The sequence below is a fragment of the Muscardinus avellanarius genome (assembly GCF_963383645.1).
Source record: "Muscardinus avellanarius genome assembly, chromosome: 1".
Lineage (NCBI taxonomy): Eukaryota > Metazoa > Chordata > Mammalia > Rodentia > Gliridae > Muscardinus > Muscardinus avellanarius.
The window spans coordinates 110670241-110740408 of record NC_137786.1 but is presented as its reverse complement, the minus strand read 5'-3'; the positions used below and the strand labels follow the sequence as shown (position 1 = coordinate 110740408).

At 48.9% G+C, this 70168-nt stretch overlaps 3 protein-coding genes across 10 annotated transcripts; all 3 read left to right on the top strand.

The window, feature by feature from the left end:
* Positions 1-11032: 11032 nt before the first annotated feature.
* Positions 11033-46004, top strand: FAM193B (family with sequence similarity 193 member B; the record flags this gene model as incomplete). Of its 7 annotated transcripts, none has more annotated exons than XM_080716074.1 (9): positions 11033-11242; positions 28200-28442; positions 29232-29469; positions 32072-32459; positions 36392-36590; positions 37499-37738; positions 43868-44888; positions 45038-45113; positions 45908-46004. In XM_080716074.1, the coding sequence occupies 9 exons, from the start codon at positions 11033-11035 to the stop codon at positions 46002-46004; spliced, it is 2712 nt and encodes a 903-aa protein (XP_080572200.1). The 7 variants fall into 7 exon arrangements, with proteins under 7 accessions (XP_080572200.1, XP_080572199.1, XP_080572201.1 ...); XM_080716073.1 differs by having other exon boundaries at positions 36389-36590; XM_080716075.1 differs by having other exon boundaries at positions 11033-11263; positions 28230-28442.
* A 7172-nt stretch (positions 46005-53176) lies between these two features.
* Positions 53177-59159, top strand: DDX41 (DEAD-box helicase 41; the record flags this gene model as incomplete). The annotated part of the gene is made up of 17 exons (XM_080714453.1): positions 53177-53219; positions 53302-53412; positions 53643-53802; positions 53895-53969; positions 54102-54162; positions 54279-54415; positions 55808-55880; positions 56012-56165; positions 56243-56379; positions 57225-57387; positions 57529-57660; positions 57927-57998; positions 58107-58203; positions 58316-58465; positions 58567-58638; positions 58748-58858; positions 59023-59159. The coding sequence occupies exons 1-17, from the start codon at positions 53193-53195 to the stop codon at positions 59157-59159; spliced, it is 1869 nt and encodes a 622-aa protein (XP_080570579.1). The 5' UTR covers positions 53177-53192.
* Positions 59160-61120: 1961 nt separating this feature from the next.
* Positions 61121-66736, top strand: DOK3 (docking protein 3; the record flags this gene model as incomplete). Of its 2 annotated transcripts, none has more annotated exons than XM_080693544.1 (5): positions 61121-61284; positions 63603-63908; positions 65582-65681; positions 65776-65948; positions 66059-66736. In XM_080693544.1, the coding sequence occupies 5 exons, from the start codon at positions 61219-61221 to the stop codon at positions 66734-66736; spliced, it is 1323 nt and encodes a 440-aa protein (XP_080549670.1). The 2 variants fall into 2 exon arrangements, with proteins under 2 accessions (XP_080549670.1, XP_080549669.1); XM_080693543.1 differs by having other exon boundaries at positions 61219-61284; positions 63606-63908.
* Positions 66737-70168: the final 3432 nt, after the last annotated feature.

Sequence of the window (70168 nt, the reverse complement as noted above, 5' to 3'; positions counted from 1 at the left end):
AAAGAAAGAAAGAAAGAAAGAAAGAAAGAGAAAGAAGAAAGAAGAAAGAGGAAAGAAAGACAAAAGGATGGTAGTTTCAAGGATAGCTTCCCCAACTTACTGAGGTCCTATAGCAACTTAGACCTGTTTGGGTTTCAAAATAAAAAGTAAAATAAATAGGGCTGGGGTATTGCTCAAAGGTAGACTGCTCTGGGGTTAAATTCTTAGAGGAGAGAGAGAGAGAAAGAGAGAAGAAGAAGAAGAAGAAGAAGAAGAAGAAGAAGAAGAAGAAGAAGAAGAAGAAGAAGAAGAAGAAGAAGAAGAAGAAGAAAGAAGAAGGAGGAGGAGGAGGAGGAGGAGGAGGAGGAGGGAAGGAGAAGAAGAGGAGGAGGAGGAAGAGGAGGAGGAGAAAGAAGAGGGGGAAAGGGAAAAGGATTATCTTTGTGGGGGCGGGTACCGGGGGTGGAACCCAGGGGCTTTCTATATCCAGGCTATACTTCCAGACCTATTTTAAATTTTATTTGGAAACAGGGTCTCACTAAGTTGCTGAGAGCTTCACTGAGCAGCTGAGGCTGGCTTCGAACCTGTGCCATCCTCCTGTCTCAGCCTCCCAAGTACTGGGATTACAAGTGTGCGCCACCATGCCCAGCTGAAAAGGATTATCTTTAAACTGTACCATTAAAACTACAGCATGGCAGTTACTGTAATAATTAGGTCTGTAGGGTTTAGAAGAGGTCAGGGTAAAACGCAGCTTGCTTCCCCTCCACAGAGGTCCTCACTTGGACATCCCTGTTTTGTTTTTCTTCTTTGCTTCAGCTCCTTTGGCTCCATCGCCTCATGGAAGATCTCGCACTAGGATTTCAGATTCTTCACACTCCACCCCATCTCTTAACCTCCAACCTTATTCCTCTTCTCTAAATCACCTATCCCTCTGCTTGGAGGTGGAAAGAATCTGTCCCAGGCCGTCTTTCCCAAAAGTGCAAGCCCACTCTCAAGTTTACAGGAAGCTTGAGGGAGGGGAGAGGAAGGTTGGTTGCCTCCCTCAAAAAATACTAAGAAATCCAGATGAGGTGGTACATGCCTGTAATCCTAATACTTGGGAGACTGAGGGAGAAGGATCACAGGTTCAAGGCCAACCTGAGGAACTTAGTGAGACCCTATTTTAAAATAAAAATAAAGGCCGGGCATGGTGGCGCACACTTGTAATACCAGCATTTGGGAGGCAGAGACCAGAGACCAGAGGATGATGGTTCGCGGACAGCCTCAGCTACTTAGTGAGGCCCTGTTTCAAAATAAAGAATAAAAAATAGAGTAGGAGGTGTAGTTCGGAGGTAGAATGCCCCTGGGTTCTATCCCCAGACCCACAATACATACATACATACATACATACATACATACATACATACACACATACAAAAATAAAATAGGGCTGGGAGTGTAGCTCAGAGATATAATGACCTTAGATTCAATCCTCAATACCATACACATATGCGCGCGCGCGCACGCACACACACACACACACACACATACACACACACAGAAATTTCTTAGCTAAGCTGAGGCCCAACTCGAGGGTTCAAAGAGAGGAAGGCCTCTGTGTTAGTCAATTTTCCATTTCTATAATAAAATGCCTGAGTCTAGGTAATGTATAAAGAGCAGAGGTTTACATAGCTCATGGTTTTGGAAGCTGAAAATCCAAGAGCCAGCCCCATCGTTGTGGCCTCTGGCAAGGGCCCCTTAGCTACACCACAACATGTCAGGAGCACCTGAGAAAAAGAGAAATCAAAAAGTGAGACAGAGCTGGGCGTGATGGCGCACACTTGTAATCCCCGCGCTTGGGAGGCGGAGACAGGAGGATCGCACTGGTTCGGAACCAGCCTCACTGGCTTAAGAGACCCTGTTTCCAAATATATATGTATATAATAGGTCTGGGAGTATAGCCCGGAGGTAGAAGGGCCTCCAGGAACCCCAGTATCACCTAAATAAATAAATAAATAAATAAATAAATAAATAATTTCCCCTTCCTTCCTCTCAAGCAATTAGTTCTGTGCCCTTTCCCTTGTGGTAGGACTGGAGAGTAATCCACAGGGTAGAAAGTTTAAGAACTTGCAAGCCTTAAGGTTTGGTTGAGTGTCCCCCAAAGGTTCATGGGTTAAAGACTTGGTCCAACTGGGCGCAGTGCCACATGCCTGTAACCCCAGTACTTGGGAGACTGAGACAGGAGCATTGCAGATTCAAAGACAGGCTCGTCAATTTAGCAAGACCCTGTTTCAAAAGAAAAAAATAAAAAAGGGCTGGGGATGTAGCTCAGAGGTAGAACATCCCTGGGTTCTATCCCCAATAACAAGAAAAAGAAAGGAAGAAAGGAAGGAGGAAAGAGAGAGAGAGGGAAAGAAAGAAAGAAAGAAAAAAGAAAGAAAAGAAAGAGAGAAAGGAAAGAAAGAAAGAAAGAAAGAAAGAAAGAAAGAAAGAAAGAAAGAAGAAAAAGAAAATTAAAGGCTAGGTCCACAGGACGGCCCCACTGGGTGTTGGTAGAGCCTTTAGGCGGGGCCTCCAGGAGCTGGGCCCAGTGGGCAGTGCCCTTCAGGGGGCTGCAGGGCCTGGGCTCTCCTTTTCCTATTTGTCTCTGTTTCTGGCTCATGAGGTGAGCAGTTTGCTCCACCAGGTTCTCCCTGCCGTGATGTGCTTCCCTCACCAGAGGCCCTTCAAATGGGGCCACTTAATGTTGGACTGAAACTTCTGAATCATATGCCAAAATAAACCTTTTCTTGTGTGTGTGTGTGTGTGTGTGTGTGTGTGTGTGTGTAGGGGAGTACTGGGGGTGAACCCAGAAGCATTCTACCTCTGGGCTACACACTCAGTCCTTTTTTTTTATTTTTTGTGTTTGAGACACGATCTCTCTAGATTGCTGAGAGTCTTACAACATTATTGAGGTTGTCCTTGAACCTGTGATCCTTCTGTCTCAGACTCCTGAATACTAAGATTACAGGAGAGCTCCACCATACCTGCCTTTTTCTTTTGTAAGCTAATTGCCTCAGGTAATTCATACAGGGATAGAAACTTGACTAATACACAAATTATCTTGGATTGGTGTTGCCTGAGGGTTTAGGCCAGTAGCCTTCAAAGTTTCACCCACAGGCCCTCTATAGGCCAGTTTAAAAAACCACATGCCTTTTTATGCAGCATCAGGCACAGGAATTGTAGCATCCAGAATAAACTGAAAACGAGAGCCCTTTGTTTAAACATTAAAATTTTTTTTTGTATTTTTTGACACTGGGGTTTTACCCAGGGACATTATACCTTTGAAATCATGCACCACCATGCCTGACTAAACATTAAGAATTTTAAGAAGGCAAGCCAGGCATGGTGGCACACTCTTGTAATCCCAGCATTTGGGAAGCTGAGACAGGAGGATCACAGTTCGCAGACAACCTCAACTACTACTTAGGCTGTTTGCAACTCACCAAGACCCTGTTTCAAAAAAATTAAGAATAAAAAATAGGGCTGGGGGGTGTGACTCAGAGGTAGAATGTCCCTGGGTTCCATCCCCAGTATGGCCAAAAAAAAGAAAAAGAAAAAGAAAAATGAAGAAAATGGAACTGGGTGTGGTAATACATGCTTATAATCCCAGTACTTGGGAGGCTGAGACAAAATAGGAGGAGCACAGGTTCAAGACCAGCCTCAGCAACTCATCAAGACCCTCAGCAATTTGGCGAGGTCCTGTTTCAAAATAAAATATAAAAATGTCTGAGGTGTAGCTCAGAACACCCAGAGGTCCAATCCCAAGTACCTAAAGAAAAGAAAATGTACAAAGGAGCAGACCGATACTGCAGAGGGTCCAGACTGGAGCTGTGCCCAAAGCTGAATTCCACTAGAAGGTGCTGATGGCACACTAGGAAGGGCAGGAGGAGGTCTGTTTTCAGAAGGGCAGGAAGAGTCTAAAGGATAGGAAGGCTGAGGACAGGGCTGCCGACGAGATTAATGGCTGGCTGGCTTCACCAATTATCCATCAACCTGCAAACAGAAGAACATGGTAATGTGGAAGTCTCACGTGAGCCCCTCATCCCCAGAGCACCTGGTGATTTCTCCTTGAACCCGCCATGCAGAAAGGAATCACATGCTGTCTCCTTCTGCCACTGGGAAGACGCAGCCCACTTGGTGGGCCACGCAGCGGACACCTGTGCTTCTGCGGCCCAGCATTCTTTCCTTTGCAATGCTAACAGCACCCAGCTTTTCTCTGGGAATCCCTCTCCCACCGCCTCTCAATCCAAGAGCTTTATTTAAATGGAGTTCCTATAATCCCAGTACTTGGAAGACTGAGCGAGGAGGATCACAAGTTGAAGGCCAGCTTCAGCAACTTAGCAAGATCCTGTTTCAAAATAAAAGGGCTAGAAGTGTAGCTCAGAGATAGAATTCTCCTGGATTCAATCCCCAGTACCATGAGAGAGAGAGAGAGAGAGAGAGAGAGAGAGAGAGAGAGAGAGAGAGAGAGAGAAGAGAGAGAGAGAGAGGGAGAGAGAAGAGGGCGCGCAATTGATGGTACTAAGTTAAACACAGAGCCCTCTGCATCTGATCATTGCTCAGCAGCACAGGTTGCATATCCATGAAGCTGGTTCTCTTCATGTCTATAAAATCTCTGTGTGTGTGTGTGTGTGTGGTGTGTGTGTGTGTGTGTGTGTGTGTGTGTGTGTGTGTGTGTTACTGGGATTCCTGGAAACCTTTCTACCTCCGGGCTACATTCCCAGACCTATTTTTATGCTTTTTTATTTGGAAACAGGGTCTCTTAAGCCAGCGCGGCTGGCTTCGAACCTGCGCGATTCTCCTGTCTCTGCCTCCCAAGCGCGGGGATTACAAGCGTGAGCCACCACGTCTGGGTCTCACATTTTTTTAATTTTATTTTTTTAAGAATATGGAAGCCAAGCCGGGCGTAGTGGCGCACACTTGTAATCCCAGCATTTGGGAGGCTGAGACCGGAGGATTGTGTTTCGTGGACAGCCTCAGCTACTGAGGTGCTCACTAACTCAGTGAGACCCTGTTTCAAAATAAAGAATAAAAAAAACAGGGCAGGGGGTGTAGCTCGGAGGTCGAATGCCCCTGGGTTTCATTCCCAGACCCGCAAAAACAAAAAAAATGAATATGGAAGCCAGGCGTGGTGGTGCATGCACGTAATTCCAGCATTTGGGAGGCTGAGACAAGAGAATCCAGGTTTGCAGCCAGCCTCAACTACTTAGTGAGGCCCTTTGCAACTCAGTGAAAGCCTGTTTCAAAATAAAGAATAAAAAATAGGGTGGAAGTGTATCTCGGAGGTAGAATGCTCCCGGGTTCCATCCCCAGTACCCCCCCCCAAAAAAGAATATGGGGGTTTGGGGCTATGTTGTACAGGCTGGCCCTGAACCTGTAGGCTCAAGTGACCCTCCTTCTTCAGCCTCTTGAGTAGTTGAGACTACAGGCATGCTGAACCATGAGATTTTTAAGGTAACATAAATATATATACATAATTTTCAATAGTTGTGAAAGACGTAATTTCAATATTTTGTACATTATATATACTTACTTTAAATATACTTTCTTCCACATCTCAGAGCAGCCTAACAAGCTAATATAATGCATGAGAGATGTTTGTCATGACTGCCTGTCAATATTGAATGAGTAATAAATCACGAGCCAGGTGTTGTGGTGCACACTTGTAATCCCAGTACTAAAAAAGCTGAGACAGGAGGATCACAGGGTCAGGGCCAGCTTCAGCAACCTAGCAAGACCCTGTTTCAAAATTTTAAAATTAAAAAATGGCTGGGGGTGTAGCGTTGAGGTGGAATGCTCCTAGGCTCAATTTCCAATACAACCAACCAAATAACAAACAAATTGTGATACTTCTATGTGATGGAATCATACTCAACAATAAAAAGGAGTGGGCTATGATTCCCATTACAATAATTTCCCTTGGTATAAGTATTTTGGGAAATACTTATACCAAGGGAAAGAAGCCAGGCAAAACAGTGTATATACTATATGAAAATGCAAAATATGCTGTAGAAAAAGATCACTGATTGCCTGGGAAGAGAAAAAGAGTGGGAGGCTATGAGTACAGTTAGGTGGAGCCATGTGGCTGATCCCACAGCACACGAGTGAAAATGACAAGTAGTTATTTCTGGGTATGGGTCATAAAAATAGCCTACACAGCCTTCACTCTTCCTTCTCATCCTCTGATTGAATGAAAAGGACTTTAAGAGCCTAGATGAAGCAGAGCCGTAAGACAGAAGGAGGCTGAATCCCTGAGTGATGGCATGAAGCAAAGTCTCCTTCATCAAGCTTTGGACTGTGATGGGAACAAGAACTAAGGTGCTAGCAGGGTGTGATGGCACACAACTGTAATCTCAGTACTTGGGAGGCTTAAACAGGAAGATTGCAGGTTTCAGGACAACCTCAACAACTTAGCAAGATCTCATTTCAAAATTCAAAATTAAAAGGACTAGGGGGTGTAGCTCAGAGGTAGAATGCCCCTGGATTCAAACCCAGTACAAAAAAATAAAAGAACAAGCTGGGCGTGGTGGCACATGCTTGTAATCCCAGCATTTGGGAGGCTGAGACTGGAGGATCAAGATTCATGGACAGCCTCAGCCACTTAGTGAGGCCCTCCACAATTTAGGAAGCCCCTGTTTCAAAATAAAGAAAAAAATATAGGGCAGGGTGTTAGCTCAGAGGTCGAATGCCCCTGGGTTCCATCCCCAGGCCCGCATAAATAAAGGTGTTACACCCTTGACATTTGAGGACTGTTTGTTATAGCAGTTTGCCAACCCTAATACATAGTCTAATGTAATCATTCTGCTAGAATACAGCCGGTTGGTCTCTTCAAAGTAAGTTCCCAGCCGGGCGTGGTGGCGCACGCTTGTAATCCCTGCACTTGGGAGGCGGAGACAGGAGGATCACGCAGGTTCGAAGCCAGCCGCGCTGGCGTAAGAGACCCTGTTTCAAAAATATAAAATAGGTCTGGGAGTGTAGCCCGGAGGTAGAAGGGCTTCCAGGAACACCAGTACCACCAAAAAAAAAAAAAAAAAAGTACGTTTCCCCATAGGGATTCAGGCTGATTCCCTGTGATTTGCCGATTGGGATTAGCACTGAATGTAGATAGGTCAGCCTTGAGAAAGAGACAGTCCATAATTGCTGAGCCAGTTTTCTCATGAACCTATTGAGCAACTTCTAACATGGTAAGGGAAGAAAACAGTCTAATAGGCAAAGAAGGAGCCATACTTCCATTAGACTTTTAGGAGGTTCTTTTATGTTTTATTACAGTTGTTGTTTTGTGGTATTGGGCACTAACCCAGAGTTTCACATATCCTAGCTAAGCACTCAATCGCTGAGCTATATCTCTCTCCAGAACTTTAATTTATTTTATTTTATTTTGATATGGGGGGGTCCTCACTAAGTTGTCTAGGCTGGCCTTGAACTTGTGATCCTCCTGTCTGAGGTTCCCAAATGTTGGGATTACAAGAGTGCGCCACCATCCTGGCCAGGCTTCTCCTTTTCTTCTTCTTCTTTTTTTTTTTTTTTTTTTTTTGGTACTGGGGATTGAACCCAGGAGCATTCTACCTCCAGGCTACACTCCCAGACCTATTTTATATTTTTATTTGGGAACAGGGTCTCACTAAGTTGCTGAGGGCCTCACTACATAGGTGAAGCTGGTTTTGAACCTGTGGGATCCTCCTATCTCAGCCTTCCAAGTACTGGGCCAGGTAGCCGGGCTGGTGGCGCATGCTTATTCTTTATTTTTGAAACAGGGTCTCACTGAGTTGCAAAGGGTCTCACTAAGTAGCTAAGGCTATCCGTGAACCATGATGCTCCTGTCTCAGCCTCCCAAATGCTGGGATTACAAGTATTTGCCAACATATCTGACTAAGGCTTCTCTTTTCTATGCTGGTAGGTCTTCACTTAGGGAGACCGGAACACACTAGCAATCCACCTCAGGCTGAGGCCAGCATACCACATGAAGTTATCCATAAAATGAACTTTAGATGTGTTTTCCTTGGTTAATTTTTTTTTTTTTTTTTTTTTTTTTTTTTTTTTTTTTTTGGTGGTACTGGGGTTCCTGGAAGCCCTTCTACCTCTGGGCTACACTCGCAGACCTATTTTTATACTTTTTTTCCTTTGGAAACAGGGTCTCTTAAACCAGCGCGGCTGGCTTCGAACCTGCGTGATCCTCCTGTCTCCGCCTCCCAAGCCCGGGGATTACAAGTGTGCGCCACCATGCCCAGCGTTCCTTGGTTAAATCTTTATAAACAAAATCCGTGAGACTATGAATACACACTAAGAGCAGCAAAGGCTGGGAGTGGCAGCACACACCTGTAATCTCAGTGCTAGGGAAGCTGAGACAGAAGAATCACAGCCTGGGCAATTTAGCAAGTGAGTCTCTTAGTAACCTAGCGAAACTGTTTCTTTTCTCTTTTAATATATATATATTTTTTTTTTTTAAGCGGGCGTGGTGGCGCATGCTTGTAATCCCCCCACAGGTTCGAAGCCAGCCGCGCGTGCTGGCTTAGGAGACCCTGTTTCCAATTTCCAAATAAAAATGTAAAAATAGGTCTGGGAGTGTAGCCCAGAGGTAGAAGGGCTTCCAGGAACCCCAGTGCCACCAAAAAATAAATAAATAAATAAATAACATTTTTTTTTTTTGGTGGTACTAGGGATTGGACCCAGAGGCATTCTACCTCTGAGCTACACACCCAACCCTAGTGTTTATTATTCTGTGTGTGTGTGTGTGTGTGTGTGTGTGTGTGTGTGCGTGCACGTGCACGTGTGCGTGCACGTGCACGTGCATGAGTGTTACTGGGGATCGAACGCAGGGGCATTCTACCTCTGAGCTACATCTCCAGCCCTATGTTTTTTATTCTTTATTTCAAAACAGGGTCTCACTAAGTTGCAGTAAGCTACTCACTAAGTAGCTGAGGATGGTCACAAAACTGCAATCCCCCTGTCTCAGCTTCCCATGTACTGAGTATACAAGTGTGTACCACCACGCCCAGCTAGAAACCCTGTTTCAAAAAACAAACAGAGAGAGAGAGAGAGAGAGAGAGAGAGAGAGAGAGAGAGAGAGAGAGAGAGGAGAGAGAGAGGAGGAAGCGCCCTTGGGATGTGTCTTTGTAGGTAGAATGCCCGTGGGTTCAATTCCCAGCACCACCAAAAATAAATAAATAATAAAAGAGTGGCAAGAGAGGAATGTAAGCAACTTGCCCAGACAACCTACTTATGCTTTAGGACTTGCCTGGACCCAAGCCATACATGTCGCTTCTCCCTGATGATGGAGTGCTGCTGGCTGCCCTAACGTTATGGCTGGGTAGATCAGATAATATTAAACTCAAGTCACACAGTCATCTAACATGCAATGGTCAGGCATCCAATTTCACTAGATCCCTGGAGCAAGCCAGGAGCTGTTTCCCAAAAGGAGAACAACTATTTGCTGAAGGACGGCATAACTTCGCTCCAAATCCAGTGCTCTAGTATAAACACCAAAGGTAGAACTATTTACTGTGCAGCCTAGTCCAGTAAGGAAACTTTCCCTCCTTGTATGCGCTCCCAGTTAAAGGTGGCAGCTTTCAAGTAACCCAGTAATTGGTTAGAATAATGTAGTTACATATATTATCTCCTGCCACAGATGTTACAATCAAAAGTCTCTGTGCATGAATGATTCAATAAAAAATATCAGAGGTACAGGCCGGCTGGGGAGAAGACAGAAAATCTAATCTGCCTCATCTTCACCCAGCGACCTTTTTTATTGAAGGATTAAACAAAGCATTTCTTAAAATGATTAAATGGTAAGGAGGTCACAGGTTAAGTTTAGGGAGGGGCAGCAAGGCAGTCATGGGGTAGTACCAGGGAAGGACAGGGTAAACACTTGAGAAATAAGGGAGTCACATCAAACTTCACACTGCTTATCTGTTCCTTGGAAGCTTGTCTGCGTGCACACAATTTTCACTTAGCTGGGTGCATGTATTAGATACTCACAAAAAGAAGGGGAGGGGAAAATTCTTTTTTTTTTTTTTTTTTTTGGTGGTGGTCCTGGGGCGGAACCCAGAGGCTTTCTACCTCCAGGCTATACTCCCAAACCTATTTTATATTTTATTTGGAAACAGGGTCTCACTACTTGCTGAGAGCCTCACTAAGTAGATGAGGCTGGCTTCGAACCTGTGCGATCCTCCTGTCTCAGCTTCTCAAGCGCAGAGATTACAAGCGTGCGCCACCACGCCTGGCTCGGAAAATCCCTTTTTAACAATTATATGTATTTTTAAAAATTCTCCTTTGTATGCCCTTCAAAATTCTCTCCTGCACATACTACTACTCTTTTGGAAACACTGACCTACCATCTCATCTTTATCACACTGGTTGTAGCTGTGTATTGACCAGTCCACCTTCCCATCAGACTGGGGAGAATGAACTGGATCTGGATCCAGCAATCCCAAGCACAGAAGGCTGAACTCCTTCTGTGACTCATACATTTCAAATAAGATCTATTTGATTCTTGCACTCTTTCAGCTCAAGCCGACCAGGAGCCCACGAGCTGCGGCTGGATGATACTGAGCATCCTTTCGTAGGGTTTCTGTAGCTTTTAGGTTTCTCTGCTGCAAAATGGGAATGGTCTGTACCTGCCTCGAGGTACTGTTGGGAGGAGTCAGAAGATGAGTATGGAAGCATCTTAGGAGAAATTAATCGGTTTACCCACCCATCTAACAGGCAATTATTAAACTCTTAGGCCGCGCAGTGCGGCTGTCACCGCGTTACACACGGTCTCTTGCAGGTCGCGTCCCTAACACCGGTGTGGAGTAGTCAGGGCGTCTGTAACAGGCTTTCCTCCCAGGAACTCAGGGCAGTGACCTTATCAAAAATGGCGCACGCAACTTCGGGGTCTAGTGCGGCGGCGCGGACTCCGCGTGCCCTCTGACCTGCTGGCAGCGGACGGAGGGGGAGCCGGGCGCCGCCATATTGGCTGTTGTCCTGCGAGGGAGCGGCGGCGGCGGCGGCGGCGGCGGCACGAGTGGCGCGAGGGAGCGGCACCGGCGGCAGCATGACTCGGAGGCGGAGCAGGCCGAGCGGCGGCGCGGGCCGGCGGGAGCGGGCGCGGGCTGCGGGGCTGCAGAAGCCCCAGGCACCCGAGCCCCCGCCGCCGCCGAGCCTGGAAGCGGGAGTGGGTGCAGGGCCCCCGGAGGCACCGGCGGAGCCCGACCGCGACGGCCGCAGGGAGGAGGACGAGCCCCAGCTGGCGCCCGGCCCTCAGGTAGGAGCGAGCGCGGCGACTGTGGCCGCTCGGGCTCTTTCACCTCCCAGGAGCAGGGCGGGGTTGGGCATGGACCATCCTGCCCTCCAGGGACCGGAGCCTTCCCCACGAGTCCGGGACTGCAGCTTTCTCCCGACCCCGGGGCTGGGGTCTGGAGGCTGAACCCCTCCCCAAAGCTAAGGCTTGGCCGGTCCTCCTGCGACCAAGCGGGAGCTGCCCTCTCCCTGTCCGAGCAGAAGCTAAACCTTCTGGCCGTACACCCACACCCGGCCTGGGCTCTGGTACTGAGGCCACAGCTAAGCTCTCTGCCCTCCATCTCCCTCTGGCCCACCTGCTACTCCACCCACCCACAGACCATCGCAGGGCGCTGGAGCCTGCAAGGCTGCAGCCTCTAGCCGCTTCCTCTGCGCTGCCTGCATCTACTGCCCCTCACCAGCTCTGTCCCCAGTATCTGCCTTCTGGGACTCCCTCCTCTCTCTGCCCAGCAGAGACGTTGAATTGGTGGGGCTCTTGCACTGAGGTAGGAAAAAAAAACAAAAAACAAAAAACTTGCCCTTTCTTTTTTCTGTCTTCTGCCCCACAAAGCAGCCCCCACCCACCTCTCAGAGCCCTATCCTGCTGGTAGTGAGCAGTAGGAGGGTTCTCCAAAGCTTCCAGCTTGCCACCTGGCAGAAGGTCACTTTCTTTTGAGCAGAGGAAATAATAGGAGGTACCCTGCCAGTGTTCACTGAGAGGCAGGGGTGGCAAGAGCCACAGTTGCTCTGGGGGGTTGTGGCACATGGGGCTGGGTGGTTCACCCTAAGATTGCTCTGACAAAAGAGTTTTGAGTTGGTCTTTTGGCTGAGCCTGCCAAGGAAGGCAGGCCCCTGCAGGAGTCTTGGAGGGTCGGATGCAGCGCCGGATGAGGATGAGGCGTGGCAGAAGATGCGTTTGGCTCTGCAGACACTGCATCGGGCAGCAGGGGACTCTGGGAGGCTGGTGCAGCCAGAAGGCATGGCTTGACAGCCTTCTAGTAGAATCTCTGGAATTGTGCATGTGAGTGGGGATGCCGTTTGGGGTACCATTCCCAGAAAGCCTTCCCTGACCTCCCCAGTTTTGTCAGGTGTCCCCTCATTGACCATAGCCCTCTCTGCTAACCTCTGGTAGCACTCCCCATTCTATAATGAAACGTTGTGTTGATGTGCCTTCTCCTTGCACTGGACTGTAAACTCCAATAGAGACCCAGACTGTGTCACCCATCTGATCTGATCCTACACTTCTAAACCCAGGACATTGCCAACACAGAAATAACTAAATAGGTAAACAAGAGAAAGAATTAGCTGAGAATTTGTGTGTATTGTAACACAGTTTTTGGTGCTGGTCTTCTTTGTATCTTAGATCACAATGAGAAGATTCTTAATTAATGAAAATGTCACCACTTACTGAGTGATACCTCCCCTCCCCCTCCCCATCTCCTATTTTGAGCTGACGCTTGGTTCCAGAGGAAACCCTCCAGATTGGACCATACCCCTGCTGGGTCTGACTTCCACCCTTGAGGCCGCTTCCCTCTCCTCCTAGACCCTCTGAGAGTATTGTTATCTAAAAAGAAGAGTATGAAAAGGGAAATCCAGGATGATACTGTTGTCTTCTCTCCTTCCCATTCAGATCATATAATACTTTAGGGTCCCTGTCATACAGAGGTGCCAGAAAGCTTGATGATAGTATAGCCATTCAGTTTTGTTGAGAACACAACTTTCCCAAGAGTTATAAGCTTCATTAATTCTTCTGACATCTAGGTTCTTACCATATTCTTATCTACTCCACTGCTTGACCTTCCAATTCATAAATCCATTTATACCAGGCACTTAACATACCTTGCTTCCAATCTTCCCACCTCCTCTGTATTCCTCTTTGCATTTAGCACAAATATAATGAGTTAAAAATAAATGTAATGCTTTGTCTGCTTTTACATATAAACCTAAGAATGCAAGAACCAGCTCAGTCACTGTCATACCTCCTGTGCCTGGTGGTTAACAAATGTTACGGTGGGTGCGTTGGTGCACTCCTGTAATCCCAGTGCTTGGGAGCTGAGACAGGAGAATTGTAGGTTTGATGATAGTCTCAGCAAGTAATGAGACTCTGTTTCAACTTAGCAAGACCTTATTTCAAAAAAAAAGTAAGATAGGGGTAAGAGGTGTAGCATGGAGGTAGAATGCCCCTGGGTTCAATCCCCAGTACCACCAAAAAAAAAAAAAAAGTTAATGAACAAACTGAAAAATATAAAATATAAATATTATTGCACTATTTTTCAGGTGAAGAAACAGAAACCCATAGCATTAAATATTTGCCCAGGAACCGGGCGTGGTGGCGCATGCTTGTAATCCCAACATTTGGGAGGTTGAGACGGGAGGATCACAGTTCGAGGCCAGCCTCAGCTACTTAGTAAGGTCCTCCACAACTTAGTGAGACCCTGTTTCAAAATAAAGAATAAAAAATAGGGCAGGGGGTGTAGCTCAGAGGTCAAATGCCCCTGGGTTCCATCCCCAGACCCAATAAAAAAAAAAGAAAAGTATTTGCCTGAGGATGGTCTGAGGATGTAGCTTAGTGGCAGAGTGCTCACCTAGCATACACAAGAAAGGTCCTAGGTTCTATCCTTAGTAGCATCAAGGGAAAAAAAAATGACCAAATGACTTCCACCATAGGTATCAGACTCTCTCCTCCCCCCAAAAAAGGTCACTCTTATGTACTTTGGGAAATTTTTAATAGCCACAGAGATGAAACACATTTACATATTCTGTTCTGATTGTGCCCCACTTTTTTGCTGGGGTGCAGCCTGGATTTAAGGAACAGGCTTTGTGTCCTGGTGACAGGGTAGGGGTCAGTCATTGGTCTGTCCACAGGCATGTTTTTAGTGAGGACATTTAGCTCCCACCCTCACTCAACACTAGTAAGGTGAGCCGCAAAGTCATATGGCAACCCCAACCCAAATATGGCAAAAAGACCAATTCCAGTCCATAGGCTTGTTCTAAAGGCCCAACTCAACTCACACTTTGTTTTCTGTTTTTTGTCTTGTTTTGTTTTTGCAGTATTGGGGATTGAACCCAGGGGCATTCTACCTCCAAGCTATACTTCCAGCCCTATATTTTATTGTTTATTTTGAAACACGGTCTCACTAAGTTGAGGAGGGCCTCACCAAGTAGCTGAGGCTGGCTGAGAACCTGTGATCCTCCTGTCTCAGCCTCCAAGTACTGGGATTACAAGTGTGCACCACCATGCCAGCTATGAAGGGACACTTTTTGATAACAATTGTGGTTTTATTGTATTATTTCTGGTTTTATCTTAATGTGAGCCAATATTTTTAAAAATCAAAAGGTTTCTCACAAATCTGAGTTCATGCTTCTTAAAACTAAAGATCTGGTGATGCTGAGCCCACATCACCACAAGATAGTAATTCGTAGTCTCTGAGTAGCACCTGCTGTCTTTAGGTATACTGTGCTCTTCAGGGCTCTCTGGTTCCCTCTGCCCATTCATTCATTGCATAACCTACACCCATGTAAATCTGGGACCTCCAGGTTAATTGAGATCCCAAAAGTCCTTTTAATTTTTTTTGGCCACTAAACCACACTGATCTGTTGCTGAGAGCAGAAATTCTCCTTGAGAAGACAAAACAGGTACTGCCTTATTAACAAATGAAAACAAACACAAAAACTTTAAAAACAGTTGGAGGAGCTAATCCCAGTACTTGGGAGACTGAGACGGGAGGATCACGGTTTGTGGCCAGCCTCAGCTACTTAGGCCCTCAGCAACTCAGTGAGACCCTGTTTCAAAATAAAGAATACAAATTAGGACTGGGGGTGTAGCTCGAAGGTAGAATGCCCCTGGGTTCCATCCTCAGTACTGCAAAAAATATATTTAAAAAAAAAAAGCAGTTGGCGGAGGCCATGGGAAATAGTATTTACCACCTTGAGTTGAACTCTCAGCTCTGCCTCCTGCTTCTTGGCTTAGAGCATGCTTCTTCCCCTCTTTGAACCTCATCAATAACTTTGAAAGAGAATGTGAATCAATGGCAGGAACACTTTGTAAGTACCTTGAGGCTCCTCTGACATGGCAGGAGCTGTGTCAGGGGCACAGACGAAGCCTGAGTGTCCACCTGCTAGCTCTGCTAGCTGTCTTTGGCTTCTTTTGGACCACTCTATTGGTAATCTCCCCCGGGAGATTTTCTAGAATGTAAACCAGTAGTGGGAGAAGGGGTAAGCTTGTGCTTCTCTTCCCACCTCCTTTTCTCCTCCAACTCTGATCTCTCTACACCATCCCCTGGGACTTTGTCCAGTTCAGTTTAAAGGGATTCCAAGGAACCTGGTTCTCACACTGCTCAAAGTAAACCTTTTCCCTCAAGGAATTGGAGCAGAAGATCAGCTGGTGTCTTTATTAAAACCATGTCGTTATGTTTAATTTATTCAGCAAGCTTCAAAATAACCTCTGTATTGGGGTACTCAGGAGGGTGAGGTAGTCCCTGCACTGAGAGACATCCCCCGATAGAATCCCTGCACACCCAGCCTGTACCATTTCCATGGCCAGTGAGAGGAGTCATACTGAGGAGCAGCCCTACCACCTATGATTCTTCTTTGTAAGCCAGCGGAAACTTGCTAGGTAAAGATGTCATTGGCTACCCAGCATGGTAGTGCACACCTGTGATCCCAGGACTTAGGAAGCTGAGACAGGAGGATTGTAGGATTCAAACTTAGCCTCAGCAACTTAGTGAGGCTCTCAGGAACCTAGCAAGATCTCTTTCCAAATAAAAAAAAGTAGATCTGGGGCTGTAGCCCAGAGGTAAAAGGCCCCTGGGTTCCATTCTCAGTACCACCAAAAAAAAAGAGAGAAAGAGAAGGAAAGAAGGCCAATGGCCTTTGAAGGTGGAGACTTACCCACTCAGGGTTTTACTTATTTCCTTAAAATGACCCAGAGCTATAAGCTTAATGTCTGATATCAGATAGATGATTAAGATCTTAACACTTTTGCATTCCACTCCTAGAATTTTTGAAAGCAAGGCCAGTTTTATTTTGCTTTGCAGGTCTAGGGATAGAACCCAGGGGCATTCAACCTCTGGGCTACACCCCCTGCCCTATTTTTTATTCTTTATTTTGAAATAAAGTTGTGGTATCTTTATTAAATCCATATCATTGTGTTTAATTTATTCAGCAAGCTTCAAAACAACCTCTGTATTGGGGTACTCAGAAGGATGAGGTAGTCCCTGCACTAAGAGACAAGTTATGGAGGGCCTCACTAAGTAGCTGAAGCTGTCTGCCAATCGCCATCCTCAGGTCTCAGCCTCCCGAATGCTGGGATTACAAGCCAAGCGTGCATCACCACGCCCGGCTCAAAAGCAGGACCTATTTTAATTCATCTTCAGTGTATTATGTATAGTCTTTACATGCTCAGTACAAAGCTGTTAAACTAAATTATGCTGGGTGTGGTGGCACACACCTGTAATCTCAGTACTTGAGAAGCTGAGATAGAAGGGTCCCAGGTTCTAGGCCAACCTCAATGACTTAGCCAGACTCAACAACCTAGTAAGACCCTGTTTCAAAATAAAAAAGGGCTGGGAGGTAGCTCAGAAGTAGAATCCCAGCTGGGTGTGGTGTCACACACTTGTTATCCCAGCATTTGGGAGGCTGAGACAGGAAGATCAAGATTTTCAGACAGCCTTAGCTACTTACAGAGGCTGTGAGACTTTGTTACAAAACAACAAAATAGGGCTATAGGTGTAGCTCAGAGGTAGAATGCCCCAGGCTTCCATTGGATTCAATCCCCGAGCACCAAAGAACAGCAACAACAAAAACGAAATTATAATTAAAAAGTTATTTTTTTAACACTTTGTTCCCCACTGCCACCACCCCAGCTGGGCTTGACTGGCAGTCACTCATTCATTTATTCCAGACATGAAACATATGTATGATGCCCAATCATCCTGTCTTCTGGTGTTTGCTTATTCAGCAAACACTGACCCCTGTCTGCATCAGGCCATGAACTAGCTGCAAAGACAGAAGTAAATGAAACATGGTTCACTCCCACAAGAAGTGCGTGGTCTAGAGAATGTGTGTATAGTCATTGTAAAACTGATGGAAGGTATTGATTGCATCAGCTTTCCCTGAGTACAGGTTTAAGCCCTACATCCTTGTAACTGGCCTTCAGAAGTGTTTCATTCAGCCTTTTGGTTTATTTTCTCATGTATAAAATGACAAAAAGTCCAGGCTCACAAGATTGATGTTAGAGCCAGCAAGTACTGCCTGTCAGACACTTACCACAAATGGAAACTATGATTATTGTAGCTGCTTGGTGTTGAGGATGCCCAAGATACTGTAACCCAGAGGAGGTTAGGTCAGAGAAAACTTCTCAGAGCCTAGTCTTCAAGGTTAAACAGAAGTTCTCCAGAAAGCAAGATGGTAGAAGGGTCAAAAGAAAGGAGGCAGCTGGCATGGTGGCACATGCCTGTAATCCCAGTATTTGGGAGGCTGAGACAGGAGGATCGTAGGTTCGAGACCAGACGCAGCAACCTAGCACGACCCTGTTTCAGAACAAAAAAAGGGCTGGGGTGTACCCCAAAGGTAAACTGCCCCTGAGTTCAATTCCCATGGGGGAGAGAGAGAGAGAGAGAGAGGGAGAGAGAGGGAGAGGGGGAGAGAGAGAGGGAGAGAGGGAGAGGGAGGGAGGGAGGGAGAGAGAGAGAGAGAGAGGGAGGGAGGGAGGGAGGGAGAGAGAGAGAGAGAGGGAGGGAGGGAGGGAGGGAGGGAGGGAGGGAGGGAGGGAGGGAGAGGGCGCGCACAAGAGCAGTATAAACAAAGAGCCAAAGGCAATCAGTGCCCAACTCATTGGGAGAGTCAAGGAAGAACAGGCTGCAGAAGTTAGCAGGGCTGTTGTTTCACCATACCAGGTGGTTTGGTCAGTGAGGAATCAATAACAGGTTTTAAGGATCAATAAATCCTCTCTGACAGCATGTGAAGAAGTAATTCTCAGCGGGAGTAGCAGCTGTGATTGCTTGATTCCACAGATTCCTCACCCCAGCCTAACTAATCATTAGATCCCCTGTGTTTTTCTGGATCCTATCCCAGACCTACCAAACCAGAATCTCTAGGTCTGGAGTCTAGGAATCTATTGCTGTTAAATTGCCCTAGGTGATTCTAAGTGTGGCTAGGTCTAGGAACTGCTGAATTGAGAAAGCCTATGGCTTTGTTCAAAGAATGAGGTTGCCCAGGGAGAAACTTTTCCATAAGCACTAATAGAAACAGTTGAAGAAGCAAGCCTTCTCCCATTTTTCCAGTTGTTAACTATTGATAGTCAACTACTAATCTTCCAGTATTTATTAAAATGCTGACCCTTTTCTGTGTACTGTAACCTCTACTGAGTGACTGGAACATAGTGACATCACTGGCTCTGCCCTAGGAAAGCTCATGGTATTGTAGAAAAGACAGGTTTCAACCACTAAATTATATGTGATCAGTTCTGTTCTAGAAAAATGTAAAAAAAGAAAAAAGCATTCAGGGCCAGACATGGTGGCACATGTCTGTAATCCTCAGTACCTGGGAGGTTGAAACAGGAGGACTGGAGATTCAAACCCAAAAAGCAAGTTAGCAATACTGTTTCAAAATAAAAAATAAAATGTAGCTGGAGCTATATTTAGGAGTTAAGATACCCTGGGTTCAATACCCAAGGGAAGGGAAAAAGGGAGGGCATCCTAGACCAAAGCCCAATTCATCCTGCCTGTGGACATAGGAAGATATGCCACCCATACTGAGGCAGGGACAGCAGGTATGACTGCATTATGTATTCAGATAAAGGAATGCTTAATGGTCTTTCATGACGGATGTGCAGAAGCAAAAAAAGACTGAGGGGAGGCATATTTGTGTTCCAGGAAGCGCTGTATTTCTGCTGTTTAGTTCTGTGCCCATGTTGCTGCCTTCACCCTTCAGGCTCTAGGCAGTTCCCTGCTCTCAGCTGAGTGATTGTGCATGCAGCCTGGAGAGGAACAGAACTGCAGTCCCAAAGGCCAACTCCCCTTCATTCTCTTCCCAAGGCTGTTGGTGCCCTTTATGACTTCCCCCTTTTTTCTGGAATAAGTGTATCTCTCTACTGTAAAAAGTGATGTGGGAAAACTAAGGTAGAAAGAAGGGCCTAGAGGGACTGCAAACACTGAAGGTTCTTATTAGGAAATTAGAGCCATGTTATATAACATGGACGTAGGGGTTCAAAGAGGCCTTGTCTAGTCCTCTGTCCTGTGCTTCAAGTAATAAATTTGGTTTGGGCAAGTCTCACTTAGTAAGTTTCCCTGTCATTTCTTCCAGGGCAGAAGAGGAAAGAAACTAACGGGTATTGAGCACCTACTGTGTGCCAGGCCCAGGCCAGGTACTTTACATAATTTATTTCCTTCTGTCCTCAACTCTGTGAAGTATGGTGTTATTCCCATTTCATAAATTGAGGAAACTGAAACTCAAAGACACTGAGTAATATTCTGAGAACAATATGGTAGAACTAGGATTTGAACTCACAACCATGTCTTCAAAGTTCATGCTCTTTCCCACATTAGAAACCTGGGCTGGGGTTAGAGTAGTAGAGTGGCAGCTGGCCCAAGGACTCAGGTAAACCAGCAGCTTGGGCCTTTCCTGTGGCTACTTGGACCTTGGAAGCAGGTTCAATGGTTGAGTTAGTCTTGTGGGATTTGGGAGGCGGGGGCCACTAGGGCCTGGCAGCCCTGTCATTAAATCAGCTTGTACAACCAGAGAAGATTCTCTACCAGCTGGCTTTCAGATGTGAAACAACTTTTCTGCCTCCTAGAAGGGCCAGAGCCTGAGTGGAAGTTTGGGTAAAAGTTCCTGGCCACTGAGGCGAGGTTGGGTCAGGTCCCTGGGAAGTAGCTGCAACTCTGATTTGCCAGCATTGGTCTGAGAGTCTTAGCTTTGATTGCCTTCTTGTCAGATTGGTATATCCATGCCTCCAGCATAGCATGCCAGGAAAGGACACGGTTTGGCTGTGTTTTAAATTCTGTCTTTTGTGTTGAACAACTGGGACATGAGCTAGAAGGACTTTACATATTCATTTATTCAGTGAATGCTTGCTATGTACTAAGCCAAGCCAAGCCTAGATTTCTTAACTGACCAAGATTTACTCCCTGACCCCAAAAGCTCACATTTTCAGAGCTTGGGGACAGAGAATAAATACATCTGTGACATAATATGGTAGGTGCTATGCTAAAAGAATTTGTTCTCCTTAGCCTGATCCTGCAAAAGCTTCATTGACCTTTGATTAGGCTCTTAAGGCATATATAAGAAGTTTCTAAGGAGTAATGTTTCCCAGCACTTAGCACAATGCTTAGCATTAAGTAGGAGCTCTGAGGAAAATGTGTTGAATGAGGAAATGGATGGAAGAGTGAGTGATAATTGCTAGAGTTCTTCTAGTTTGGGGATTAATCATTTTCTCTGTTTCTCAAAGGGAATTTTAGCTGCTATTGTTGTCTTCTGCCTACCTTGGTGACAGGGAGACTCTTGGGATATAGTGCTTTGAGAGCAGAATGCTCTCATGGGCTGTTTGAGAATAGAATTTGGAACCTGTTGCAGGGCAGCTGGTTAGATACAGCATGTGCCTTAGGGAAATCCTGTGCAAACCTACACAAACTCTTGAGAATGAAAAGAAACCATGAGACCTGGTTGAATGCTGGAAACTCAAACCAGCTTCAGAGCAGCCCTTGGCAGCTGTCTGGTCTAGTGACCCAGATTATTTCCCAGTACTTCCCAAATTGTAGACAGAAAGGCCAAGGTGGAAAATTAAGTCATGCTCCAAAGAGCTGTTTAGATAGGCTGCAAATTTTTCTTTTAAACAATCACTATTGCCTAATGTGAGCCCATTGTGTGACAGGCACACCTAGAGGCTCATCAGCAGGGCTCATTTATATTCCTAAAAATTACTGAGAACCCTAAAAAGCTTTTGTTTATGTTTGATATATATTCATATTTACCAAGTTAAATATTAAAACTGAGAAAGTATAAAATATTTATTTGCTAATTCATTTAAGATTTATGTTGGCTGGAGTTGTAACTCAGTATAATGTGTACCTAGCATGCTCAAAGCCTTGAGTTTGATCCCCAGCATTGACAAATAAAAAGATTAACAATATTTACGCTGTCATAGATTAACATGAATAAATTTTTTTGTTTGTTTTTTTTTTGTGGTACTGGGGATGGAACCCAGGAGCCTTCTACCTCTGGGCTACACCCCCAGACCTATTTTTTTATTTAGAAACAGGGGCCCACTAAGTTACTGAGACTGGCTTTGAACCTGCAATCCTCCTGTCTCAGCCTCCCAAGTACTGGGATTACAGGCATGCACCACCACCACCACTTGTAATGTGTGTGTGTGTGTGTGTGTGTGTGTGTGTGTGTGTGTTTTGCTGGGGATTAAACCCAGGGGTGTTCTACCTCTGAGTTATACCCCCAGCCCTATTGTTTTATTTGGAAATAGGGTCTCACTAAGTTGCTGAGAGCCTCACTAAGTTGCTGAGAGCCTCACCAAGTAGCTGGGCTGGCTTTCTTTGAATCGATGATCTTCCTTTATCAGCCTCCCAAGTACTGGGAATACAGGTAGGTGCCACCACACCTGGCCTCAAATATTTTTAAAATACTTTTTTTTAATTTATTTATTTTCAGTACTGGGGATGGAACCCAGAGACATTCTACCTCCAAGCTACACCCCTTGCCCGATTTTTTATTCTTTATTTTGAAATAGGGTCTCGCTGAGTTGCAAAGGGCCTCACTAAGTAGCTGAGGGTGTCCACAAACTGAGATCCTCCTGTCTCAGCCTCCCAAATGCTGGGATTACAAGGGTATGCTACCACGCCCAGCTTTTAAAAACTATTTTCCAAAACAAAAAATTTGGAAGAATGCTTTTATATTCATTTTTGCAAACTTCTGTAATAGAATAAAGCTGAATCTTCATATATGCTTCTGTATTAACTGTTGCAAAATGTTATTTTGGTTGAAATATGTGAAAAAAAATCCAGCCTCACACAAATACATAGTTGGGAAAAGGCAATATTATAGTAGCCTTTCCAGATAAGTGTACATATTCTTTGCAATATGAAATCTGACACCATATCCATGAAGTATCTGTATGTCAAAATCCATTGTCCATCTAACACTTCGATCTTTAATGAATGGATAATTCTTTATAATTATGCTTTGATCATTTGGAAAATAGATTCACTGAGTTTTGCTGATCTTCCAAATGTTTTCCTATCTCTCTCTCTCTCTCTCTCTCTCTTTTTTTTTTTTTTTTTTTTTGCGGTACTGAGGATTGGGACCCAGGGGCATTCTACCTCTGAGTTATACCCCCAAGCCTGATTTTTTATTTTAAAACAGGGTCTCACTGAGTTGCAGAGGGCCTCACTAAGTAGCTGAGACTGTCCAGGAACCATGATGCTCCTGTCTCAGCCTCCCGAATGCTGGGATTACAAGTGTGCACCACCACACCTGGCTTTCCTGTCTCATTTTTTAATACCAAAAGATAACATTTGTTAATGTCACCACTGATTTTCTCAGAAAAGTCTGAGAAGCTGTCAATCTCGTGGTAATGTACATTTTCCTAAGTTCTCATTTTTTGCCTGAAAACTTGAATTTTATTATTGACCACAAATACTGTTGGTTTTTTTTTTAAGCAACAAGCTTATTTTATTCATTTGTTCAATTTTTTAGAAAATGTCTGCCAATACTTAAATCTGAATCATTCATTCCTTCAAGTAAAAATAGTTATGGAGTTCCATGAAAAAAGTGGATTTCCCTATGTTGTCCTCTTTTTTTATGGTACTGGGGGTGGAACCCATGGGCTTTTCTACCTCCGGGCTGTACTCCCAGACCTATTTTATATTTTATTTGGAAACAGGGTCTCACTAAGTTGCTGAGGCTGGCTTTGAACCTGTGCGATCCTCCTGTCTCAGCCTCCTGAGTGCTAGGATTACAAGTGTGCGCCACCATGCCCTGTTTTGTTGTCCACTCTCTTTTTTTTTCTTTCTTTTTTTCTTTTTTCCCCATGAAGAACTAGATTTTCTTAACTTAATGCTTCTCAGCCCAAGGCAGAAAAGTCTTGGGCCTGGTCGGGTAAGGGATTAGAGACTGCAGATGCCAGTCCCCTTGGAGTGGCTGTTCAGGATATGTTCATGGGAGAGCAGGGGCGATTAGTTGTTGTCCAGGGCTGCTGGATTTGGGAATCAGTTCTGGGCTGGGAATGGAGCTTAGTGGTAAAGCACTTTTCTAGCATGCAAGAGGCCCTGGTTCCATCCCCAGCAACACACACACACACACACACACACACACACACACACACGAGTGAGTGAGTTCCATCGGCCATTGTGATGAAGAAAAATGGTGGGTATTTCTTTGGTTGAATGAACGTTTATTGACCAGTTTGTGTGAGAATACTGTGTCAGTTGATGAAACTACCAGCCTGAGAACACCAAATTGAAAGCCTTAGTTGACTGTTTCTTCAAGACAGTAGGGGTCATGAGTGCCAGAATTTGGAAGGTGGCAGGAGCTTGAAAGTCAACTAGGAACCCTGAACCAAGAGCTTTTCTCTGCCAAAGCAAAAAAGAAAGAACAGCTACTTGAGATTCTGAAGCAGGAGGCTCAAAAATTTGAGGCCAGCCTGGGCAGTTTAACAAGATGCTGTCTTATAAAATGAAGAGGCACAGTGGCACATGCTCATAATTTCAGTGATTTGGGAAACTAAGGTAAGAGGATCACAAGTTCTAGGCTTAGCAAGACACTGTCTTGAAACATCAAAAAGGGTTAGGGATGTAGCAGAATCATAGTGCACCCCTGGACTTAAGCTCCAGAAGCACAAGTGATAGTAATAATAGTTAAAATGAGCCAGACGTGGTGGCGCACACTTGTAATCCCCGCGCTTGGGAGGCGGAGACAGGAGGATCGCGCAGGTTCGAAGCCAGCCGTGCTGGCTTAAGAGACCTTGTTTCCAAATAAAAAGTATATTTTAAAAAATAGGTCTGGGAGTGTAGCCCGGAGGTTAGAAGGGCTTCCAGGAACGCCAGTACCACCAAAAAAAATAAATAAATGAAAGTCTGGGGCTGTAGCTCAGTGATAGAGCACTCATGCCTGAGGCTCTGTTCAATCCCCAGAACAAAAAATTTTTTTTCTTTTGAAAGAACAGTGGTATTTCTAATAGAATATAACATCTCCAGGGCTTGAGAGTCTCACTACCCTCTGGCAATTGAAGCAGAGAAAAATGTCAAAAAAAAATGACCAGCTCTGCAGGGGATTGTACACAAAGAGTACATTATCCTTGCCCGTATTCCTCTCAACTGTCTGTGCCTGAAAGCAGGACTTAAGCCTTCCAGATTCAGAGACAGTCGTGGAAAAGCTATTCTCTAGTGTAGATGAACTAAAAACAAAACAGCCAAAAGGCCTAGATAATGGAGCGAGTGTCTTCTGCCTGGATCCCTTTAGCTAAGTGCTTTGTATCTAATGTCATTTAACCCTCTGGGCAACTTTGTGCAGCGCAGGTGATGTCCCTGATTCATTTAGAGCTTAATTAGCTTTCTAGGCCCTACGTTTCTTCTGATACCTGAGAAGGCAGCCTGTCCTATAAAGTGACTTCCACTGGTGGCTCTTTTAATTATTTTGTGTACCAGTGTGGCTTTAGAGAGAGTCATATCATTTCCATTAACTGGGGGCATCTCAGTGTAATTTCTGAAGAATGCAGTCTTTATACGCTCGAAATTAGAATCATTCGAGTATAGGTCCAGGGTGAGGCGATGTGGACCTTTCTCTATAGGAAGCAATAATTTCAAGCACCATCTCACCAAGCTGCCTACCAGCCATATTGCCATTGGGATACCTCGCAGGCTGATTGATCTATTTATTATGTGTCCAGCTCTGAGCCAGGTCCCGTGCTTTACTGAGAAAGATCCAGATAGGAATGAGACCTGGTGCCTGCACCTAGCAGAAGGGACAGAAGATACAGCTAAATAGATTGAAGGCACAAAGCTGAATCACAGTGTGCTAGGAGGAGAAGTGAATTTCTAACAGGATTCTAGGCATGTCTAGAGGAGGTTGGATTTAAGATGAACCTTTAAAACCTGCTCAGCTACTTGTTGGGAAATAGAAAGGAAGGAGTTTTTTGGCAGAGCATCTATTTTAGCAAAGGTAGGAAAGGACAAGTATTTGGAGAACTTAAGGACTGGTTTCATGAGATTGAAGAAAGAGATAAATATGTCTAAGTCACATTACATTCATTGCATGTGAGAGATTCTTGCATTCTTACAGACATGGTGATTGTTGTTTCCTGTGTCTCCCGTTCTGTTAATAAATAGTACTCTATGATCAACAAAGTCTTCTGTGCCTATCACTGAACTAGGTGATTTATCACAGTTGACCCTTCACATTAATCCCATTTCACAGATGAGCAAACAGGGTAATTAGAACTTAAAGTAATGGACCAGGACTAATGCCAAAGCTAGTGTTGTTTCCAGTATACTCAGTGTCTCTCACAGGTCCTTTAGCACTGAGTATAACCACATTGGTCACTTATAAGAATAATAGGTTTCCAGCCAGAGGTAGAATGCCCCTAGGTTCAATCCCCAGTACACACACACACACACACACACACACACACACACACACACACACTTATGTTTGCTTTTCAAAGAAAACAGAAATGCTTTTATATATTTCCTTATACATTTGATTTCTTATTCATGGCTACACAACTCTATATGTTGTATTTTACAGGCCATTTAAAGAGTTTCAGATGCATGAGGACTTGAGTTCAATCCTCAGTAACCCCTTCCACACCCTCTCAAAATTTTTTTCCCAAGAAAAATAGTTTTACTTACACAAGTATGATTGTCATCTTATATAATGACTTTACAAGCTAACACCCAAATGAAATGAAACTTGTAAAATTCCTGTCCTGGTGTTTGCCTTAATAGTCACCATCATTACAAGAAAAGAGACTTCACCTAGAGTTACTGTAGCATCTTGCAGCTATGAAAACTTTCCTGAGTAAGGTTTTTAAGAAGGCCTTCTTTGCCTTAATTTCTCTAAACGCCATCAACCTTCCAGTCTTTCATAATGTATTTCACCGTCAATGGGTTCCTTTTGCAATTAACATTAAGTAATTGCCTTGCTCACTGATGTATTCCTTAGCAGAGTCTATTTGGGCAGTATTGTTTATGAATTCCACATGTAAGATTTATCTGGTACTCTTTTAAATTCCATATCTAGCCGGGCGTGGTGGCGCATGCTTGTAATCCCAGCATTTGGGAGGCTGAGGCTGGAGGATCGCGGTTCGTGGACAGCCTCAGCTACTTAGTGAGGCCCTCCACAACTTAGTGAGACCATGTTTCAAAATAAAGAATTAAAAAAAATAGGGCAGGGGGTGTAGCTCGGAGGTCGAATGCCCCTTGGTTCCATCCCCAGAACCACACACACACAAAAAAAAATTCCATATACTTCCCTAAATGTTTCATTATGCTCCCAGTACTACTGTTTATTTCTTTTCTTTTTCAAGAAACCAGGGACCCAGGTCAGTATAATTCTAACATTGCAGACTTAAAGATGCCCTGATGGCAACTCATTGTGAGAAGGCATTTCACTAGAGATAGATGATGGCTTTTGTTTCATTGGTAGGATGAGCTTGACATGCTCTGCAAATACACTACATGGGGAAGGTATATCAGTAACTTATCATGTAACCACCTAGTGGCTTAAAATAGCACCATTTACTGCTTCTCCTGACTCTACTGCCTGATAGGGTGTTTCTGCTGACCTGCGCAGGCCTTGGTCGATTAGCCAGGAAGACTGTTTTCTCCACACATCTCTCATATCTCTAGCCAGCCTGGTCATGCCTTCATGGCACAGCAGAGGTGCCAGAGCAAGCAAGTGCAGCTGCACCAGGAAACAAGGAGCAGTGCACACACACTGTTCAAGCTTATGCTGGCCATAGCTCTGCTAACATACCGCTAGCCAGAGAAAGTGACATGGCCACACCCAGTGTCAGAGTGAGAGCATACAACAGAGTTGCAGGATACAGGAAAGCCATTCATCATGACCATTAACTGCAGTTAATCTCCCAGTTAGGATAGCTCGATGCAAAAAACCCCAAAACTTTCAAACTACATTATTGGGTCAGGTTAGTCTTAGAAGGGGGGAAAAAAAGCCAAGTAATGACTGTGTTGGGCTTGCTCTGGGCATGTAAAGGGCTAGGCACTTTACTTGCTTTGGCAGCAGTCCTTACAACAACTCTGCAAGGTAGGTAGGAATTGGAGCTGAGAGAAGTTAAATAACTTGCTCAAGGTCATCCTACTAGTATGTGGTCAGGCAGGAATTACAGTGTTTGTCTATCTGACGTCACAGTCCAGATTCTATTCACCATCCTCACTGCCTCTCGAGTGCCAGGACTCTGCTTTACCTCCCTGTCAGTGCAATTTTCAATAAGTTGATGCTTTTTACTAGTTCTAAAGGAATTGTACAGCTCTCCAAGAAACCCATATATTCTCCCAAATGCTCAGTAACTAAAAGCATGTTTTTCTTCTAGATGGGGATTGGTCTATAGGCTGCAAAGACAGCTCAAGAATTGTGGGTCCTCCTAGACACTGAAGGGCCATCTTTAACCTTTGAGATTGAGGAACACTAGAGTTCAGGACATTTGAGCATGAGCTTTGGAGTTAGACTTACTGGGGTTCAGCCACTCACTAGCTATGTAACCTTGGGCAACTCATTTAACTCCTTGAAATATGTTTCTTTTGAAAAAATGGGAATAAGAATACCTCATTTGCAGAGCTATTACAAGGACTAAATCAAAATTATGTTTATAAAGTGCCTAACCCAGTGCCTGGCACGTAATAAATGGCATTACTAATACTATTAGCATCGTTTCTAAGGAGAGTCCCCTCCTGGGAAACCCTGTGTCTGTTGGACAGGTCCCCCTTACCTCCAGCCAGTCTGTGCAGACTTGCTGCCTACTATGTCACCGCGAACGCAAAGGCTGGGAAGAAGGCCCTTCGCAAAACGGACTGGTGTTGCAGGGTGAGAAACTGCCCCCTGACTTCATGCCAAAGCTCGTCAAGAATCTCCTAGGCGAGATGCCTCTATGGGTCTGCCAGAGTTGCCGAAAAAGCATGGAGGAAGATGAAAGGCAGACAGGTCGAGAACATGCAGTGGCGGTAGGTAACCACTGACAGGGGTTCCTAAATGCAGGGTGGCTGCCTCCCCAGGGAAATCAGGTGGCTCTCTTTGTGCTATCTCATACCAAAGCACTGAGGGACTACCGTGTTCTACCAACACAACATTCTTGACTCAGATTCGGATTTGGGGGAAGAAACGGGCTTCAGATAGCCTGCCAGCCCAGCAGCATAGTCCATGCACACGATGAGGACCTGCTTATATGTACTAGTAGATCACAGTCCTGTCCCCTCATGTGATCCTAATGCCGTCAGCTCTGTGACAGTATGCAAGGTACCAGTAAGACACAGGGCAAAGGTCAGTTTAAGGTTCTAAAATGTGTCTCCATCAAATGACTTCCAAGAAAGCTGGAAGCTGTAGAAGTCTGCCATCCCATGAGTCATGGTAGCCAGACTTTTTTCCTCATTTCACCTTCCCCTCCCGACCCTTTCTTTTATCTAGGACCAATTGATTGTCAGCATTCCTGGCTTAAAGACATTTCCTCTTGTTAGCAACTCTCCTCACCCCTCAAGGCCTATGTTCACAAGCATTCTTTACCTCTGGCAGAGGCTCTCCCCAGTATTCACACACTCACAACCAGGAGCACCACAGCCCCCCCACCCACCCCCAGCAAAGGCCTGGCCCTTGTTTGCGCTGGTAGCTGGAGTTGTACTGTTTATGTTTGGGCAGTGGCACAGGGGCTAGAGAAGAGGGCACCTTCAGTATATGCTGAGGCAGCAGAGTGTCATCTCTGCTGTTTGACCATGAACCTTTTTCTTCCCCTTTTCCAGATCTCCTTGTCACACACATCCTGCAAATCACAGTCTTGTGGGGGTGATTCTCATTCTTCCTCGTCCTCTTCTTCATCATCCTCATCCTCCTCCTCCTCCTCCTCCTGCCATGGGAACTCAGGGGACTGGGATCCCAGCTCGTTCCTGTCAGCACATAAGCTCTCAGGCCTCTGGAACTCCCCGCACTCCAGTGGGGCCATGCCAGGCAGCTCACTTGGGAGCCCTCCTGCCATCCCTGGTGAGTCTCCAAGCTCGAGAAAGAGCCGAGCCCCTCAATGTAGACAACTGTGTTTTCCTCTCCATTGTGTTCCAACAAATCAGAAAATTACCTGTTAAATAAAAGTGAAACCGGGCGTAGTGGCACACACTTGTAATCCCAGCATTTGGGAGGCTGAGACAGGAGGATTGCTGAGGATAGCCAGCCTCAACTACTACTAAGTGAGGCCCTTTGTGACTCAGTGAGACCCTGTTTCAAAATAAAGAATAGGGCTGGAGCGTCGCTTGGAGGTAGAATGTCCCTGGCTTCCATCTCCAGTACCGCAAAATAAATAAGTAAATAAAAGTGGCTGGCATGGTGGCGCATGCCTGTAATCCCAGTACTTGGAGGGCTGAGACAGAAAGGTTGCAGGTTTGCAGCCAGCCTCAGTAACTTAGCAAGACCCTGTTTCCAAAATGAAAAATAAAATAGGACTGGGGGTGTAGTGCAGAGGTAGAATGCCCCTAGGTTTAATCCTCAGCACCACCAAAATAAATAAGTAAAAGTGGAGGTATTCTTATGGCAGCAGGGGCAACCTAGGCCTTGACAATTAGTGTGGAACACCTGAAGTTGGAAAATAATGCTGATAGAGAAAATTTTGCCCACAAAGTTGTCAGTGACTCTGTTAGCTGTTCACACGGGATCCAGGACGGGACCTGGTGAGCACTGTTTGAAGAGTAAGTGAAGTGCAAGGGGCTTTAGGGAAAGAGAACTTAGATCATCTAGCACTTGCCCTGCAGAACCATGGACCAACTGAGCTTCCTCAGCCGCCTCAGCCTTGTTTCCTTTATCTGAGGGGATGGGTATAAAAGCATTGCTCTAGCCATATGTAGTGGCACACACCTAGTGGGAGGCCGAGACAAGAGGATCACAGGTTTGAGGCCAGCCTCGACAAGTAATGGGATTCCCTCAACCTAGCAAGACCCTATTTCAAAAAAATAAAATAGGTAGGACTGGGGTGCAGCTTGGAAGTAGAATGTCCCTGGCTTCAATCACCAGTACCACAAAAATAAATGAAAGTGGGGGGGCACACACTTGTAATCCCAGCATTTGGGAGGCTGAGACAGGAGTATCACAGTTTGTGGACAGCCTCAGCCACTTAGTGAGGCCCTTTGCAACTCAATAAGACATTCAAAATAAAGAATAAAAAATAGGGCTGGGGGTATAGCTTGGAGGTAGAATGCCCCTGGGTTTCTTCCCCAGTACTGCAATCACTCAGTCAATCAGTCAATAATAAATGCACTGCGCTTATGTCCACAAGAGATCGGCAGTGCAGGCTGCCATGCTTAGCACCTTGGAGTCGCCTTTTGACTCTAGAATAATGCTCAGAAACCCAGAGGGAAAAAACTGGGAGCTAGATATGGTAGTGCATGCCCATAATTCCAGTACTTGGGAGGCTGAGACGGTAGGGATCATGGATTTGAGGCCTGCCTTGGCCACTTAGCAAGGCCTGTTTTGTTTTGTTTTGCTTTGCTTTGCTTTGTTTGTTTCTGTAGCCAAGCTACACTCCCAGCCCAATTTTTTATTCTTTATTTTGAAACAGGGTCTCATTGAGTTGCAAAGGGGCTCACTAAGTAGCTGAGGCTGGTCATAAATGGGATCCTCCTGTCTCAGCCTCCCAAATGCTGGGATTACAAGCATGTACCACCATGCCCAACTAAGACCCAGTTTTTTTGTTTTTTTGTTTTATTTTTTGGCGGTACTGGGGTTTCTGGAAGCCCTTCTATCTCCGGGCTACACTCCCAGACCTATTTTATATTTTTTATTTGGAAACAGGGTCTCTCAAGCCAGCGCGGCTGGCTCCAAAGCAGCGCGATCCTCCTGTCTCCGCCTCCCAAGCGCGGGGATTACAAGCGTGCGCCACCACGCCCGGCAGTAAGATCCTGTTTAAAAATAAAAATAAAATTGGGCTAAGGATGTAGCTTGGGTAGAATGTTTTTGGGTTCCATTCCTAGAACTACCAAAAAAAAAAAAACATGTATTATTGCTTCAGTGCGCTTGTGCGTGTGTGTGTGTGTGTGTGTGTGTGTGTGTGTGTGTGTAATTAACTATCATACTTCTAAATGGAGAGACAGAGTTCTTCAAAATGGAGCCTCCCTACCCCTGGAATCATGTGGCCTGAGCAGAACATCATTCCAGTTGCCATGGTCCATGAACCAGAGTCATCAGAGCCTTTTCTTACTTTCACTCTGAAATCTGAGGCCTCCGGTATCAGGCACCTCCTGACTTGGGTCCACGTGGCCCAGAGCAAAGCCTCAACCTGCTGTAGTTCCTATCCCAGACCCTAGGAATGCCTGGGAATAAGTAGGTCCTAGATACACCAGAGAAACAGACATATCTCCATTTCATGCCATAGTACAAGCATGTGGCCATCTTGAGGGCCAACATTCCTGGTGTCTTCTCCCCTGGTTGGAGCTCCTTCAGTCTGTCCAGCTAAGCTGCTGCCTACACAGAATCCTCTTCAGTCCCCAGGGCCCCAGTATGAGAGCCTATGTTCTCTGGTCACAGTAAGCGGGATGCTATGGCAGTGAACCCATGGGCTTTCCTTCCTAGGTCTGACCCTCTCTCCCTGCTCCCCCTACAGGTGAAGCTTTCCCTGTCTCGGAGCACCACCAGCACTCAGACCTCACTGCTCCCCCTAACAGCCCCACTGGCCACCACCCCCAGCCAGCATCTCTGATCCCTTCTCACCCCAGCTCCTTTGGCTCGCCGCCCCACCCACACCTGCTGCCTGCCACCGCAGCAGCACCTTTCCCCACCCAGGCTTCAGAGTGCCCTGTGTCTGCTGCTGCTGCCCTCCACCCGCCAGGGCCATGTCAGAGCCCCCACCTGCCCTCTACCAGCATGCCGCTCCTGAAGATGCCGCCACCATTCTCGGGGTGCAGCCATCCCTGCAGTAGCCACTGCAGTGGGCACTGCAGCGGGCCTCTCCTCCAACCACCAGGCTCTCAGCCACTCTCTAGCACTCACAGGTAAGTTGCTGGCATGAAGGGCGTGGACATATTCCCAGTTCATTGGAACTTAAGAGTTTGGGAAGACTCTGCCAAGGATACCTTTGGGGAGAAAATTAAAGGCTAGATTGGATTGGAGGTGTAGCTCAGTGATAGAATGTGTGCTTAGCATAAACTCTGGGTTCAGTCCCCAGCATCCATTCATCCATTAATTAATCAGGAAGGAAGGAAGATTAATTTTTTTCATTGTTTTACCAATCATAAAGGAAATATTTGCTTTAACTTGGAGCAATTCAGAAGTGTATACATTTCTATTTTTAGGATGTTTTGTATATAATTCAGCTTATATAGGATATGTTTTGTGTGGCGTTTTTTTTTTTTTTCAGTACTGGGGATTGAACTTTAGGGGCATTGTACCTCTGAGCTATACCCCCAGCCTTATTTTTTTTTTATTCTTTATTTTGAAATGGTATCTCTTAAAAGTTGTGGCTTGCCTCATTAAGTAGCTGAGGCTGGCTTTAAATCTGTGATCCTTCTGTCAGCCTACAAGTACTGGGATTACAAGCGTGGAGCACCATGCACCATGCCCTGGCTTGTGGCTTTTTTTTTTTTTTTTTTTTTTTTTGCAGTACTGGGGATAGAATCCAGGGGCCTTCTATGTCTAAGTGACACCCCAGCCCTATTTTTATTCTTTATTTTGAAACAGGAGCAGGGTCTCACTGAGTTTCTCAGGCTGTCCTCAAACTGCAATCCTCCTATCTCAGCCTCCCAAATGCTGGGATTACAAGCATGTGTCACCACACGCGGCTCTATAGCAACTCTCTTAAACATCTTCATGTCATGGACATTTACCCAGTTGATTCCTTAAAAAAAAAAAAAAAAAAAAAAGGAAAAAGAAAATTTATCAGCCACGCATGGTTATGCGTTTCTGTAATTCCAGTACTTGGAAGGCTGAGACAGGAGAACTGTAGGTTTGAAGCCATTGTGTGGTAACTTAACAAGACCCTTTTTTGTTTTGTTTTGTTGCAGTACTGGGGATGGAACTCAGGGGCATTTTATCCCCAAGCTACACCCCCAGCCCAATTTTTTATTCTTTTTTTGAAACAGGGTCTCACTGAGTTGCAAAGGGCCTCACTAAGTAGTAGCTGAGGCTGTCCTCGAGCTGCGATCCTCCTGTCTCAGCCTCCCGAATGCTGGGATTACAAGCATGCGCCACCACACCTGGCTGGAATTTCAGTTTTTAACCAAAAGAAGGCTGTAATGACCATCCTCAATCTGTGCTCGAACGAGAAATTGTGTCCTTTCGAAGATTCCTAGAAGTAACTACATATTAGGAAAGGTATGGTTAGTAGTCTTGAAAGAAAGGATATTCTTTGGAGAAAATAGATGTTTTTTTTTTTTTTTTTTTTTTTTTGTCGAATCTATGTTTTGTTTTTTGTTTTTTTATTTTTTGGTGTTACTAAGGATTGAACCCAGGGGCATTCTACCTCCAAGGTACACCCCAGCCTTATTTTTTTCCTTTATTTTGAAACAGTCTCACTGAATCGCGGAGGGCCTCACTGAGTAGCTGAGTCTGGCTGCGAACCTATGATCCTTCTGTCTCAACCTCCCAAGTGCTGGGATTATAAGATTGTACCACCACGCCCGCCCAGCTTCGGAGCTGTGTTTGTTATGCATCTAGATTTTCTCATTCTGAAATTCTACCACTCTACTACTGCCATTCTTGGCAGTTTTCCCCTCATGGTGTTGCTGGCACCTGGACAGATTTGCATCTTCCAGTTTTTACTTAGCATTACCTCATCAGCATGTCTGTGTTCCTGTGTGGTGTTCACTGTTCTCCAGTTGCTGAACATTTAGGCCATTTTAACATCATAACATCTTCAAAGATGTCTTGGCCTAAAACTTTTTTTTTTTTTTTCCTTTTCTCCTTGGATTAGATTCCTCAAAATGAAAATATTCAAGCTGGGTGTGATGGTACATGCCTGTAATCCCAGCACTTGGGAGGCTGAGATAGGAGAATCACAGGTTCAGGACAAGCCTCAGCAACCTAGCAAGATCCTGTTTCAAGACAAAACATAAAAAAGACCTGGGGATGTAGCTTGGAGATAGAATGACCCAGGGTTCAATCCTCAGTACCAAAAATAAAAAAGGATGGAAATATTTTCAGTCAAAGGATGTTTGAGTTCTCACCATTGTTGTGCTGAGGAGGGTTCTTAACACACATTGAAAAGTTGCTTTTTAAAGTGTTCTCCAGCCAGGCGTGGTGGCACACTCTTGTAATCCCCGCGCTTGGGAGGCTGAGACAGGATCGCGCAGGTTCGAAGCCAGCCTCAGCTGGTTTAAGAGACCCTGTTTCCAAATAAAATATAAAATAGGTCTGGGAGTGTAGCCCGGAGGTTGAAGGACCCTGGGTTCCACCCCAGTACCACAAATAAATAAATAAATAAATAAATAAATAAATAAATAAATAAATAAATAGCGTTCTCCAAATGGACATAACCACTAGTAGTAAGAGTGCTGTTCTGTAATCTCAGGAGCACTGAGTATCTTAATTTTCCTAAAATCAGTTTTGCTAATATAATAGATGAAGAACAGTCAATTTGAAATAAACTTCTTTAAGTACCACTAATAACACTTCCTCCCACCCTCCTTTTTAAATCCTTGCCACACATTCACTGTTTCCTAGCAGCAGAGAGGGGCTGTGTTGGACTGTCCTGGATGCTGGCCTCTACACAGCTCCTGGACCTCCAGTCTTATTCCTGCCTCCACGGCCACTTGAACCTCAGCCCCCAGCTGAGCACACGCAGACATGGCAGTGAGGTCAGTGCAGGGACCAGGGACTAGTTTCTGCAGTAGCACTTAAGCTGCTGATGGCCCAGCCTCAGGCTCTGGATCTTCCCAGCTCCAGTTCTGGGGCCTTCTGGCCTGTGCCTCGTCCATAAGGCAAAGGTATTCTGTACAAGAGAACCCTAGTGTTTCCCAAACTTCAAAGGCAGAACAGAGCTTGATGGGAGACGGGGGCTTACATTCTGACTGCCTGCTGGGCAAAGCAGTCAACATTCTGAGCCTTGATCTCTGCCACCACAAAATGGGGAAGATAGCACCTATTTTCCAGGACTTGGAGGATGGTTAGAGATAACATGTTGAGCCGGGTGTGGGGTGTGGGGCATGGTGGCGCACTCTTGTAATCTCAACATTCGGGGAGGCTGAGATTGGAGGATCACAGTTCGAGGACAGCCTCAGCTACTTAGTGAGGCCCTCTAAAACTTAGTTTAGACCCAGTTTCAAAATAAAGAATAAAAAATAGGGCAGGGGGTGTAGCTCAGAGGTCGAATGCCCCTGGGTTCCATTCCCAGACCCGCAAAAACAAAAAGAAATAACATGTTGAATGTAGTCCTGGACCCAGGCAGTAACTTTTAGTCTGCAGCCCAGGAGGTACATTTGCTTTTCCTTAACTCAGTATCTTGTATTTAAAGCAGCTCTTCCCACTGCTGCTGAAACCAAATATGGGTCATGAGGACCTTCGGAAGGAAACAGTGGCCTCATTGATTGTCTTTGGGTGTAACAGGAGAGCCATAACCCTGCTAATCAGTTCAGATATTTACTTACTGAGCACTCGCTGTGTGCAGGGTTGCCATGCTACACACTGGGACCCCAAAAAGGAGGTGGCACAGTCCCTGCTCCTGGGGAGACAAAGAGGCAAACAGACATTATAGTAATGTGATAAACAGGAGGATAGAGACACATATCCACATGGTTGTCTAAGAAGAGTGCATGTGGTGGAGAGCAGTGAGGCAGCCTTCCCTGAGAGGAGGCCTTTGTGTTTTTGATGGCCCTGAGACAGTGAGGGTGGTGGCCCTGCTCTTATGAGAGGTTGGGATGCTCTCCCCAGCCCTTGCTGCCTGCCCCTGCCCTGTCTTCCCTCACCTCTGGGCCTTTCTTCCCTGCAGCAGGGATCCTGGGTGCAAAGGGCACAGGTTTGCGCACAGTGGCCTGGGCTGCCAGCTGCCCCAACCCTGCGAGGCAGATGAGGGGCTGGGGGAGGAAGAGGATAGCAGCTCTGAGCGAAGCTCCTGCACTTCGTCCTCTACCCACCAGAGAGATGGGAAGTTCTGTGACTGCTGCTACTGTGAGTTCTTCGGCCACAATGCGGTGAGTGAGCCTTCCTGGGCCAGAGAGGGCTGGGGGCCAGCCAGAGTGAGCAAAGGAACACCTGCTCATTTCAGAAACCCCTCACTCCTGGCAGTAATCACTGTGTGTGGACACTGAGTCCTTGCACCTGCGTCTGCTCGCTTGAGCCTCATGGCACATTTCTGAGGTTGGCATTTTTTAACATTTTGCTACCTTTGCTCTTCTTGTGGTTTCTCTTAAGATTGACTTTTTTTCTTTAGGCAAAAGGAAAGGAAATGGCAGAGAGAAAGCTATGATTCTGATGAGTATGTATACGTGTGTAATCCCAGAGAAGTGAACGCTTGTGCGTGATGAAGGCAAAATGGAAGCAAAAAGGCTCTCAGTTCCCCAAGTGTGACAGCCAGCCGAGGGACAGGCCGTGAGACAGATGGCGCCAGGAAGGAGGCTCAGATCAGTACATGCTGTCTCTGCACAGGGGAGAAAGCAGTTCAGAAGTCTCAAGGTGAAGAGGAAAGGGCCGCCGGTTAGGGCAGAGCAGCTGAGAATAAGAGGAATAAAAGTAATTCAACTGCTAGTCGCCTTTGAGCTAGGCATTGTTATCCTCATTTTAGAGATGAAACACTTGAGGCTCACCAATACTCAGTGACTCGCCCAAGGTCATACAGCTTCCAAGTGACAAAGCCCAGGCTCAAACCTGGTTCCCGGGCTCCCCAGTCCATGATCGCCCAGCTCTGCCCTGTTCCTTCCCACTCCCTCCACCCCCACTGCCTGGGCTCAGAGCCTGGATAAGGGTGAAGCCATTTGGCCTTGGTGGCTGATGGCTGAGGGAACAGCTGTCTTGCTCCTCACCACATACTTGGTGCCAGCGGGTGGGAGTGCTACAGGCCTGTAGGCCCAGGGTGTAATGTCAGCGCCTCCCCCTCCCCCAGCCACCCGCTGCCCCGACGAGTCGGAATTATACCGAGATCCGGGAGAAGCTCCGCTCAAGGCTGACCAGGCGGAAAGAGGAGCTGCCCATGAAGGGGGGCGCCCTGGGCGGGATCCCTGGGGAGCCCGCCGTGGACCACCGAGATGTGGATGAGCTGCTGGAATTCATCAACAGCACGGAGCCCAAAGTCCCCAACAGCGCCAGGGCCGCCAAGCGGGCCCGGCACAAGCTGAAAAAGAAGGTGGGTGTGGGGGAGTTCAGCTCTACTGCCTCCCCTCCCGAGGAATTCCTCACCCAAACCCCAAGACTTCTGGGCCATTATGGTGCTGGCTGCCAGAGGCCTTGGCACACATCACTGCTCTGGGGAAGGTCTGAAAGAGTTTGGGAGGCATTAGGGTCAGGGAGCCTGGGGGCAAGTGATTGGAAGAAGAATGTATCTTGACCTCAGGAGCTGCTTGCTGGATTCCTTCAAGCTGAGGACTTGCTTCATTTGGTCATGTATTCATTCAGCAAACACTTCTACAAATACTGGGAGCCCAAGTGTGATGCAGTTACATTTTTACCTGGGAGAATCTCAGTCATATGGGGAGACTAACACAAAAGTGGACAAGCACATTCGTGTGTGACAAGTGCTGGCATTAGGGAAGTCCCCCTTCCTGCCTGGAGTTGGCTTTACACGAGGCTGACTTGTGAGCAGTCATAGGGAGTGAGGACAGATTCATCAGGAGGGCCCTCCTGGCAGTAGGCACAGCACGTCCCACAGTGGCTTGATAAAGCCAGAGCTGCAAACAGCCGAGGAGCAGGACAGATGGTAGAGACGAGGGCCTCTGAAGCCCAGCTGAAGATGAGCTTTGACTTAGCCTCCAGGTGAGGCATATCACTGGAGGGTTGTCGTCAAAGAGAGCACTTTGTCAGATCCTGATTGTGGTGTGACAGTAGGGAAGGTAGACTGGAGAGTGATACCCTGGACAGGAAAACCTTGAACTTGATGCTCCAGTCAGGAAAAGATGGCCAAGGAAGAGGTGATTGTGAGCAGGGCTGGAGCAGAAGAGAGAATTGCAGAAGTGACAGACCTGGGTGATATGATGGCAGAAATGGATAGAGCTAGGGAAGCCTCCCAGGTGGTAGCCAGAAAGATGGTGGTACCTTTCACTGAGCCGGGATGGCATTTGCTGAAGACTGGATGCAGTTGGGGCACATTGACTTGGAGCTTCCCATGAGACATGCAAGTAGAGATGGAGATGCAGGGCTAGGAATTGCTTGCTGGTGCAGAGATATAATCGAAGCCTTGGGGAAGAACCAGTCCTCACGCCTAAGGATTGAACCTAAGGAGGTATTCCTGGGCGGCCCTGTTGCCTGGGAAGCCCCAGGGCTTGATGGCTTAGCCCTTGCAGCTTCATTACCTCTTTGCCCACCTGTCCCCAACTGTCTGTACAGTGCCGTACTCACGAGCCCAGCACCATGGACATTTGGTTTGGACAGCCGGCTCGATCCAGATCCCGGGTGATCAAACAGCCCAAGTGCTCTGGAAGGCAGAAGTGATTCTCCATCTTTTTCCAGCCCAAAGAATAACTAGGATCCTCCCACAGCCTGAAGTAGTAAGCCAAGAGGTTCCATTGCTGCCTTCAGAGAATGATCAGCACTTCCTTCCTGCCCAAAGTTGCCAGCCAGAGGTGTTCAGTGAGTTACAGCAGTGTTTCTGGCCTCTTAAGGCACCTGACCAATTAGGTCCTTGACCAGGTCTCAGGCCTGGTGTGCTTTTCATTAACCTCTGTGCCCAGGTGACCCTCTACTTCCCCTTGCCCACTTGCCTTTTCTTTTTGACAAGCTGCCCTCCATGTTCAGCTTAGAGGTTTCCTCCTTGGCAGACTTTCTCAAGAATTGTACTCTACTCCACCACACCTTGCACGTCTCTCTAGGCTGTCGTTTGGCATGCTCTTCTCTCTCATTCCAGCGTTCACTGCACAGCCATCTGTCTGCCAGGCCTAGCCGAGAGGCCAGGGCACAGACAAGCCAGAATCCCTGCCCTTCCAGACATACAGTTGTGGAGACATAGGCAGCCACAGTGTCAGGTCAGAGGCAGTTGTCACTGTCTGTTCAAATAGCAGCCTCCTCCCTAATAGCCCTCCAGCTGCCAGAGTTAGCTGCTGTCTGGCTGTCCCGCAAAACCCAGCTTCCGCATCAGCCACATAGTTATGGCTACTCACTCTTACCCACTTCTGGGGATGGATAAAGTCAAGTGTCTTCCTGCTCCTTTATCCACTTTCAAACCATGACTCTCTTACCTTCACATTCTAACCCCTAATTGTCTAAAGCTATATTCTTGGCTCTGTCATTTGTAACCTCTTCATCCACTGAATGTCACCTCGCCCTTTTTTCCCCAAGTGTTTACTCAGATTGAATAAGTATTGATAAAAGAGCAAGTGACCTGTCATCACTCTTTCACCAGTACTCTTCAACTCCTTGCCGCATCAGTCAACACTTGCTCAGAAAAATTGCAGCCTTGAGGTCTACCCGGGCTGCCTTTCCCCTTCTGTACCTCAAGAGCAGCACATGACCAGCTGTCTGGCACCTGGCCAGGTCGTCCCCCTGTCTGAGCCCCACATTGCCTGGTTGCCCTCCTCTACTCCCTAGTCTTCTAGCTCTGTGTCATACCCCTTTGTCACACCTCTGTTCTCCAACCTCTTGGCCCTCTATAGCCCACCCTTCTTATTTTTGGCAAATAGCCTCACTTCCCATTTCAATGAGGAAAAAAGCCGTAGGACAGGCATCCTCTCAGCTCTGACCATTCCTGCCTGCAGACTTGCTACTGTAACCCTTCCCCGCCCCATCCCACACGATCCTTCCTCACTGTCTCAGCCCAGCAACAAACCACCTGCTCTGGCCTTTCAGCCTCTCCTCTGTGCCAGGTGCCATCGCCTGTCATGCCACTGCTTTCCTCCTAAGCAGACTGTTCCTTTGAGCCTGTGGCCTTTATTTACTGTGTGCACTTCCCCCGTCCCCTCGTTTGTTCACTGTAGACTGCTCTCCATCCCTCACAGGGTCGTACTGACCTCTTTGCTGCCACATCCAAATTACATTCTCCCATCCTCATCTGTCCCCTAAGCAACCTTTGACATTTCATATGTCCTCTCTTTTTCAAACTTGATTCTTGGCTCCTCCGCCGTCAGCCAAGCAGGGTCAGGGAAGGAGCAGTGGAAACACCATCTCTCCTGATTTCTCACCTACATCTCTGTTTCCTGTCTCCTTTGTGAGCACCTGGTCCTCCCTCTTGAGCACGTCATCCTAGGACAGAAAGCCACCTGGGTAGTGTTTCCTCCCACACTTTACGTTGATGTCCTCTACTGCCACGGGGCTCTTCCTCAGAGATGTTCCCTGTGTACCTCAAAGTCAACACATCGTAAACTGATTTTGTTACTGTTCTCCAAAGAGACCTGCTTTTCCTGTCTGTTTAGTCAATGGTACCACCATCCAACCTGCTTCCGGACCCCAGATGCACCCTAGCTGCCATCCCAGGGGAGTACATTGTAATGACAGAGAGCAGCGGGCCTTGGAATTGGACCTCAGTTGGAAGCTCGGCTCTGCCACACTTGCTGTATGACCTTGGGCAAATCACTTTAACTCTAAGCCTCAATTTCTTCGTCCATAAAATGAGAATAACAGGAGAACCTAAATCATAGATTATTGTGAGGATGAAATGAAGTGATGAATGGAAAGGTTGGGCAGAGTGCTTGGTCTGTAGAGGCTGCTGGAGCAGCCGTAGTGGTTGGCAGTGTGTTCTGGATGCATCTCATTCTCTTTCCCCACCCAGCACCAGAAGTCCTATCCATGCTACTTTCCCCAACAACTCCAAACAGTCCACTTCTCTCCACCTACCGACTCTACTCTCAAGGCCTTCAATGGCTAAGTATTGTCCTGAGGCCCAAGCCCAGACCCTAACAGAGCCTGCAGGGCTCTTCAAGACTAGCCCCTAACTAGTTTGCCAGCTTCATCTCTCAGCCTTTCCTTTCTGACCTGCCTCCCTAGCCCCCCCAGAAATCTAGGCTCCAGTTGTGCCTTAAGTTATTAGGTTTGTGTTCCCTAATGGTATGCATTTTCATTTCCCAGACTTGATACTTGCTATTCCTTCTGTCCAAAGCCCTGTCTCACTTTCTCCAGGATAAAGCCACTCACCTTTCAGTGCCTCCTCTGAGAAGCGCACTCTGATGTCACACAGTCTGGGTTAGGTGTATCACCATCTCCCTGCAGCACTCGTCACTGTCATTTTAAGTTTAAATTAAACAGACCGTTTGCATGTCTGTCACCCCGGCAGACTAAACAAGGCAGAGACCTTGTCTTGCACTCCCAGAGCCTAGCCCACTGCCTCGCAGTTAATGGTCAATAAATGGAATTAAAAGCCTGGAAAGTTCCGAAGACCACTTCTGGTGTGTTTTCCAGGTCTGCCACTTATAGCCATGAACCTTGAGCCGGTTCTGTATTCTTCCGGAACTCAGGGTTCATCTGTAACTTAAGGGTCAGGATTCAACAAGGACAATAGTAACGATTCAGTGAAGCAACCTGAAGGAGGAGCCAGGCTCATGGCACGTAGTAAAAGATGTGCGTTTTTGTGCTTTCTCCTCTTATTACCAGAATGTATGTGGTAGTACATCACTCCCTTTGCACCAGCACTTTTCAGACTTCTTGGCTTAACATCTAAACATTTTTCTGTTAATGAAATAATACATAACAACAAAGCTGTGCTGGTGCAGAGGAGGGGTGAGGTGAAGGGGCCTCTGGGCCCCCACTATCCCCACACCCTTGGAGCTCCACACACAGCTGAGATGCTGCCAAGCCACGCCACTACCTGAGTCCCCACTCCAGAGCACAGCCTCGCACGTGGGAGAGCAACCCTTCGGCCATCCTCAGAGCAGCGCTGTCTAGTAGCAGAGGTACTTTTCCTAAGTTATTAACTGAGAGGATAAGTGATTTGTCCAAGGGTCTCCAGGGACAGCTGCCCTTAGTCATAGAGCCGGGTGCAGTGCCATGCTGTGCCTATAATTCCAGTACTTGACTTGAGAAGGTGAGACAGGAGGATTGAAGGTTTGAGGCCAGCTTCAGCAACTTGGCAAGACCCTGTTTGTTTCAAAATGAAAAATTAAAAGGGTTAGGGGTATAGCTCAGATAAAATTCCCTTGGGTTCAGTCATTAATACGAGAGAGAGAGTGTGTGTTGAGAGAGCAAGGGATGGAGGGAGAGAGGAGAAAGAGAGAAGAGAATAAATGCCTACCTGCTAGGGGTATAGGATCACCTCTTTGACTAAGGAGTGGCAGGTACTCTTTTGATCCCCAGATTCATTTCCCTGTTTCTCCAACCCTCCATTCCCAAATCAACTGAAAATCAGTGAGGTGGTGGGAGTCATCCAGCACCAGATGCCACCACTGTGTCCTTCCCAAAGGTTCCAGTATCTCTCCTATCTCCTTCTGACACCCTCAGTGGCCTGCAGATGCCTTGAGGTGGGTTGGAGAGGTGGGGTGACTCAGCCTACAGGCTGATTTCCATTCTACTGATCCAAGTCTATCAAAGCTGATTGGTATCTTTCTTTCCTTCTTTCTTTCTTTCTTTTTTGTGATACTGGAGAAGAAACCCAGGGGCTTTCTACCCTTGGGCTGTACTCCCAGACCTATTTTATATTTTTCTTGGAAAAAGGGTCTAAGTTTCTGAGAGCCTCACTAAGTAGCTAAGGATGGCTTCGAAACTACCCTCTCTCGGCCTCCCAAGTGCTGGGATTACAAGCATGCACCACTACGCCCAGCAAAGGATCCAATTTCACAGAGGCTGATGCTCAGGAACTGTTTTTACATCCTGATGCCAGGGCCCAGTGGGGCCTCAGTGAGGCCTTCCTTTGGGAAAATCACTCTTCAGTGATACCTAGACACAGATCAGGAAGACACATGCATTCCCAGCTACCCAGAGCAATCTCGTCTACTATGGAAGTCTCATAGCCCCCTGTAAGACCACATATCATGTCTTTGCCCCTGCTACCTGCATAATTGGAGAGACTGCTTTCCTAGCAGCCACGTTCCTCATATAGATCCCCACTTTTGTCTTCATTCCTATTTTGATGAGTCCACTGGGACCCAACTTAAACCTTCAGGTCCTAACTTTCTTGGGCCTAACACTGGGCTATAAAAACCCTGTCCTGGGGGCATACCTGTACCTCGACCCTCAGGAGTGGACCCATCCAACTACCTTCATCCCTGCAGGGCCAGGATCTTGAGGCCCTGCCTCCAGTGAGTTACTGGCAAAGCTGGGCCCCAGGCTGATGCACCTGGTATCACATTGTGCCTGGCAGCTGACAGGCTTCTGCTAAAACTGCCTCTTGTGTTGGCAGGAAAAAGAGAAGGCCCAGTTGGCAGCAGAAGCTCTGAAGCAGGCAAACCGTGTTTCTGGAAGTCAGGAACCAAGGTCTGTCAGGGAGAGGCTCTTGGAGTGGCCTGATCAGGAACTGGATCGAGTTAACAGCTTCCTTAGCAGCCGTCTGCAGGAGATCAAGAACACCGTCAAAGACTCCATCCGTGCCAGCTTCAGCGTATGCGAGCTCAGCATAGACAGCAATGGCTTTTCTAAAGAGGGGGCTCCTGAGCCTGAACCTCAGACTCTACCCCCCTCAAACCTCAATGGCTCCTCAGAGCAGCAGCCGGACATCAACCTTGATCTGTCCCCTTTGACTTTGGGCTCCCCCCAGAACCATGCATTACAAACTCCAAGGGAGCCAGCCCCACCCTGGGCAGAAATAAAAGGCCCTCACCCACCATGGACAGAGGTGAGGGGCCCCCCTCCTGGTATCATCCCTGAAAATGGACTGGTGAGGAGACTCAACACCGTGCCCAACCTGTCCCGGGTGATCTGGGTTAAGACACCTAAGCCAGGCAATGCAAGTTCTGAGAATCCAAGCTCAAAGGAGGTCCCCAGTTGCAAGCAAGAGCCGCCTGAGCCTCTGGCCACAGGTGGAAAGCCTAGGAAAGGCAAGAGACAGGGCAATCAGATCAAGAAGAATGAGGCAAGCCTGCCCTCCCAGCCCCCAGCCAGCCTAGAGGCTCCCAGTGCCAAGAGCCAGACGCCTGGCGCCAAGCAGCCAGGCAAGGGTCCAGAGCTCCCCAAAGCAGGCAGTTGTGCTGAACCTGGAGAGGGAAACCGAGGGAACTGGCCAGTACCAGGATGGGCTGACAGCCCCAAAACTGAGAAGGAGAAGGGCAGCTCCTGGCAGAACTGGCCAGCTGAGGGCAAGGCACGGCCTCTGGAGCAGGAATCTGTGCAGCCACCAGGCCCAGCAAGGCCACAGAGTGTGCCCCAGGGCAAGGGCCGCAGCCGTCGGAGCCGCAACAAGCAGGAGAAATCGGCCTCCTCGTTGGGTGAGTGCACAAAGAAGCAGGTGGTTGACTCCCACCCCAACCAGGCCAAGGGGTGGAGGGTGATCCTTGCATATGTGTAGCACTGCCCCAGAGCATGATCCCAGAGGCCTGGCCATGGGCACTGAGCCCTCCTGGCTCTGTCTTCCCAGATGATGTGTTCCTGCCCAAGGACATGGACGGAGTGGAGATGGATGAGACTGACCGCGAGGTGGAATACTTCAAAAGGTAGGTGTGGGCTGCCTTTCTCACTTTGCAAGAGGAGCTGCTGTCCACACCCAAGCCCCATTTGCCTTGAGCTTCAGAAAGGCCTGCTCCCTCAGCCCTAGCCCGTTGGGGAGCTCACTGCCCCTCCAGGCCCCACCACCCAGCCTGTGACCGCTGGAACCCAAGTAGCCACTTAGCAGAGCGAGGTATCAGGGAAGGTGCAAAGCACAGGAAGAAAGGCATGTTGACCCTAAGAACCAGGGTTTCCCAGCTTCATTCACTTTGTTTATTCACTTGTACTTCCTCTTCTCTTGCCTGGGCTGGGATCTGAGTACAGTCTAGACAGGGAGAGAGGCTCCCTTTGGAGCCAGAATGGGGGCTCCAAACCAAGGAAAAGGGTAGACCAGGAGGCCTTCCTGGGAGAGGTGATATTTGAGGAATCAGTTTAAGTTGGCCAGAAAAAGCAAAAAGGCATTTGTGACTAGGGCCAACATGTACAAAGATCTGAGGGTGTGAGAAGCACAGCATACTTAGCAGAGCAGAAACCAGCCCAGTGCAGCTAGAGAGTGAAATATGAGATCAGGAAGCATTGGCATCTCAGGGCAGTCGCACTGTCTCATCATTGCCCCAGGCCCCGTGGACAGTGGTTCCCAAGCCAGTGGAGTTCCCATGCCTGCCAGACATTGACCTGGGAGCAACAGCTTGTGTGACTGCTGGTTTTTTAATTGTGGGGTGCATGGTGTCTAGAAGAGGGACCAAGTGAGGAAGGAAGTGAACTCCTGATTGTACTTCTCCCACTGTCTCAAACCCAACAGGTTCTGTTTGGATTCTGCAAAGCAAACTCGTCAGAAAGTTGCTGTGAATTGGACCAACTTCAGCCTCAAGAAAACTGCTCCCAACACAGCTCAGTGAGGTAGAGACCCCCAAGTGTACCTACACCCCCTCTGCCAGTGCTCTGCCACCCTCTGTGCCCTGCAAGAGCATATAGGGGACAAGGGAGTTGGATTTGGGCTTGGCAGCCCTGCGCCTCGCAGCCATACATCCAGCTACAGTGTCTGAAGATCTAGGCCCATTTCTTAACTGCAGCTACGCACCCTGGACTCTGTTCTGTCACCTCTCCTCCCTGGCGAAGCCTCCCTGATCCCTGTTGCCCATGCTCCTGCAGGGCCCCTTCGTGAGCTCCCGTCTCTAGGCTGTCACTACCAGCTGCTTCCCAAGGTGTCCAGGCAGCAGACATCTGGCTTGAACCCTGCTTGCTTAGTCTAGTTCCCGAATGCATACTTCTAGGGTGGCGTCCAGCTTAAGCAGTGTGAGAAAAGGCTGTCCCCAAGGGAGCAGTGGAGGAAGATGAGCTAGAGCAAGGTCTTATAGGTTATTTAAACAAGGGGTACACGCTTGTAATCCCAGTACTTGGGAAGCTGGGACAGGAGGATTGCAGGTTTACAGCTGCCCTCAGCTACTTAGTGAGGCTCTCCACAACTTAGTGAGACCCTGTTTCAAAATAAAGAATCAAAATTAGGGCTGGGGATGTAGCTCAGAGGTAGACTGCCCCTGGGTTCTATCCCCTGGCCACAAAAAAAAAAAAAAAAAGGAAGAGTTGGTGGGGGCTTTCCCCCAAACCCTACAAATTCACTGAGGAAATCGCTAGTCAAGTTGCCAAGTTGCCTCCAGGAAGAAGAGACCTGGACTCTTAGACTGCTCTGTATCTTTTCCAGCCACCTGCTCAGGTCCTTTTGTCTGAAATACTAAAATAATGGGGGCTGTTCTTAGACTGGGTACAGAAGGCTGCTGGCCTTGGGCTGGGAAACAGTGTAGAAGAGAAGGGCAGCTAGCAGACAAGCCTTGGTGCTGGGCTTGGGGCCTTGACACAACGTAGTTCCCTGAAGCTGGGGCAGGTGGGCTGGGCTCAGGGACATACACCCTAACATCCCACTTGACGCCATTCTTTTCATTCTAGGGTCAGGGTAGCTCTCTAGGCTGAAGCAGTGGGTGTCCTGGACCCTCAGCTCCCCAGGGCAGCCTAGAGAGTCTGAAACCAGGGCAGCTTTCAGGGTTGGGCTCGCTGTGGCATCCCTGAGCTGTTCCTGAGTCAGGACTATCTTCCTCAGACTACCCTCAACCCTCCTCTGCTCTAAGGGGGTCGGACTCCCTGAGCCTTTGCCAGAACAAGACGTGAACAGCCTAGCAGCATCGTCCAGGCATGACTCCTGCCTCTCTTCCTCCACCTCCATAGGAACCAAGAGTAGCAGATACCCAGGCGCCTCATCTGTTGTCCCAACTGAGAGAAAAAGGATCACATTTCCTCCTATAAAGCCCAGTTCCACTGTCATTCAGGAAGCCAAATCTAGCTATCTTCTCCCACTTGGACTGACCTCTTTTCCAAGACAGGAGGCACTCCCTACACACACACCATACCCTCCACCCTTCTCCAGACAGGATTGGGAACCCCAGTATAAGATGCCAGTGGCAGAGCAGATGCCAGCAGCTCGGCTACTCATCTGTGGCCTTAAAGATGTCCTCTGCTGGGGTCCTTCCCTCATGTTGCCCGAACCCCAGAACTGAGACTTTGTTCCCCCAACAGGGTCTTTAACCTTCTTGCTCTGCTAGAGGTGATCTGGGGAAATCTATTCAGCTTTTTATTTGGGGGGGGGGTCTTGGAGATTTAACCCAAGGCATATACCCCCAGCCCAACTTATTTTTTATTTTGAAACAGGGTCTCACTCAGTTGCAAAAGGCCTAAGTTGCTAAGGCTGGCCACAAACCTGTGATCCTCCTGTCTCAGCTTCCCAAGTATAAGGATTATAGGTGTGTGCCACCATGCCTGGCCTGTTCGGCATTTTTAGCCCAGGGAATGATCATAGGAGCTGGCTATTTCTGCCTCCTTGGGGAGCCATGGGGACCAGAGAGGCTAGGGTCTGGGCCGCTGCTCGCTATGACCCTTCTCATTTGTTCTTTCTCAGCCCTGCCCAGGTCAAGCTGCTTCAGGGCATCCTGAGACTCCGATTGCCAGCTGAAAGTCTACAATTTCTCCCTCCGTGTGCCCTGCCCACCTGCCCTGACCTGACCCTCCCTGCTCCTGCCGTCCAGGACCAACCAAAAGCTGAATAGATGTGGTGCTGTGCTGGGGTTCTTCAGGGCCTCAGCAGAGCCGCTTCCTGGTGCTACACGGCCTCCACACTCAGAGCCCATGAACTGGGCTGGCCTGTGTGTGGGCCAGGGGCTGATGGTACTGCTGGCCCAACACTGCTCTCTTGTGTTCGGTTTTTGTTTTTATTTTTATTTTTTCAATTCTTTACTTTTGATACTGTGAAGATCTTTCATGCTGAAAGATAAAGCAACATTTGGACACAGAGTTGGTGTGAATGGTGATTTGTTTGTGTGGGCAGGGAATGGGCTAACATATGTACTTAGAAGCACACAGCTAGGCATGGTGGTACACACTTGTAATCCCAAGTACGTAGAAGGCTGAGAAGAGGATCACAGGTTTGAAGCCCAGCCTCAGCAACTTAGTGAGACCCTGCTTAAAAAAATAATAATGAGCCGGGCGTGGTGGCGCGCGCTTGTAATCCCCGCGCTTGGGAGGCGGAGACAGGAGGATAGCGCAGGTTGGAAGCCAGCCGCGCTGGCTTAAGAGACCCTGTTTCCAAATAAAGTATAAAAAATAGGTCTGGGAGTGTAACCCGGAGGTAGAAGGGCTTCCAGGAACCCCAGTACCACCAAAATAATAATAATAATGATAATAAGCTTGGGGTATAGCTCAGAGGTAGAATGCTCCTGGGTTCAATCCCAGTACCACTTAAAAAAAAAGCAGCAGCAGCAGCACAAGACCCACCTTAGTCACGAATTTATGGAGCAGATACTATGTATCAACAGTTTGGCTTAGTTTCTACTTAATCTTAGGAGTCTTCATTTTATGGACAAGGAAACTAAGACAAAAAGAGTGACACTGAACTCTGCCTGGGAGGACTGTGGTGTGCAGCGAGCCTGGGCAGCCACTCCCAGCTCTGTGTCTCAGTCTCCCCTTTGCAAGATGAGTGAGTTGAAGCTGAGTGAAGGTGGTCTCTATGCTGCGGATGTGAAACTGGGTCTAAGACAGGCCCTAAGGCCTGTATGGGCCAGTACGCCTATAGCCTGGCTAGTTGAGGTTTCTTATACTAAATAATGTAATCTGGGCAGTTTGGGGAGGGACCGAGTTTTATAAACTTTATTTTTTTGTTTAGAAAGTGGGTCTAGCCGGGCGTGGTGGCACACGCTTGTAATCCCCATGCTTGGGAGGCAGAGACAGGAGGATCGCGCAGGTTTGAAGCCAGCCGCGCGCACTGGCTTAGGAGACCCTGTTTCCAAATAAAAAATGTAAAAAAAATAGGTCTGGGAGTGTAGCCCGGAGGTAGAAGGGCTTCCAGGAACCCCAGTACCACCAAAAAGAAAAAAGAAAAAAAAAAAAAGAAAGTGTGTCTAGCTGGGCATGGTGGCTCACGCTTGTAATCCCAGCATTTGGGAGGCTAAGGCAAGAGAATAGCTGTTCAAGGACAGCCTCAGCTACTTAGTGAGGCCTTTTGCAACTTGGTGAAATCCTGTTTCAAAATAAAGAATAAAAAGTAGGCCTGGAAGTGTAGCTCGGACTTAGAATGCCTCTGAGTTCCATCCCTAGTACCGTGCAAAAAAAAAAAAAAAAAAGTGGGTCTAAACCAAAGCCTTGTGACCAGCCTTGCTAGGTCACTGAGGTGTATCTCAAACCTGGGATCCTCCTGGCTCAACCTCCCCAGTATTAGATTATTTTATAAATTAGGTCTGACTTCTCACAGGAAATGAGACATGTAGCCTTAAAATCTTGAAAGTTAAGGGGATTATGAACCTGTCTGTAGCCGGCTGCGTGGCACATGCCTGTAATCCCAGTTCTTGGGAGGCTGAGACAGGAGGATTGAAGGTTTGCAGACAGCCTCAGCAAGTAGTAAGATTCATCAACCTAGTAAGACACTTTCAAAATAAAAATAAAACCAGGTGTGGTGGCACAGGCTTGTGATTCCAGCATTCAAAAGGCTGAGACCGGAGGATTGGAGGATCGTGGTTTGCAGACAGCCTCGGCTGCTTAGTAAGGCGCTTCACAACTCAGTAAGACCCTGCTTCAAAAAAAAAAAAAAAAAAACTGAGCAGGGCCCGGGATGTAGTTCAGTGGCAAAGCGCCTGCTTTGCAGGTGTGGTGCTCTGGGTTCAATCCCGGTTCCAAAAAAGACCAAAAAAAAACCACTTTAAAAAAAAAATAACAACAACAACAAAAAAAAAAAAACCTTTAAAGCCGGGCATGATGGTGCACACTTTTAATCTTTTAATCCCAGAATTGGGGAGGCTGTGACCAGAGGATGTGGTTCAAGGACAACCTCAGCTACTTAGTGAGGCCCTTTGAAACTCAGTGAGACCCTGTTTCAAAATAAAGAATAAAAATTAGGCCAGGGGGTGTAGCTCAGAGGTTGAATGCCCCTGGGTTCCACCCCCAGACCCAGCAGGGTGTGGTGGTGCACTCTTGTAATCCCAGCATTCAGGAGGCTAAAACAGGAGGGTCATGGTTCGCAGGCAGCCTCAGCTTCTAAGCTTTGCAACTCAGAATGAGAACCTCTTTGAAAGAATTAAAAATAGAGGCTGGAGCCAGGCGTGGTGGCGCACGCTTGTAATCCCTGTCCATGCTTGGGAGGCGGAAACAGGAGGATCGCGCTGGCTCGAAGCCATCCTCTCTGGTTTAAGAGACCCTGTTTCCAAATGAAAATATAAAATAGGTCTGGGAGTGTAGCCCAGAGGTAGAAGGGTTTCCAGGAACCCCAGTACTGCCAAAAAAATAAATAATAAAATAAAATAATAGAGGCTGGGAGGTAGAATCCCCAGTACCAATAAATAAATAAATAAACTAACTAAAAAATAGGGCTGGGGCTATAGCTTAAAGGTACAATGCCCCTGGGTTCCATCCCCAGTACCACAAAATACATATGTATATGTGTGTATGGGTGTGTGTGTGTGTATGTATATATATATACATACACACACACCAGTAATCCCAGTACTTGGGAAGTGCATGCTTGTAACCTCCCCTCCCCCACGCACGCTTGGGAGGCAGAGATAGGAGAATAGCGCAGGTTCGAAGCCAGCCACGCTGGTTTAAGAGACCCTGTTTCCAAATAAAAATATAAAATAGGTCTCGGAGTGTAGCCCAGAAGTAGAAGGGTTTCCAGGAACCCCAGTACCACAAAAAAAAAAAAAAAAAAAAAGGGCTGGGGATGTAGCTTGGAGATAGAATGCCCCTGGGTTCCATCCCTAGTACCACAAAAATAATAATAAAGAATAAAAAGTAGAGCTGGGGGTGTAGCTCAGAGGTGGAATGTTCCTGGTTCAAAACCAAGAATACAAACTGGGCGTGGTGGCGCACACTTTTAATCCCCGAGCTTGGGAGGCTGAGACAAGAGGATCCGCATGGGTTCAAAGCCAGCCTCAGCTACTTAGGCTCTCAGCAACTTAGTAAGACCCTGTTTCCAAATAAAATATAAAATGGGTCTGGGAGTATAGCCCGGAGGTAGAAAGCCTCTGGATTCCACCCCCAGTACCAATAATAATAATAATAATAATAATAATAATACAACTGGGCGTGGTGCCACATGCTTGTAATCCCTGCGGTTGGGAGGCTGAGACAGGAGTATCGCGCAGGTTCGAAGCCAGCCTCAGCTATTTAGTGAGGCTCTCAGCAACTTAGTGAGACCCTGTTTCCAAATAAAATATAAAATGGGTCTGGGAGTATAGCCCGGAAGTAGAAAGCCTCTGGGTTCCACCCCCAGTACCACCAAAAAATAAAATAAAACCAAGAATACTACCAAGCCTAACTGGAGATCACATGGCTGGGAGGGGTGCTGGAGGCACTTTAATCCCTGGGCCACTGCCTCCAGCACTCTTCCCAGCTATGTGCTCTCCAGTTAGGCTTGGTAGTATTCTTGGTAAATGGGCTGCTTAATTAGCTTGGAGGGAGAATGCCCCTGGGTACCACCAAAAAGAGGAAGAAGAAAAAGTAGGGCTGAGGTTGCTACCCTTGGGTTCAATTCCCGGTGCAAACAAACAAACAAACCCTCACCACTGTGAAGTTGTTGTTTCTCTCAGACTAGGACACCAGTGTTGTCATTTATTCCACGTGCCCCACCCTGCTCCCGCAGACACACCCGCAAGATCCCAGTTGACCGGTCTAGGAGTCTAGAAGGCAAGGCTTCTGGAGATGGAACCCAGAGGCATTTGACCTCCGAGCTATACCCCCTGCCCTAAATTGCGGAATCCTCCAGTCTCAGCCTCCCTAATGCTGGGATTACAAGCATGTACAACCATGCCCGGCTTGTTTTATGTGGGGCTTTTGTTTTGTTTTGGGGGGATTGGGGTTCCTAGAAACCCTTCTACCTCCAGGCTACACTCCCAGAACTCTCTTAAACCAGAGAGGCTGGCTTCGAACCTTCGCAATCCTCCTGTCTCCGCCTCCCAAGCGCGGGGATTACTAGCGTGCGCCACCACGCCCGGCAAGGCAAGGCTTCTGGTGGCCAGGGCGAGAGCGAGCTGGTGTCGTCGCGATCAGGGTGCGGCTCCAGCTCGGCCCCTCCCCGCCCTGCCCAGCCCAGCCCAGCCCTGCCCGCCCCGCTCCGCCCTCCCCTCCCCTCCCAGCCCTGCCCTCCCCTCCCTGCCCTGCCCTGCCCTCCCCGCCCCGCCCTGCCCTGCCCCGCCCTGCCCTGTCCTCTCCCTCCCTCCCTCCCCTCCCCTCCCTGCCCTGCCCTCCCATGTCCTCTCCCTCCCTCCCCTGCCCTCCCGGCCCTGCCCTCCAGCTCCGCGGCCTCCGAGGGGCGAGGCTTTCACGCATGCTCCAAACCCCCCAGCGTCCCACGACGCTGCGCCTCTCGCTTTCTCAGGTCCCGCCTCAGCTCGGCCGCCTTCGCAGGCACCACCTCCAGAGATAGTTTGTCCCTCTTCGGGACCCGGCTCTCCGAGATAGTTGCTAGGCGCCGAAGTCCGCCTCTTCACATCTGATTGGGTTTCGCTTGGAGATGGGGCGTGGTCTCGCCGTGGCGCGCATGCGTGCGGCAAAGGATGGAGGAGTTGGAGCCTGAGCGGAAGGTGGGAGCGAGGCTGGGGCCCCGCGCGGCGGAGCGGGGCGGGGGCGGCTGGAGACCCTGGCCTGAGTCGAGTGTGTCTGCAGCGGGCGCGCAGCGACGACGCAGCTGCTGGAGGGAGCCGCTCCGAGGGCGAGGATGAGGACGACGAGGACTACGTGCCCTACGTGCCGTTACGACAGCGCAGGCAGCTGCTGGTGAGGGCCCTGGGTCCCGAGGAATGGCAGCGTTAGTCGGTGGGATGGGAGGTAGTCCTAGAGCCCGGGGCAGGGGAGCCATCTGACGAGTGGCCCCGAGGCACACGAGGAGCTGGCTCCCTAATCTCGGGGGTATGGAAGCCCTGTGCCTCGAGGCACAGGACTCGGGGGCCCCAGCGCCACCCTTCCCGGCTTGGGCTTGACTCTGAGGGGCACTGGTGGAACCTCAGCTCCAGAAGCTGCTGCAGCGAAGACGTAAAGGAGCTGCGGAAGAGGAGCAGCAGGACAGTGGCAGCGAGCCCCAGGGAGATGAGGATGACATCCCGCTGGGCCCTCAATCCAACGTCAGCCTCCTGGATCAGCACCAGCACCTCAAAGAGAAGGCTGAAGGTTTGTGAACCATCACCTCCTGGGCAGGAGAGGAAGAGCCAAGCCTAGTGCACCATGTTGGTGTCTCTCTGACGTCTTTGCCTCTTTCTCAGCCCGCAAGGAGTCTGCCAAGGAGAAGCAGCTGAAAGAAGAAGAAAAGATTCTGGAGAGTGTGGCAGAGGGCCGAGGTATGATATTAGAACACTGAGGTGGTGGACTGGTGAACTGAGCCTTCTCCTCCAGACCCAGCCATGTTATATCTCAAGGAATCTGGCATCTGGGAAGCAGGGGCCGGTTCTGAGCTATGTCTGTCTCCTCAGCCTTGATGTCAGTAAAGGAGATGGCGAAGGGTATCACATATGACGACCCAATCAAAACAAGGTATGTCTTTCCAGTCTGCAGTTGCCCTTACTTAGGATGGTTTGTGGCTGAGACTAGCAATGACACTCCAAGGCCAGAGCCTACAGCCTCTGTTGATCCCTACTACCTACCCCCAGTTGGACACCACCCCGTTATGTACTGAGCATGTCTGAAGAGCGGCATGAGCGAGTACGGAAGAAGTACCACATCCTAGTGGAAGGAGATGGTATCCCACCACCTATCAAGAGCTTCAAGGAAATGAAGTTTCCTGCAGGTATGGGGACACAGAAAGAGACACCATCCTTTATAATCAAGCTTCTGTGAGGTTTGTCCCAGCCTTCACTGAGCTCAGCAATATCTGCATTTAGTCTAGCCGGGATGGAGGGGTTGGAGGAGCTTCTTTAGGATTTTTTTTTTTTTTTCTTCAGTACTGGGGATAGAACCCAGGGGCATTCTACCTCTAAGCTACACCCCCAGCCCTATTTTTTATTCTTTATTTTGAAACAGGGTCTCACTGAGTTGCAAAGGGCCTCACTACGTAGCTGAGGCTGACCATAAACCCAGATACTCCTGTGTCAGCCTTCCAAATGCTGGGATTACAAGCATGTGCCACCACTCCCAGCTGTCACAGCCCTATTTTGTATTCTTATTTTTAAACAGGATCTGAGTTGCAGAGGGCCTCACTAAGTAGCTGGGGCTGGCTGCAAACCCAGATCCTCCGTCTCAGCCTCCCAAATGCTGGGATTACAAGTGTTGTGCCACCATGCCCAACTTTTTTAGGCTTTTTTTTTTTTTTTTTTTTTTTTGCATGTCTGGGGATGGAACCCAGGGGCATTCGACCTCTGAGTTACAGCCTAAACCGGGTTTTGTTTTGAAACTCGGTCTCACTGAGTTGCAGAGAGCCTCACTAAGTAGCTGGGGCTGTCTGCAAACCGCGAACCTCAGGTCTCAGACTCCCAAATGCTGGGATTACAAGCGTGCGCCACCACGCCCAGCTTTTTTATTCTTTATTTTTATTTATTTATTTATTTATTTATTTATTTATTTATTTATTTATTTATTTTTGGGTGGTATTGGGGGTGGAACCCAGGGGCTTTCTACCTCCGGGCTATACTCCCAGACCCATTTTATATTTTATTTGGAAACAAGGTCTCACTAAGTTGCTGAGAGCCTCACTAAGTAGCTGAGGCTGGCTTCGAACCCGTGCAATCCTCCTGTCTCAGCCTCCCAAGCGTGGGGATTACAAGCATGCGCCACCACGCCCGGCTTATTCTTTATTTTTAAAGAGGGTCTCACTAAGTTGCAGAGGGCCTCACTAAGTAGCCCAGGCTGTCTGCGAACTGTGTTCCTCTGTTCTCAGCTTCCCAAATGCTGGGATTACAAGTATGCACCACCACGCTCAGCTTTTTCTAGGCTTTTCTTTTGCCCTAATCATACACATTCACTGTCTTCAGCTGTTATACAAAGTTTCAGTGGGAAAGTAATCTGGGGCTTAAATAGGCCTGGGTATGAATTTTGGCTCAAACAAACCCAAGAACATTGGATAAGTCTCTATTTTTTCTTCTTCCTTTCTCTCCTTGAGCCTCCTCTTCATCTTCACTTGCAGCTTGTGGGGAAGTGCTATCAGGCTCTAGAATTCTGGTAAAGCACCTGTTGTTTCCCACAGCCATTCTGCGTGGACTGAAGAAGAAAGGCATCCTCCACCCAACACCCATTCAGATCCAGGGAATTCCCACCATGTGAGTATGGGCTGTAGACCTGTGGTCCCTGAGGAGGGCAGTGACAGGGAAAAAAGCAATGGCCAGATGACCAACTGGAGTAGTCACTGCTTTCTGCTGGACCTGGCCCTCAGACTGTCCTCTCCCAACAGTCTGTCTGGCCGAGACATGATCGGCATTGCCTTCACGGGGTCAGGCAAGACACTGGTGTTCACACTGCCCGTCATCATGTTCTGCCTGGAACAAGAGAAGCGGTTGCCTTTCTCCAAGCGGGAAGGGCCCTATGGACTCATCATCTGCCCCTCAGTAAGATTGGCCAGCCTGGAGGGCAGGGCACAGACTGGAGCTGCCTTCTAGTGCTAGCCTTATCCCTGTGCCCGCAGAGAGAGCTGGCCCGGCAGACTCATGGCATCCTGGAATATTATTGCCGCCTGCTGCAAGAGGATAGCTCGCCCCTCCTACGCTGTGCTCTCTGCATCGGAGGCATGTCTGTCAAAGAGCAAATGGAGACCATCCGACAGTGAGTATCAGCACCCCTTGGACCTCCCAAAGTCCCCAGAGAAGCTAAAGGAGCCCTTCCACAGGACCTTACAGAGGCCTCCTTTGGGCCCCGTCCTCAAGGACCCCAGAGTCTAACCCTGGGGAGGTGAGTTGGAGTCGAATGGAGAGATATGACCAGATGCTATGGGAATGCAGCAGATGGAGTGGCCTGCCCTCTATGTAGGGCCATCTGGGAGTGAGAAGGCTTTGCAGGAAAGGTGTTATTTCAGTTTTGAAGAGGAACAGTTCAGGCAGAAAGCAGAGGTGTGGGAGCCTGGGGTATCCTGAAAAGTCAGGGTTCTTCAGTGTGATCAACCAAGGAGTCTGAAGCACTTGGGCTTGGGTCCCAGTGGCACCCGTATCTTTTCCACACAGTGCAGTCCTGAACAGATACTTCCAGATGCCCTAGACTGGGTCTTGGGGTCTCAGATGGGCCAGATCCTATCTATCCCTGTTTCTGAGATATTCCTAGTCTCAGGGCAGATCCAGGTGCAGAAAAAAATGAAGTCTGTGTACAAGAACATATAAGCTAAGCAAGGCTCCAGAGGGATTACAGGAGCCCGGGGCAAAACCACTGCAAAGGTTCAGGACAGCCATCCTGGGACTAGAAGAGTGATCTGGGAGGGAGAGAAAGGTGTATTGGGTCAAGTACTAGTCAGAAGGCTCTTTCTAGGCCAGAGATTTGTGCTATACTTAGGACAGGATGCAAGGAGTGACAGGGAGAGAGATAGGAAAGAGATCATAAGACAGAACAGAGGCAGCGGATGATGTCTCAGTAGGTGGTAGGCAGGTGGCTTCAACTCAGGATCTTTCTTTGGTCCTCAGTGGTGTACACATGATGGTGGCCACCCCTGGGCGTCTCATGGATTTGCTACAGAAAAAGATGGTCAGCCTAGACATCTGTCGCTACCTGGCCCTGGACGAAGCTGACCGCATGATCGACATGGGCTTCGAGGGTGACATCCGTACCATTTTCTCCTATTTCAAGGTTTCCACCCCCTACCTGGTCTCCATACCCCTACGCTGCTTCACCCTTGCTACCTTGGGGGAGGGGGACTGTGTCCACAGACCCTATCCCCACATGACTTGGCCCTGTGAGCCCTTGGCCCTAGCCCCCACCCTTCTTCAGGGCCAGCGGCAGACCCTACTCTTCAGCGCCACCATGCCGAAGAAGATTCAGAACTTTGCCAAGAGTGCTCTCGTAAAACCTGTCACCATCAACGTGGGGCGTGCTGGGGCCGCCAGCCTGGATGTCATCCAGGTTAGCAGGCCTCTCCATGGGCAGGGTCTCTCACCTATGAGGACTGGATCTGAAAAGCCTCCTTTGAAGCTATTTGGAGCAAGGGGTCCATCTTCTGGGCCCTGGAGTTTCACTGGAAGCCCCTTGCCTTTTAGTCAGTGCCATTGTTAGGGTGACCAGCCCTTGCTGGCAAGAGGTGTCTGGTCACCTGGCCCAGGTTAGGGGCCCAGCCTCTGCAGCAGGACCATGGCTGGTATCCCTACCTGACTTGACCCCTGTGGTGGCAGGAGGTGGAATACGTGAAGGAGGAGGCCAAGATGGTGTACCTGCTTGAGTGCCTGCAGAAGACACCCCCACCTGTGAGTGCAGCCAGTCCAGGGACAGGGAGAGGGTGCTAGGCACAGCATCCTGGGAGCAGGTTTGGGGGAAGGGGGCACCCTGTGACTAGAATTGGCCTTTCTTAATAGGTGCTCATCTTCGCAGAGAAGAAGGCAGATGTGGACGCCATCCATGAGTACCTGCTGCTCAAGGGGGTTGAAGCTGTGGCCATCCATGGGGGCAAAGGTCAGGTTGCTATTAGAGCAGCCCCTCACCTAGTCCCTTCCCCTGCCTGGCCAGCCTGCCACTGCTGAAATTCCTACTATAGCTCTGACGGCTCCTACCTGACTCTTCCTAGACCAGGAGGAACGCACCAAAGCCATTGAGGCATTCCGGGAGGGCAAGAAAGATGTCCTGGTGGCCACAGACGTGGCCTCCAAGGGCCTGGATTTCCCTGCCATCCAGCACGTCATCAATTATGACATGCCTGAGGAAATTGAGAATTATGGTGGGTAGCTTGTGGGCCCAGGGCTGTGGGCTAGCCAGAAGAAGGGTCAAACTAGATCCCAGCGCCTGGCAGTGGACCAGAGGCTTTCCCCTTTGTTGCAGTGCACCGGATCGGCCGCACCGGGCGCTCAGGAAACACAGGCATCGCTACCACCTTCATCAACAAGGCCTGTGGTGAGTCTGCCACCTCACCTATCCCCTTGGTCCTCCACCTACGGCTGCCCAGGTTCTGGCTGCAGGACCCAGGTCAGGCTTGATGGTTCCCCCTCCAACTCCACTCTAGACGAGTCAGTGCTGATGGATCTCAAGGCCCTGCTGCTGGAGGCCAAACAGAAGGTACCACCTGTGCTACAAGTGCTACACTGTGGAGATGAGTCCATGCTGGACATCGGAGGTGAGTGCTGAGTAGGAGTCCCAAGTCTTCAGGGGCGGGGGCACTAACACCACAGAAAAGCCCATGGTGGGTTAGGGGAACCTAATTGGGGGGAGGGTGGGACAAATTCTAGGGCCTGGATCCTGACCCTGTGACCTTGCTGACCCTGTCCCTGTTCCCCCCAGGAGAACGTGGCTGTGCCTTCTGCGGTGGCCTGGGCCATCGGATCACTGATTGCCCCAAACTTGAGGCCATGCAGACCAAGCAGGTCAGCAACATCGGCCGCAAGGACTACCTGGCCCACAGCTCCATGGACTTCTGAGCCATCTCCTCCCTCCTTCTCTCCAAGAGGCCTGAGTCTTGGGACTCTGGCCACCCTACACTCACACACGCACCAGCCCTTGGACAGGAAGCCAGCATCCTTAGCCCAGCTGGCCTGGGCTGTTCCTTATACCCCCAGAATTACTATTTTTGTTCCTCTTCCCCTCACCCCCAGCTGCCATTAAAGCACAAGCCCCTGTATCTCAGCCCAGTCCTACCTGTGTCTCAGCATCTGCCCCTCCACCCCCATTCCTGTCAGGCCTTACCCTATGGCCTCCAGCGCCCCTGAGGCAGGGCAGCCGCATCTCACCACCACTGCCCGCAGTACTTAGCTGTGGAAGGCAACACCTAGCCAGTGACCCTTCTGGGGGATCAGGGACTCAGGGGTTCATGACTAGAGGGACCACAGTTAGTGGCCAGAGGAAATGACTAGGACTAGTCTCCCTGGCTGGCTGTCATAACTCCTGGCCTTGCTCTTCTGTCAGTTGTACAACGCTCTGGGGACTTCTCGAGCCCATGGGAGACTCCTTCCTGCCTCACCCCTATCCATTGCCTGCCGTGCGGGCTTCCAGTCAAGCCCTCCTCTTCAGTCACTGAGGCAACAGATACCACAGGACCGCCATTGAGGTCACACACTCCCGCTGCCCCTGCTCTGGCCAGCTCTATGGGGTTACAAGGACTCAGACGAGCCAGGTGGAGGGCTGCCTGGAAAGCCCATGCAGATGCGAGTGAACATGGTGGCTGTTACGAGACAACCAGCAGGCCAACCAGGATTTTAGCATCTGGTGGGAGATGAGCAGAGCAGCTGCATGGCAGTGACCATGTGCCACACCATTCCACTGTGCCAGGAACTTCGTGTGCAAGGGCACCTGCTTATCCCAACAGGACAGCAGTTGCTCAAGCCGTCTGTCACTTGGTGTGTGGCCTTGAGCAAGTGACTTAGTTTTTCTGAGCCTTGATTTCCCCATCATTGAAATGGTGATGAGAATGCAAAGGATGTGGCCTGAGGCTGCCTGGCCAGGTGGGCACCGAGCCAGGTGCCAAAAGGCCTGAGTAGGCGTTTTCCTGGCTGAGTATGTGACCCCAAACAGTATTGCTCAGCCAGGTTATAACATTTTCCCCAGAGGTGGCATGAATGAAAAAGACTTGTCAGAATTCAAATGCACACTCAGCGTCAGTCCTGGCCCCCAGCAAGGCAGGGCAGAAATACAAAAGGCCAGGTAGTGGGCAGGAAGCAGAGCTTTCAAGGAGCATGTGACCTCTCTGGGGAGCCCACTGGGCCTACTACCCACACTCACGTGGCCCATGTGAGCAATTCAGGGTGTGGCGCTCATGTGGACTGGCTGCAGGAGCCACTGTGCTCTGTGTAGTGATCAGGGAAGGCCTCCAGGAGGAAGAGGCAGCCTGCTGCCCAAGCAGCACGGTGGTAAGGTGTGCACCAGGGTCTGGGCTGGGCCCTGGAGAAATGGGGCTCAGAGGAAGTGGAGGCCAGAGAACATATGCCCCTCAGTGCCCAGCTAAGGGGCCCAGGCTAGTCCCAAGGATCCTTAAGGGAGAAGTCAGATTGGTTTGGAATTGGTAGAGAAAGCCTGGTGGGCCAAGGTGGGACAGGGACTACAAAGATGGAGAAGAGCAAGTAAAATGAGAAATACTTCAGAGAAGCAGAGGACGCCAGGTGAGATGTCTTGGGACAACCTAATGGTACATACCAGGACTGTGGAAAACCAGGAGTTTGCCAGTCTTGTGGGTACACAACTGCCCGGGTTGGGGAGGGTGCTGGGCTCATGACTTGGGGCAGCCAGGCTGTGATGGTATTCTGAGGCTCCTGCCAGGCAGAAATATGCTTCATGCTGGCTTGAACCCCCACAAAGAAATGTGTGCTCCCCTCAATCCTTTAACTGAGGATTAGACTCCCCTCCCCCCAGGCCACAGCTGCCTCTCTGGAGGGAGGGAGGGAGGGGAAGTGGCCAGAAGGGGAAGTGTGAGGAGTTCCCGTCCGCCCGACTGTCACCAGCTTCCTCAGGTCTTCAGAACAGCAGGCCTCTGGCATAGACGTGGCCATGGAGCCTGTGGAGACCCCCATCAAGGACGGCATCCTCTACCAGCAGCACGTCAAGTTTGGCAAGGTGGGGACCCCTGGCTGCCCAAGGCCAGCAGTGAGCAGAGAAAGGTGCCTCTGCCCAGGCCTGGACAGCCCTCCTAGACCTGGGAGAACTGGGAAAAAAGGAAGCCCCGGTGGGGGATGGAACTCAGGATTTTGGGGGGGGTTGGGGGTAGTGCTGGGGATTGAACTCAGGATCTTGTGTATTCTAGGCAAGTATTCTACCATTGAGCTATACCCCAGCCCTGTTTTATTCTTTTAATTTGGAAACGGGGGTCTCACTAGAAATTGTAGGGCCTCACTAAGTTACTAAGGCTAGCCATGAAACTACAATCTTCCTGTCTCAACCTCCCAAGTACTAGGATTACAGGTATACACCACCATGCTCGGCTTTTCTTTTCTTTTCCTTTTTCTTTTTTTTTTCTTTTCGGTACTGGGATTGGAACCCAGGGTCATTCTACTTCAGAGCTAAAACCCCAGCCTTTTTTTTTTTTTTTGGGGGGGGGGGTCTGGAGATGGAACCCAGGGGCATTCGACCTCCAAGCTACACCTCCTGCCCAATTTTTTTCTTTGTTTTTTTTTTGGGGGGGGTTGTTGGTTGGTTGGTTATTTTTGTGTGTGTGTGGTCCTGGAGGTGAAATCCAGGGGCTTTCTACCTCCGGGCTATACTCCAAGACCTATTTTATCATTTATTTGGAAATAGGGTCTCACTAAGTTGCTGAGAGCCTCACTAAGTAGCTGAGGCTGGTTTTGAACCTGCACGATCCTCCTGTCTCAGCCTCCCAAGTATTGGGATTACAAGCGTGCGCCACCACGCCCGGCTTTTATTCTTTATTTTGAAACAGGGTTTCACTAAATTATGGAGGGCCTCACTAAGTAGCTGAGGCTGTCTGTGAACCGCGATCCTCTGGTCTCAGCCTCCCGAATGCTGGTATTACAAGCGTGGGGCACCACACCCGGCTTCCCAGCCCTATTTTTCATTCTTTATTTTGAAACAGGGTCTCACTGAATTGCAAAGGGCCTCACTTAAGTAGCTGAGACCGGCCATGAACCTGAATCCTCCTGTCTCAACCTCCCAATTGCTGGGATTACAAGCATGCGCCACCGTACCCAGCTTCAGCTTTATTTTTAAATTTGTGGTTTTTATTTTTGTGTGTGGGCACCCTCTATTTTTTGTTTTTGAAATAGGGCCTTGCAGCCAGGAGTGGTGGTATATCCTTGTCCCAGTACTTAGGAGGCTGAAACAGGAGGATCAGGGTTCACAGCCAGCCTCAGCTACTTATGCCCTTTGCAACTCAGTGAGACGCTTGTTTCAAAACAAAGACTAAAAAAATAGGGCTGAGGGTATAGCTGGGAGGTAGAATGCCCCTAGGCTCAATCCCCAAGACCACAAAAAAGGAAGGAAGGAAGGAAGCCTCGCTAAACTGCTAAGGCTGGCCTCAAACTAGTCAATCCTCCTGATTCAGCCTCCTGAGTAGCTGGGATATTGGGCGTGCTCTACCATGCCCATCTGGAACTCAGGAAATGGGAAATGGAATAGACCCTCTCTGCTGAGAGGCTGGAAGCCAAACAGGCCTCTGTCAGGCCCTGCCTCATTTAGAGATGGGGTCACCAAGTTCAGGGAAAGACTAAGGTTCAACTCCTCAAGCAGGGCGGAGCTGAACAGCCTTCTGGCCCATCTAATGGTTGCACTAAGGCCCCTAGAGAGGGCCAGAGGCTGGGCAGAGGGAACCCCCAGCGATGGAGCCACATACTGTAGACAGCAGACAAGGGCTGAGCCCAGCCTTGTCATGGGAAGAGAGGAGGTGGGGACTTCACCTCTCCTTGGGCAGCAAGCCCTGCACCCCCACAGCTCAGCTCAGCTCAGCTGCAGCTGCTGCCCAGGCGGATAAACTGCCTGTTTCCTTTGCTAGAAGCCATTTGCATATTTCCTTCCTTGCGAGCATGAGGCTCAGGCCTCCCACCATAGCCCAAATGTCCTCTTTTTTAAATTACTTTTTGGGGGACAACATAGCAGCAATGTCAGATGGTCTGCCCCAGCCACTAGGTACTTGTAAACATAATTCAGGAGAGGCCCAACCTCATGTTTTTGTGGTCTTTTGAGAGATGAGGGTACTGGCACTGTGGAGGTCACAGGAGAGAGTGGGTGGGATTTGGACCCAGGACTTACCAACCCCAAATACAAGCTCTTCCTCCTGCCTCCTCCCCTGGGACCTTGAGGACCTGGGGAAAGCTAAGGTCAGTCTGGGTGGCCAAGAGCAGTTGCTGAGTGGCTTCTACAGAGCCGAGGGGCAGGGTGACTCTGCCATCCAAGGCTCTCCTCCCAACCCTCCCCTCCCACAGAAGTCCTGGCGGAAGGTGTGGGCTCTGCTGTATGCAGGAGGCCCCTCAGGCGTGGCACGGCTAGAGAGCTGGGACATCCGGGATGGTGGCCTAGGGTCCGCTGGTGACCGATCAGCAGGGCCTGGCCGTCGCGGGGAGCGGCGGATCATCCGCCTAGCTGACTGTGTGTCCGTGCTGCCGGCCGACGGTGAGAGCTGCCCCCGGGACACAGGTGCCTTCTTGCTCACCACTACAGAGCGCTCCCACCTGCTAGCTGCACAGCACCGCCAGTCGTGGATGGGCCCCATCTGCCAGCTGGCCTTTCCGGTGAGTGCAGGGTGGGCAGGTGGGCAGGGCAGCCCACAGGCTGGCCTGGGGGACCACCTCACCCCACATTTGTTCACCTCATTTGCTCATATCCTGTTACTCAATGTGTATTGCCAAACACTTGCAAGACTGGGAAACAGCCCACACACCCATAAAATGAATCTCAGATGGTCATGCATGCTATAGAGAAGATGGAATGCCGGGATAGGTCAGGAAAGACTGTGGTATGTTCAGGGGACAGAAAGAAGGCCAGTGTAGCCAGAGGGTAAAGAATGGGGAGATATGCCGGAGGCAGAGAAGTTGAAGAGTTCAGTGGGAGCCGGCCAAAACCACCCTAGGCCATGTGTGGGGTTTGGGATTTTTCCTCTGAGTCAGAGAAGCTTTTGGAGGGTTGAAGGCAGGCACTAAAGGTTGTAAAGGCCAACCTTTCCAACACTTTGATGGACCAAAATGAAATGAGTATGGTGGTTCCTCAGGATAATTGTGGAGGTATCACATGACCCAGCAATTCAGCTGTTCAGTATATACTCTAAAGCCAGGTGTGGTGGCCACACTTCTAATCCCAGTACTTGAGAGGCTCAGACAGGAGAATCGCAGGTTCATAGCCAGCCTCAGCTTCTTACTGAGGCCCTCTGCAACTCTACCTCCAAGCTACACCCCCAGCCCTATTTTTTATTCTTTATTTTGAAACAGGGTCTCACTGAGTTTCAAAGGGTCTCATTAAATAGCTGAGGCTGTCTGTAAACTGTGATCCTCCTATCTCAGCCTCCCAAGTACTGGGATTACAAGCGTGAGCCACCATGCCCAGCACAAGACTCTGTTTCGAAACAGAAAACAAAATCGGTCTTGGAGTATAGCTTGGAGGTAGAATACCTCTGGATTCAATCCTCAGTACCATACACACACACACACACACATTAAAAAATTTGTAGGGCATGGTGGTGCATGCTTGTAATGTCATCATTTGAGAGGCTGAGACAGGAGGATATGGTTCAAGGACATCTTTAGCTACTACTAAGTGAGGCCCTTTGAAACTCAGTGAGATCCTGTTTTCAAATAAAGAATAAAAAATAGGGCTAGGGGTATAGCTCAGAGGTAGAATGCCCCTGGGTTCTCTCCCCAGTACCGCAAAAAAAAAAAAAAAAAAAAAAAAAAAAAATTACATTTGACCCTAGCCAGGGTCCCAAAGTGGTCATGGTCAAGAGGCAAAAAGAACATGAGGATGTGGATATAGAATGAAGGCCAGGAGAGGTCAAGAGGGACTCACAGGTGGTAATAGTGAGTTGGAGAAAGAAGCCTGGGGCATTGCTCACTGGCTGGCCCCCAAGTTCCTACTCCTTCCCTGTTCCAAGCTGTCAGAGACACACAGGAGCCAATCTGGTTCCCAGCCAAGCTTGGGGGCCATGGGGACATCTTCAGTGCCCAGCAATTTAGAGCTGTCAGATACCTGCAAGCAAAGCGCTCCCTTCCATAGCCCAGCACCCTCAAGGGGAAGCCCAGCAAGGAATGCTGCCCTATCTTGCAGATGGGGAAATAGCCTCAGAGGGGTGCCTGAAATCAGGTATGTCAGGGGCAGAACTGGGACCAGCACTTGGGTCCCTGGATGCCTCTGCAGGAGGGAAGGGGGAGAGAAGCAGGTGGACTCTAGCCTATAACTTGAGCTCATTCCCCAGGGTACAGGGCAGTGCTCCTCAGGACCAGGGGAGGCTGAATCTCCCATGAAGGGCTTCATCCCCATGGAGGAAAACTCCATCTACTCTTCCTGGCAGGAAGGTGAGTCATGGGAGGCCATGGGCAGCCTCAGCCCGCCACCCCTGGGGCCAGGATCTTTGGGGTACTGACACGGTGGCCCTCCGCCCGCCCTTAGTGAGTGAGTTTCCAGTGGTGGTACAGAGGACTGAGGCTGCAGCCCGCTGCCAGCTGAAGGGGCCCTGCCTCCTGGTGCTGGGCCAAGGTGCCATACACCTGAGGGAGACTTCCAGCCCGCTGGTCCTCTATAGCTGGCCCTACAACTTCCTGCGCAAGTTCGGCTCTGACAAGGTAAGGAGCGGGGCAGCCACCAAATCCAGCAGGTCCTGCAGGGGAGGGCAGCCGGTGGCTAGCATCCTGGCCCTTTGGCCACTCATCCCTGCCCCGCCCTCCATGTCTAGGGTGTGTTCTCCTTTGAGGCTGGCCGCCGCTGCGACTCGGGCGAAGGCCTCTTTGCCTTCAGCAGCCCACGTGCCCAGGACCTGTGCAGAGCCGTGGCCGCTGCCATCACCATCCAGCGGGAGCTGCTGCCTGAGCGGCCCTGTCCACTGCCTCGTGCCACCTCCCTGCCCTCATTAGAGCCCCCTGGAGAGCTTTTGGAGGTGCCACCAGGGCCCGAGCTGCCCACCACCAGAAGGGCACGTGTGGCTGACTCTGGGCCCCAGAGCCTGCCACTGCTTCTGGGCCCCATGCCTGAAGAACCAGCGCCTGCGCTCTACGCCTCTGTGCACAAGAGGTCCAGTGGGCCCCCAGCCGCCACTGAGCACCTCTACGAGAACCTGTGCATGCTGGAGGCCAGCCCTGGGCTGCCCAACGAGGGCGCCAAGCCCCAGGAGGGCCCTCCGAGTGGCCGCAGCCCCTTGGCCAGCCCCATCTACCACAACAGCGAGGACCTAGGCTGGCCTGTCTCGGCCCACGAGACCAGTCTGGAGGCGCAGTACCGGCGGCTGCTAGAGCTGGAGCTTGATGAGGCAGGTGGCACCAGCCGCGCTGGGGCTCACGCGGGCTTCAAGGCCAAGCTGGTGACGCTGCTGAGTCGAGAGCGGAGGAAGAGCCCTGCCTCCTGTGACCGACCCTGACAGCCTGCCCAGTGGCGGCAGGAGGACAGAGGCACTCTCCCTAGGACAGGAGGGTGAGCGTGTGTGAATACATGTCCCACCCACTCTGGCCAACAGAACAAGACAGCCTGGGGAGGACCCAAGCCCCGCCTGCCACCCCCATGTACAGTGTACAGGTTTGCAATAGTTTTAATAAAGCCCATCAGCTCCTGCTCAGTTCTCTTGTGGCCTGCCGTCCACACCTGTCACTTAAGCGCCTGGCATTTGCACTCAGGGATCTCCCCAGCCATGTTTGTTGCTGGGCTCCGGGGACACAGCTGACCCGGGCCTGACTCCAGCCACCAGTGGGCTCAAATCCACTTGAGCAGATGGATGCTGTGCACATTTTTTGGATCTGTGATTCTGTCCAGTTGGAATGACACCAACGGCCAGGTGGAGGGAGATGCGAGGCTTGCTGATGGGAGCAGCACTCCCTGCATTGACTGGGAGGGGCGGGCAGGGACCACCAGGCCGACCGTGCTCTGCAGGGTAGGGCATGGCCCAACTCAGGAAGAAACCATGTGTAAGCCAAAGTTGAGGGAGTAAATGGGAGACCAAGATGCCTGAGCTGGGGAGGAGGTAATGAGGACTGGGGGTAGTTAAGGGGACAGATACATAGGATTTCTTTTTTCTTTTTATCTCTGTGTGTGTGTGTAGCAGTGGGGATTGAACCCAAGGGTACTCTACCTCCAAGCTACAAACCCAGCTCTTTTTATTTTTTTATTTTGACACAGGGTCTCACTAAATACAGGTCTCACTAAGTTGCTGGGGCTGGCCTCGAACCTGTGCTCCTCTTGTTTCAGCCTCCCAAGTACTGGGATTACAGGCATGTGCCACCCATACCTGGCTGGTAGAAGATATTTCAAAGACATGCACACCCAAAACATTTGTTCTCTGATGAGGTAAACAACTTGGAGAAACTCCTGGGAAACTTCAGCTCTCAGTTTCCTCAAATGAACTTACAGGATAAAATTCAAATATCATAAGGCTAGGGGTATAGCTCAGTGACAGAGCACTTGCCTAGCATGTATGAGGCACTAGATTAATGCTCAGCACCAAGCTATAGTGCCCTTATTAGGGTTTTTTTTTTTTGTGTGTGTGTGGGGGGGGTCTGGGGCTGGAACCCAGAGGCATTTGACCTTTGAGCTACAACTCCTGCCCAATTTTTTATTCTTTATTTTGAAACCAGGTCTCACTGAGTTGCAGAGGGCCTCACTGAGTAGCTGAGGCTGTCTGCGAACCGCGATCCTCCAGTCTCAGCCTCCCAAAATGCTGGGATTACAAGCGTGCACCACCACCCCCGCTCCTAATTAGAATTTTACTGGTGCCTCATACCAATCCTGGGGAAGATGGACATATTTAAGATAGCCTCAGTCCTGTTCTCAAGGAGCCAACAGAGAGAGATTAGCAAATTTTTTTGTGTGTATGTGATACTGAGAATGAAACCCAGGGGCATTCTAACTACGAGTTACACCCCCAGCCCTATTTTTTATTATTTATTTATTTATTTTGGCGGTACTGGGGTTCCTGGAAACCCTTCTACCTCGGGCTACACTCCCAGACCCATTTTTATATTTTTATTTGGAAACAGGGTTTCTTAAGCCAGCACAGCTGGCTTTGAACCTGCGAGATCCCCCTGTCTCCTCCTCCCAAACGCAGGGATTACAAGCGTGCGCCACTACGCCCGGCTTTTATTCTTTATTTTGAAACAGGGTCTCACTGAGTTGCGGAGGACCTCACTAAGTAACTGAGGCTGTCCGTGAATCACAATCCTCCTGTCTCCGCCTCCCGAATGCTGCACCACCATGCCCAGCTAGCAAATTTCTTGAAGACTCTAGTGCCTGCTTCCCCTCTCTGTTCTGTTACTCCCGCTACCAGCCGTGGGGCTTTTCACGTGTACAATGTGATCATGCCTCTCATGGATCTGGCCTCTTGGTCCCTTAACCTCAACCCCACCTCAGCTGCCCACACCCTTGGCACCTTTCAAAACTTGTCTTCAAACAGTGATGCACTAATCTTATGTTCAAGCATCCTCCTCTGGCTACCGCCTCTCGTCCTGCTTACTTCCTCTAGCATGCCTATACTGCCTTTGCAACCACATCTACCTACATTGATCCTTTTCTCACGGTCTTCGAGGCCCCTGTCCAACTTATAATTCTTGTCCCGCTTGGATTCTGCACTCCACTCTTGGAAGCCTTTCTCATTTTCCTGCCTCCTTACTTGACTGACAAAGCCTCACGGGGACCCAGCTCATCTCGATGCCTACTCACATGCAGCTGCCCACAGCTAGAGAAATCACATAAGCAGGCTGACTACATCCTCTAACAATGTGATCATAACCTCACACAGACAGGCTCTCCACACTACCTGAAGAGCCTGCATCACACATGGACAGCTTTTCTCTTCCCCAAGACCTTCAAACCTCCTCCTCTCTGTCCCACCCACTCTCAGCTCGAAGATGAAGTGGGCAACAGCTATTAACAATGAAAGTAAAGCCGGGCATGGTGGCGCACGCTTGTAATCCCCGTGCTTGGGAGGCTGAGACAGGAGGATTACACAGGTTCCAAGCCAGCCTCAGCTACGTAGTGAGGCTCTCAGCAACTCAGTGAGACCCTGTTTTCAAATAAAGTATAAAACAGGTCTGGGAGTGTAGCCCGGAGGAAGAAAGCCCCTGGGTTCCACCCTCAGTACTATAAAAAAAAAAAAATTTAAGTAACCTTTCCACTACCTTCGGTCTTCCACCACCGTGCTATTAAGGTGCCAGTCTTTGCATCCATCTTCTGCAGTGGAAGATATATCCATCCCCAACTGAGCCCAGCTCTTCTCACCTCATAGAAGCTTGGCAAGCCAGGTATGAATGGTGCATGCCTCTAATTCCAGTACTTGGGAGGTTAAGACAGGAGGATTGCAGGTTCGAGGCCAGCCTCAGCAACTTAGCAAGACCCTGTTTCAAAATAAGAAATAAAGCCAGGTGTGGTGGCACTTGTAATCCCCGCGCTTGGGAGGCTGAGACAGGAGGATCGCACAGGTTCGAAGCCAGCCTCAGCTGCTTAGTGAGGCTCTCAGTAACTTAGTGAGACCCTGTTTCCAAAAAATATATTTAAAAATGGGTCTGGGAGTATAGCCCAGAGGTAGAAAGCGTCTGGGTTCCACCCCCAGTACCACCAAAATAAATAAATAAATAAATAAATATAAAAATAAACAAAATAAGAAATAAAAGGGCTGGGGGAGCCGGGCATGGTGGTGCACGCTTGTAATCCCAGCATTTGGGAGGCTGAGACAGGAGAATCACGGTTTGTGGCCAGCCTCAGCTACTTAATGAGGCCCTTTGCTACTCAGTGAGACTGTTTTAAAATAAAGAATAAGAGCCGGGCGTGGTGGCGCACACTTGTAATCCCCGTGCTTGGGAGGCTG